The following is a 72,089-nucleotide window of genomic DNA, read 5'->3' as shown; positions in this document are numbered from 1 at the left end:
CTCGGACTTCAGTTTTACGAATCGTACGTAAAACTGTCCGGGGACGTGTCGTAGACTTTTCCCGAGGTTATTTGTATGTATTTTTACGGTACGAATCTTACTTGGCCATTTGTATGGGACTTGTACGATTCGTACGTAACAAAATACGGATACGAATCGTACTTGGCCGTTTGCACGGGACTTGTACGATTCGTACGTAAAAATATACGGATACGAGTCGTACGGGAAATTTTTTTAACGGATCGGAATCGGCACCTTAATGTTCGTTATCAGCCTCTCCTTCGTTTCTCCAATAAACATGTTGCAAAAACCGCTTTCCACCATTTGCGCCTATTATGAGGTGTCCTTCTTCTTCTTCACTTCTCGTAGATAACTGCTAGCTTTCTTGCTGTGGTAATATCCTATATTTACTATAGCAACAGTCTCAATTTTGACCACCCTATCATATCTATAGCTGAACTCCAACAAGTCCAACGCAGTGCTGCCAGTCTCTTGATCGGCTTAAATCGTTATGTTCACATCTCACTGAATAGGCCACGTTATAACCCATGTTTTTGGAACCCATGCCATTACAACGCAGTCATTACAACGACCGTGTTTTTACATCGCATAGCATTACAACGCAAGTCATTACAATGACTTGCTGTAGGGCGGCGCTGGATGTTGGAATAGTATAATTTGCTATTCCAACTCCAGTCTGTGCAACAGTAGGGAAGGTTTTGGATTTAAAATTTTAATGTTTTGCGTTGTAATGGCATGCGATGTAACAACGTGGTCGTTGTAATGACCGCGTTGTTGTGGCATACGTTGTTTCGCATGTGGGTAAATGATGTTTCCCCATTTCACCTGCTCTTCAGGCCTTCAACTGGCTCAATGTGAAGGAGCAAATCAATTACCTATGCTTCAGTCACAAGGCACTGCATGGCCAACTACTTTACTAAGCTGCTCACTCCCTATCTTCCATTCAGAAACGTACAATCTACCAATTACAACTTATTGTCCTCTCTGCCCTAATAATACAAGATGTTTGGTGACTGAACTGTTCACAAGCATGGACCATCCCTATGGAATCTCTCCCAAAGCACATAAGACTTGAACCTGACTTCAGACGTTTCAGAAAACTGATAAATCACATCTACTCAAACAGTTACATGGTTAACCCTCTACTACTGCCCCATTACTCGTGACCCAAACTGGTTAGATGCCTAAGACCAGTCTTTACCTTACTGGGTCGACCACTGACTTTCTCCTGTAAGACATTACCATCTGCTTACCATAGTGAAGAGCACTGACATTCAGAATTATAGTCCCATATTACTGCATCAACTGCCCTCTGAACACACCACTGTGGCATGCTGCACTTTATGAAACACCTAATTAAATAAATAAAAATAACTGAACGACCAGTTGATTCTTACTGAGTGAAGAGGCAGGGGTCGGACGCAAGAAGAGGTGCAGTTTCTGATTGTTTCTGAAAGGCTAGTGAATTGCTATAATGTGGATGCTGGCAGAACATTTCTTCCATACTCTTTGATTCTGTCTTGGCTTGTGATAGGATAAGGGGAAGGATTGTCCTCATGGACTGATTCTTCAAAGACATGGGTGAGGCATTTGGTCTACTACGTTGCTCCAGGTGTTCGAGAATCTTCATTGCCAATATTGGCTGCAGATATCTTGACAACCCATATATGGCGATCCTGTGTTTTTGGCAGACCCAGACAGTGTTGCTTTGCACAGTTAGTTCAAGACATATTGTTTTCTATGGTGTTAGTACTTAATACTGAGCAAGCTAATCAAATTAAGATATTAGGGGACAAATATACTAGAGCTTGTGTTGCCCTTGCATCAATCAAGGCAACACAAGACAAAACAAGCCCTTAAGTGGAATTTACTAAGCCATGCAAAGCAACCTTCTGTGGCTCTGTGTGGTTTGGTATAATCCAAAGTAACACAAGGCAACTCACTTTGCTGCCTTGCATTACTTTTCAGCAGGGGTGTGTTCGCTGGGTGGAGTGTGGCCATTCCCAGGCATCCCCCAGTGGATTTTGGTGCGTTCAAAAATTTGCAAAGAATTGTACATTTGGGAATGTGCCAAAATGGCATGCCAAAATAGAATGTGTCAAAATACCTTTATTTCTCCTTGTTAACCTCCTTTTTCTATGTGTGATGCATACCAAATCACACATAGAAAAAGGAAAATGCCTTTAAGGATTGTTTTTGTGCTGTAAGGTGTCCCTTCCTGCACAAACACAATCCGACACACAAAGCAGGCACCCTTGCACCATGGTGAAAGAGTGCCTGCTTTGGCACTAGGCTACGTACAGTGCGTTGGCGCAACAATGCAGCGGAAATGCGCAATATATTTGTAAATATGGTGCATTTCTGATGTCTCCCTTTCACACAGTGCAGCAAATTGGTTTGCTGCACTGCGTTGGGTGAAATGTCAGTAAATATGTCCCAAGGTATATGAAAGACATCGGAAGTGGATCCCTTGGTGACTTCTGCCGGCTCTGTCATCCTCTGCCACTTCTAGGGGTTTGGCTCATACACACTTCTCAATCTGGTACATGTTCCCATTTCAATGCTGAACTACAAGTACCAAAATGCAAAGGTATGTGAGTTAGAAACCAGTAACTGAACATCTCACGCTTGATTTTGGATAGTTTGAGGGCTTGCTAATGGGAGATGCTGAATGATTAGCTTGGCTTGTGCTGTCAAGTGGATTTGCAGGTGTTATCTTTTAGCAGTTGGGATCCTCAGAGTACGTGTAATTTGTGAACATAAGTTCAAAGAAAGCAACAGCAGTGTCTCCTTGTGCTCCTGGGTGCAGACATGCATGCCTTTTTAGGTTGAGGCCTACCAGATAGTGCAGCTTTCTGGTTTGCTAATGACATCCTTGGGACATTCAGAAAGCTTTCCTGGGAATGCATTCCGACAGTTGCTTACCATTGGCTTTGTAATTCCCATTTTCTGGCTTCCTATTTGCTGACCTTATTTGTTTTAGGCTGTCTAGTGTCAGTTCATCCCTCCCAAGGAGAAAAGCCTTCTCACACAACCTCTCCTTGTATTGTTATATTATTCTAAATACTTTTATTAAGTGCATGAACCACCCCCAAAGGGATCTCTCAGTCCTTGAGCACAGACACAGGTTAGAATTTGTTAAAAGTTTACGAATTGAAGAGACGTTTTGAATAATTTTTTAAAAGAGTTAAATTGACGCAGGAGCGTAGATATAGTGGTAGCTGACTCCAGTGTTGGGGGGCTAAAAAAGAAAAGGTGCTGCCCCCATAATTGGTCGTAAGAATACCGCGGGGTGTAGTAACAGTTGCTCCCTAGATCTAAGATTGTGAGTGGGAATGTAGGGCTGTAACTTGTTTTGCAAGTAACATGGGCCGCTTCCTTGTAATATCTTGTGGATCAAGCATCGAAGTTTTAAAAGGGCGCACTTTCTTATAGGGAGCTAGTGCAAAGATCTCAATGTGGGTTCCGAGGGAGATCAAGACGGGAGGTTGCAGACCAAGTGGGCAGTCGTATTCTGTATAACCTGAAGCGTAAAAAGAGACCCTCATTCATTGCAACCATTAAGGCGTTACCGAAGTCGACTCACAATGAATACCTGGATGAGGGACATCCTGGTCTGCAATGGTAGCCAGAGGAAGACTTTCCTGAACATAGGCATCAAGCCGAAACACATTCCAGAGACTGAGTTAACATGTTCTCTCATAGACAAATTTGCATCAATTATAACTAGGGCTCCCGGTTTTATGGTATGTATGTTTTTTGCCATTTCCGTCTGTATTTATCCATATTTATTTTGTTCTCATTTTATCTGTATTTATCCATATTTATTTTGGGTTTTGTGGAAAAATTAACCTTAAATGTTTATATTTCGCATTTATTTAAGCGATAAAAATGCACTCATGCTTGAATGTCTGTCAGGTTTCAGTGCTGTGAACACCCTCAGAACATAAATCAGTGCACTTATCTGAAAATATGCAAATTTCAGTAATAACCATGTGCATATCTACTGCTGTTAAAGACTCTTTACTAAAATTCCTTTCTTTTTCAACCCCCTTATCTATCAATCCACACATCTATTGGCCTCGCATTCATTATTGAGAATTACCCAATTTCCGTTTTTATCCACATTTAAAAATAAATACAGACAAGAAAATTAATGTTTTCTGTCTGTATTTATCTGTAAAAATCAGCAAAAAGTGAAATCAGGGAGCCTTAATTATAACCTATTGGTTTTTAACTGTTTTTTTCGGGATAGGAATCAACCCAAACTCACTGGGCCACTAGTCATTAGACAAGAGGGAGTGAGTTTTCCCAAAGAGCAACATCTCAGTCTTACTGTTGTTCAGTTGAAGGTAGTTGGCTGACATCTAAGAGCAACCTTAGTCATACATCCCCTAAATCTTAGTTTGGTGGATTCGGGGTTGGGCCCCATAGAGACAAGTTGTGTGTCATCTGCATATGAGATGACATAAAATCTGAAAGATCTTATCACTTTGGCTAGGGGGGCCACATTGATATTAAAAAGGGTGCACAAGGAAAGATTGAGCAGGTCAGTAACAGGGGCAAGAAGGGAAGGGGCCAGAGTGACCAAAATATAAGGCAGGCAGGATTATCTGGAGACACAGATTTCGTTGTATTAATCAGCGCTAACACTTGTTCAGGAGCAACTGGATTAAAAGTATCCAAGAGTGTGAGGTTGTTAATGTATGACAAATTAGATAAGGTCAGCCCTCTGGCTTTGTATCGTTGGGAAAAGATTTGTAGATCTTGGAGATCTTTTCCTCAAAGTGAGGAAAGTATTCTTCCACAAGTGCTCCTTTCTGTAAACAAGCCTGTAAATCTTGTTCTTATATTGTCACATGTGTTGTGCATTCAAAGACAGAGCTCAAATTCCAGGCTCTGTCTTCAGAAGGAGCTTGGTGTTTACTTTTCTTTCTCTGACGTCAAAGTGAGAGAATGTATGTTACAATCTTGCTGGATAATGGGAGTAGGAAAGGTTTTTTTCAAGCATGCAACAACATTTAAATGAACTGTGCTAGTATTTTAAAATACATCAGAATTTGGAAAGCAAAAGTGAAGCACATTTTTTGTTAATTCAGAAGTGTGTTGGAAACATATACCTTAATATCATTAAAACAAATTGGTACATCAGGTGATGCCATTTCCACACATTATTGTTTGTGCATTGTATAATTTTATTAATAAAGCTGTATGTATTTGCAAATGTAATGGTAATTTCAATTGAAAATGTGCTGTCATCACCATAAAATCTTTATTCAATTGTAAATACAATCATAAAAGAACATGAAATCATAAATACATTCATATATCAGTATAACAAAGAATGTAACATTTAAATGCATTAATATACAGATGGAAAAATGCAGCTTTAAGACCCTAACCCCATTAATCGGGCCTTGAACACCTAGATCTTACAGCAGCATGCGAAAAACCTGAAACCGCGGTAAGGACATACACATTAGGATGTAGTTGTAAATACACGAGCACCGGGCGGACTTGGCCAAACTCCATAGCTTTCCGAATTGGTAAAAGAAATGCTTTCTAGGAATACTAAAATATTTACATAGCAATACAAAATGAAGGATATCCTGTTGAGGCACATTGTCGCAGCCACAGGGCCCTAATGCCCCTGGCTGACCCGGCCATTCGGAGAGGCTAACAGGTGATGTAGCAAGTTAAACCTAAAACGAGACACCACAAATCTGTCTCTGTCGCTGGATAACTGGGTTAGATAAGGTCCTATGCCCTGCACTGACTTTAATAATAAATGCCCTAGGACCATAGGTTCTCCCAATTCCCGCTGTTTGTGTTGCATGGTGGCACGTGCAAAGAACAGACCCATTAGCCGTTTTGTCTCCACGGGGCACAACAAATGATGATTATAAAACATGTCTGCCCTCCCTAGGCTAGTTAAAGAAGCTTTTACATACGCTAGACAGGGTATTTTATGCATGTGGTCAAGAGATAAACAATCTAACAAAATGAAACTGTTAAGATTTAAACCTTCGCCAGTCCAAATCTGTTGTCTGTAAAGGCAATGTGCTAGCACGCCATGCATACTCCGCCCTGCACCACTCCATGCTACTCTACACCACTCCACACCACACCACACAACACCACACCACTGCACTCTACTCTGCTCCAGTCCATGCCACTTAAAACTGCACCACTGCACTCTACTTCAATCTGCACCCCTCCACTCTACATCACTGCACTCTATGCCTCTTCCCTCTATGCCTCTCTACTCTACTTTGCACTATTTTACTCTATGCCAATGTACTCTACATCACTGCATTCTTTGCCACTGCACTCTACACCACTCCAGTCTAGGCCACTCCACACTACACAACTCCACTCTGCAACACAGCACTCTAATCCACTTTACTGTAATCCTCTTTACTCTACTCTGCACCACTTTACTCTATGCCAATGCATTCTATGCCACTCTACTCTACACCACTGCACTCTTCACCACTTCCGTTTAGGCCACTCCACTCTAATCTACACAACTCCACTCTGAAACACTGCACTCCACTCTACGCCAATGCACTCTACTCTGTGCCACAGAATTCTACACTCCTGCACTACACACCAAACCACTGTATGCCACTCAAATCTACCCTGCACCTCTCCACTCTATGCCACTTCACTGTACACTGAAACAATCACTACTGCACTCTATGCCACTCTACTCCACACTGCACCACTCCACTCTATACCACCCTACTCTGCACTACTGCACTCTACTCCAAAGCACAGTACCCAATGACACCCTACGTCATTGCCCTCTACACTATACTCTGCACCACTGTACTCTATGCCACTGCTCTATATGCCAGTGTACTCTATGCCAATGCACTCTATGACACTCTACCCTGCAACACTGCACTATCCGCCATGGAACTCTACGCCACTGTACTCTACAATACTGCACTCTATGCCAAAGCACTCTATGCCACTCAACTCTATAGAACTGCCTTATGCACCACTCTACACTACTGCACTCTATGCCGTTCTACACTGCACCACTGCACTCTATGCCATTGCTCTCTACTATGCAAAACCCAAATCAACACCACTACATTCTACGACACTACATTATACAATGCTGAATTTTATGCCGCTGCATTCTATGCCTCTATACTCTGCAACACTCGATGCCACTGAACTCTACTCCATTCGTCACTCTTCCACTCTACAACACTCCACGCCACTCTCCACTACGCCGCTAACTGTTAGCCATGCTGAACAGAAGACACGCTGGTGTACAACATGGACTGTTCCCATGGGGCACAGGGCCAAGACTGATTTGCATATGGCTGGGTCCAAACTGGAATGACATGGTGAGCAAAAAAACGATGGATTTAGGCCCAGATCTCTGTACTGGGGTGAGTGTATGACATTGTTCTGCATTCTGTCCATCAACAGTTCTTTTTGCATTTGTACAACATGGCTTTAAAACACACTGGCAAAGGCAATAGCTCTTGCATCGGCAAGTCTTATTAGCTTTGCTGACGTTTGTTGTATTTGAGCGGTTTGGAAGAAACTCCCTAAGGTATAGTGTTATAGCCAATGGAGAGTGTGAGTGATGTGTTTTGTATGAATAGAAGTGTATGTCTCTGAGGGCAGCAAGGTATTTTCTTGGCGGCTGTGTTTATTTTGGCCAATGTGGCTGTAAGGGTCGGGAGAAGCACAACAGCTAGTTGTATGTGTGTGTGCGTGTGTATGTGCGCATTTGTCATGTTCACATTGCCTTTAAAATGTATCAGGTAAGCTCTTTGTTTTTTGTGGCTTATGGTCATTGGAGAAGTGCAGGGGTGCATTTGTGTCTATTTGAATTTTTTTCCCGCTCTGTGATGGCGACACACAGGAGGACATTCTTCTCTTCTGTTCACTTAAGATGTTCAGGTAATGCGAAGGGACTAGTAGTTTGAAGACACCTGGTCCTAGCCAACAAAATTGTAACTTCTGCAAAAATGTAGGCGCTAAATTATCTCATGGAGGTCATTGGCGGAAAGGGCGCGTTGTTCATAATAAGTGAGGGCCTGCTACTGCAGTGTGCACACTTTCAAAGCAGTATGTTACCTCACTTGCACTGGCAACTGCTCCCACGCAAGAGGAAATACTTGTGACATTTTTACCCTCCTAGTATCAAACAAGCATGTTTACAGAGAAGGACACCCTATGGGATGAACCACATGTTTGCCATGAAGGAGGCTATACATTTTGTTGCATTCACAAGGCACCATAATCTCTGGCACTTGATGGCAAAGAAGGCTCCCACAGGGGAGAGTGTCATCTGAAACTCTATGGTTACAGAGGCATCCTGCTTACAGAAACTGCATAGCAGGTGAACCCACTGTGCTGCTTGTCTGCTATGCAGGCTCTATACCATCTTCTAAACATAGCATGGTATGTGAATAGCACACACTGTCTGAGTGAGCTGATGTCCAAGCCCTGGTTGTGTCTTCATTTTATAATGTACTGAAGGAGGCTCCAGGGAGCAGCTTCTACCCGGCAGACTTGAAAAGTGCTGAGCAACTGAAAAACCCACGAGCCACTACAAATAAATCCTTCCTACCGATCTGTAGCGCGAATACTAGAATCACCACATTTCAGGACTGATTGCCAAAGCACTTAATTACAATTTATTGTGCAGCAGCACTTTCTGCTTACAAGGCTGGTGAGCCAGAGCCCCCCTTTACATCCGCCATCCTTCCATCTCTGTCTCTGGCTCATGTCCTGCTTGAAGGTAGCCAGTGACAAATTGTCAAGGGGGCTTCTTGCCAATTCTTTGCTATAAATTTATAAATATGTCAACAGTGACAATATACATGAAGACGGCCAGTAGCTGCAAAAGGTCACAGATACAGTGAAAAAAACTGATTGAAGATTTTATAATTCATTTCTTCCTGAAATTTCACCCACGCTTAACAAGGACTTACCACAGATCTCGAACTTCCATTGGAAGGGACGGATGAAGCGAAACTTGGTCTCGGTGAAGACAGACTCCTTTTCATGAATGGCAGATTTGCCATTTTCACCCACACAAAGGAGAGGGGAAACGTTTGCACAGCCACAGAAATAAGGCCACTACGGACAATGGGGCAGATTTATGAGGGACTTGCGCCCCTTTTACGCCGCTGTTGCGTCACTTTTGTGACGCAGCGGCGGCGTAAACCCTGCGCCACGTTGCGCCCCATTTACATCGTGACGCATCTATGGAGATGCGTCACGGTGTAAAGCCCTGCGCCACGTGAAACCTGCGTCAGGTTTCACGTGGGCGTTTTGACACAGGGGGGGGGCGTTCCGTCGCAGGAACGCCCCTGAAAAGTGACTCAGTGAAATCTATAAGAGTCACTTTCCCAACGCTGATGCGTCAAAACCCTGCGCCTGCTTGAAGCAGGCGTAAGGCTTGACGCACCATGTTAGGGATAGGGTAGGGTGGAACAGTGCTGGAGTTGCGTCGCACTTGCGACGCAACTTCAGCACTGCGCCAACCTTACGCCGGCAGATGCTTCACGTATCTGCTTGTCCTTGCGCCACGATGCACCACATTGTAAATGCGGCGCATCTGCGGTGGCGCAAGGGCAAACTTGCGTGACGCATCTTCCCTGGCGCATCCATGCTGATTTGCAGGGATGCGCCAGGGAACATAAATCTGCCCCAATATTTTTTCCTCAGCACAAAATGAAATCTGCAGCACCTTTCAAAAGCCAATGTCATCCCCTCCATCAGTAAGGAGTATGACTGCACATTGGCATTCCAATTTGTCAAATGAGCCTATGACAACTTATCAGCAGCGCTTAATTTGAGCTGGTGGCTGCCGGTGAAGGCCTTAGGCACTCTTTTTTGGGGATGGGAACCTATTTTCCTTCTTAAGACATTTTCGGAGAGAAAAGGAGGGAAGCACACAAAGGAGAAAACGAAAGGAAAAGAAAGACGGGGAAGTGATCACAAAAGGAGAGAGAGCAGAAACCTGCAAGACAGGGGTAAAGGGCATGGTGGTTTCTGTTAAGTGGATTGAAGAGGCATGAGGGAGATTGAAGACTGAGCGGCCTGAGTATTCGGCCCGCTGACATTGAATAGCACCTGTCACAGACTTCTGAGCAGAGGTTTGGACACCGGTACTCATCATTTTACAAATTAAGCAGTGCTTCACAGACTGTGGCGTTTTTTATTAACTAGGCAAGAAATATTAAATTTGCATTACACTAGAAGTGAGCCTGAATTCCAGGAAGCGCGTATCTTCCACCACTATTTGGGCAGCCAGTAATTCTGAGCAACCCATGAGCCAAACAAAGTAAAGTTCAACGAGCTTCTTTTTTTTTGTGACCTACAGTCCAGAAAATATGTGGTGAGAAATGAGTTTCAATGTTTTTTGCCCTACATTGAAAATATTGGTAATTCTTTCCAATAAGTAATTCTTTGTACTAAAGGGTAGTTTCACACATTTGCCGGTCTTAAAACGAGTACACTTTTGTTAAGTGCTCTTCATACTAGAAATACATTCAAAGACTGTCACATGGGTAGAAATAAATTTTCAAATAAGCATTATAGATGCTCTTAGAAGGGATGATTTGTGGATGACCACACAAACAATATGGTTTGAAAGAAGCTATAGAAATCTTAAAGAAAGTCGATAGAAATCCACACATGACAAAAACACACACGAAAAGTATAAGGAAATGCCTCTAGTTGCATGATCACCCCCAATGTTTGGACTGATGCTGTTTTTTGTGACTCTGAGAGTGCACTGAGGACTGCTAACCAGACCTCAGTGCCTATGCTTTGACTCTTCAAATGAGTAATATTAAATTGACTGTACACTATTGGCTTACCGTAACATACCTGTGAGTACCTAGTATGTGCCACTAAAGGTACCAAGGGCCTGTAAGCTTGAGTGTCCTTCAGCACCTGCAGCACCCACCCTGCGTGCGAATACGGAAAACTTGCCTCCCAGCCTGCCACTGCAGACTGGTAGAGCAGTTAAAACCTACCAACTCAACTTTGCCATTTAAAGCAATGGCAAATCTCAAAGTGCTCTGTTTAATACATGTAAATTATTCCTGCAGTGTCTTGTGAGTTTGAGATGATGGGACCCTTTTGGTTGCTGATGGACTTCGTTAAAGAGTGATGTAAGTGAGTTATGGAATTCATGATGTAGACTGTTCAGGTAACGGTTACACACTGAGGAATAAAGACATGTAATACCAAGCTCCATGTGTGGCGTGATTATTTGCATGCGCCAAGCTGGGGCAATATGCTACAACTGGGGCGAGATAGGGGATTACATAAACCCTGTGACCCGAAGAACAGAGAGTGTTCTCCAAGAGAGTTTGCCGTGGTCCCGCAAACTGCTTGTGCGTGCCACGTGTGACTCAGTTAAAGGGAAAATTGACAGTTGGTGTATGTTGAGTCACAGCACCACTCTAGCCAGAGCATGGCCTGTGAAGGAAATGAAGACCTTACAGAAAGTTTGTATGTCGTCGGCTAGAAATTTGCTTAATGAAGTTGAGACAAGAGGTACTGTGCCACATTGTGATAGAGTTGTCAATGATACAGTACAACAACGCTAAAGACAGCGACAACCGGGTACAGAGAAGTGCTAATAAAGGCCATAATCGCAGAGGGCAAGGAAGCGCTAAAAGCAGAAACATTTCTGACATCAAGAAACGCTGAAGGCAGTGATAACCAGGTACGGAAAGTGCAGTGATTGGTGACAACCAGGTGCAGGAGAACACTGTGTGAAAAAACAAGCAAATGTAAAGAAATGCTAAAAGCAATAGAAAACCCGATATCATGCTAAGAAGTGAGAAGGGTAAAGAACCCCTACAAGAAACAATGCTACTACTCATCACCAAAGAAGAAGACTGCACTTCAGAACTGGAGAGCGGGCGTGATGACCCAAATGTTAGCTCGCAGCTAGTGCATTGTTAGAAATGGGGGTCTCTAGTTGACAAGGGTTTGCACCTTTGTCCAAGTAGGGACTCTTACTTCTAGTCAGGGTATGGGAGTTACACTCCTAAAATAACCCCTGCTCACCCCCTTGGTAGCTTGGCACGAGCAGTCAGGCTTATCTTAGAGGCAGTGTGTAAAGCATTTGCATATAACCAACAGTAATACAGTGAAGACACTACAAAAGGACACCACACCAGTTTAGAAAAATATCCCACATTTTTATATATCCAAAACAAGACAAAAACGATAAAAATCCACAATACAGTTCTCAGAAATCTTCAGTAATCAAAATAGACTTGAAATACAGTTCCTAGAAGTCAATAGCTCCGTCTGGGGCTATCACAGCGTTGTTAACACAAAACCAAACAGTTCTGGTTGACTGAGGCATCGTGGGCCAGCTACGGTGTCGGTAAGACCCGCAAAACAGTACCTTTAGAAATGTAGGGCGTCGGCGACCTCTCGATGAGCCCTGAAGGGTCGGCATCCGCAGGCGTCTGTTCCAGAAGTCAGTGAAGGAGTCGTCGGGCCCTTGAAGTCACACGCGTTGTAGATCGAACTCCTCACGGTTGAAGTCGGGAGCGCCGCATCGGCAGGCATCGGGGCTGCGGTGCGAAGTGCAGAGGTGCGGCGTGTGGTTCCCTCAGGTCATGGTGCAGGCAGCAGCTTGGTGACAGTTGTCCAGAAGTGTCGGTGAGACAAAGGCTGCGGTGCAAAGTGATGCGGTGCTCATCGCGGTGCTGGCAGGTCACGGTGCAAGCAGCGTCGTCGTCATTGTGGAAGCGCTGTTGTTGGCTGACAAATTGGAGTCAATGGTGCCGGCAGCGGTGGGCCAAGGCTGAGGTGCAGGATGAGGATGGTGTGTTGTGTAATTTACGAGTAGTGCCCTCGAACCACGGTGGAAGCAGCGGCGTCGATGTCGGCATGGAGCAGCATTGTTGGGGATACCAAGGGGGAATTGTGAAGCGAGGCGGTGCGAAGTGTGGTGCCCATAGGTTGCGGTGCATGCAGTGGCTGGGTGGCGGCATCAGGTGGCATTTTTAGTGAGACCAGGGTTGAGTGCCCTCTGCAGTGCCTTCAGGATACAGAGTGGCGTCGTGGACGGCGTCTAGCTGCTTTTTCTTATGTTGCAGCACAAAACACACAGTCCCCAGTGCTGATGGCAGAAGAACTTGAAGTCTTTGCTGTTGCTGAGACTTCTTGAAAGGGGGCAAGCTCTACCTCAAGCCCATGGAGAAACTCACAAAAAAGAAGTTGCAGAAAGTTCAGTCCAATCCTTTCACTGCCCAAAATAGAAGCAGCCACTGCAGGACCACACAGCAAAGCACACAGCAAAGTGGGAGTCTCTCCTCACAGTTTCTCCAGCTCTTCTTCTTGTCAGTTTTCTTGGTTCTAAAAGAGTTCTAAAGTTCCGGAGCCTGGGCCCCAATATTTATACTCCAAATTCCTTTGTCCTCACCGGCAAAGAGTGTCTGTGCTTAGTCCAAACCTGTTTGGTCCTCTCTGGCCCAGCTTAACAGCAGGAGGCGGAGACAGCATTGTCCAAAGCAGACAGGGCCTATTCAGGTGCAAGGGAAATCTCCTCCCACCACTTTAAATGCAGATCGAGACTATTCAGGTGCTAGTGATACTCCTCCCACTACTCTGAATGCAGCCCAGGTCTATTCAGCCCAGCCCTGACTCATCCAGACGGTCTGGAGCCACTGCACATCCCCAGCCCCTGTAATTTCAAAGCCAGACAGTCAATACACATCCTAGCAGAGGCACACCGGATGGCTAAGCAAGAAAAAACCTACTTTCTAAAAGTGGTATTTTCAAAAACAGAATGTAAAAATCACCATCACTAAAAGATGCATTTTGACATTCTGAGTTTAGGCATACTAAACTGTATCTTCCTATCTGGTCCCAATGAGAAGTTATATTTATAAGATGTTATAAATAAACTCCCATTCTATTCTGTGGGACAGATAGCCTTTCCATAGTGAAAAACTAAATGCACTGTAATTCACTACCAGGACATGTCACACACACCAGTACATGTCCTACCTTTAAAATACACTGCACCATGCCCACAGGGGTACTTTGGGCCTACTTTAAGGGTGACTAATATGTAAGAAAAGGAAAGATTAGGGCCTGGCAAGTAGGTGCACTTGCCAGGTCAACATGGCAGTTACAAACTGTGCGCAGACTCTGCAGTGGCAGGTCTGAGTTACCTTTTCAGGGCTACTCATGTGGGTGGCACAATCAGTGCTGCAGGCCCACTAGTATGATTTGATATACTGACCCTGGCAAACTCAGTGCACTTTACTAGGGGCTTACCAGTAAATTAAATATGCCAATCGTGGAAACACAAATCCATGATTCAAATTTCACAGAGAACATATGCACTTTAGCACTGAATAGCAGTTGTAAAGTGTCCAGAGTGATAAAACCAACAACAGCAGGTCAGAAAAAAATAGGAGAAAGAAACAAAACGTTTTGGGAAAACCCAGCAAAAAGGGCCATTTCCAACACAACCCCCTTCCAGCCTAAAGCCAGGGTAGACCAATCCATACCTCGATGGGCTTCCCTGCTTTGGGTGACAGGACATGGAACCTGTCCCGCAACAGCAGGGGTTTATTCCCGTTCTATGCCTTCCTGAACCTCTTTGGATTCCTCTATCCATACTCTCGGGGTTCACTAAGCTAACCCATGGGGAACCCTTCTCCTTACCTTTGGACACCATCTGTGCAGCACCTAAGCTTAGCTTGCTCACAGGTGGGTCCCAGCAGGTAGACAGTACCACCAAGGCCAACATAGTAGTGTGGCCCAGTCCATCCCCAGGGTGTGACTCTTGTCCCGCCAGGGGCAACCTCTGTCCACAAGGACAGCAAGCCACAGTGGCTACCGACAGTTGTCAGTGATGAGACCCAGACCTTATGCCTCTCAGGGCCCCAAGTGCCTGCCACCCTTTGTCCCCTCTCCCTCTTATTAGGTCAGGAATGACATCCTGATACTGACCCACCAGCCCTGGGTCTGTACCCGGTGGCTGGATAGGAGATTGGGGTGGGCTTTCCCACCGTCGGTCTTCCACCCAGGTGTTCTGTACCCTCCCACCTGGAGCGGTACCCCCTTCCAGAACTGTCAGAACACCTGTAGCAGGTATCCTGCACAATTCGCTCACCAGTTCAGGGGTGCTATCCTGCAACTGGTACACCAGCAAGGGTCTGTACCCTGAGGCTGTACAAGGGACTGGGGTGGGCTCTCTCACACCCTGTCCTCTTCCCTGGGGCACTGCACCCTCCCATCTAGAACAGTGCCCCAAGAAGACAACATGGTGGGGGTACTGCTAGCAGTCTCTCCTTCCTCCAGTTCAGGAGGGACACCCTGAACCTGGTCCTCCAAACCAGGGTCTGTACCTTTAGGCTGGACCTGTGCCTGACAAACTAGGACTTCTGGGGGAGTACACCAACCCCCCCTCAAGGATAACACACTCCTCATGAGTTGTGCCAGAGTCGGCATGGCGCAGGTCTCCAGTCTCCTGTTCACCTGACAGAGCATGAAGACCCCCAGGCCAGAAATGGCCTCACCAGGGTCAGTCCTGGGGTACTCTGACCTCATAGCTGGCAACCCCTGACCCACTGGTCCTTCCACTGGGAACTGCCTTCCCCCCTTCACCCCTCGCTCTAGACTATGCACCCTCTCTACTGGAGCGGTGCTGCCAGACACCAGAACCGGTGGGTCGCTGGTTACAGTAGGTCCCCTCAGCTCACCTTACTCCTTAGGTTTCCCCTCAGGGGATGGCCTCCTGTTACAGACCAGGCCCCCCTTCTTTTGTTCCCGCATGGAACCAACCAGGCTCTGGGATGGGGTTTTGGGCTCCTTGGGACTCAGCCCACCCCCACTCCCTCTCCTCAGAGACAGGACGTGGGACCCCTCACCCATCCCACTACACTGGGACCTATCTGGGTCACTACCAATCTCCCTTACCTCAGCTGGTTGGGAAAAACCCAAGCTACCTTCTTCACGATAACCCCAGATGCTTCTCTAGGCCCTCTGGAACCAACCAAAAAGTTTGCCTCCAGTGTGAGCTCCCTGGGGTTGGAGAACTCACACTCCACCGGGTGCTGGCATAGCTCTGGAAAACAGGGACTGAACGTATGCTCTCCAGCATCCAAATTACACAGTCCCTTACAGGTGTCTAACAAACTACCCTTCACCCAACCATACAGTGCCTCAGAAAAGAACCCCACATCATTCTCGCAAGAATGGTGAGACAGTGCCTGACTGTTGCTGTCTCTCTACCCATACTCTGCTGGCTGGTCTTCATACTCACTTACCAGGGCTTCTTCCCTTTCCCTGTGACTCTCATCTAGAGTCAGTAGAGTGTCCCTCCCACCGCCAGGAATATAATCCTCTGTCCCAGTTCTCCAACTCAGCTCAGGGACCCCTGTCCACCACTGGAGTTACATTACAATCCTGAACCCCCTGGTGCACCAAGTCTGTGTGTGTGTACCTCACCCTCAGTACTGGACCTAACATTTTTGCTACCACCATCTGGGCTGGACCTAGCTCTCCTGGTTTCCAAGTCCAGCTCCAGCTCGCTCACTTTGAGCTCATGATCCAAAATCATTTTCCTTTTCTCCAGGGCTATTCTTTTACCTTCCCTCTCATATACCAGCCAGAGTTTTTCCAGTTCAAACTTCCTTGCCTCCCGCCTGTCCGCCAGCTCCTCTGGGGGCAAGCCACTGCTGCCTGGCCTGGAGGGTTCCGCCCTCCCAAAAGCACATCTATCCTAGGAATAGGCTCCTCCCCTCCACACTGAGATCTCCAGACTGCCCACTGGCATGTCTGACTGCTACCCAGGCCCTCAGCGACTTTTGGAGCTCCTCTTTCCTGGTGAGGCCCCTTATTTGGACTTTGAGGTTCTTGCAAATAGCCTTCAACTCCTTCATGTTGTAGGTTTCCAATCTCTCCTCCTCAAAGGCCACTTCCAAGGATGCAACAGATGATGTTCTTGATTCAGGCATGATGTAATGGGAAGTTCAAGTTCAGAAATAGGGAAAGACAAAAAAAGATCAAAAAGGACAAATCCAGTATGTGGTACGTAGTGGTCTGTGATAGGTTAGTAGTGCACACCAATCACTGTAAGTCAAGTGCAAACACAAGTCCTATCCTCACCGCTGCCAACCAATGTTACAAATGGGGGTCTCTAGTTGGCAAGGGCTTGCACCTTTGTCCAAGTAGGGACCCTTCCTGGTGGTCAGGATAAGGGAGTTACACTCCTAAAATAACCCCTGCTTACCCCCTTGGTAGCTTGGCACGAGCAGTCAGGCTCATCTTAGAGACAGTGTATAAAGCATTTGCACGTAATCAACAGTAATACAGTGAAGATACTACAAAAGGACAGCACACCAGTTTAGAAAAATATCCAATATTTTTATATATTCAAAACAAGACCAAAAACGATAAAAATCCAATATACAGTTCTCAGAAATCTTCAGTAATCAAAATAGACTTGAAATATAGTTCCTTGAATTCGATAGCTCTGTCTGGGGCTATCACAGCGTCGTGAACCACAAATCCAAAGAGTTCTGGCTGACCGCGGTGTAGCGGGCCAGCTATGGTGTCGGGAAGACCCGCAAAACAATGCCTTTAGAAATGTAGGGTGTTGTGACCTCTCCATAAACTCCGAAGGGCCGGCGTCCACGGGCATCGGTTCCGGAGGTCGGTGAAGGAGTAGTCGGGCCCTTGAAGTCACATGCGTTGCAGATCGAACTGCTCGTGGTTGAAGTCAGGTGCGCCGGGGTCGGCAGGCATCGGGGCTGCAGGGCGAAGTGCAGCGGTGTGGGTTGCGGTGCCCTCAGGTTGCGGTGCAGGCAGCGGCTCAGTGGCGGTTGTCCAGCGGTGTCGGTGAGACCAGGGCTGCTGTGCAAAGTGATGCGGTGCTTGTCGCGGTGCTTGCAGGTCACGGTGCAAGCAGCGGAGTCGTTGTTGCAGAAGCGCCCATCGTCGGCTGATGAACTGGAGTCAATGGTGCTGGCGTTGGTGGGCCAAGGCTGCGGAGCGGGATGAGGATGGTACGAAATTCTATTAAGACCAGGTGTTGTTGCTCGGACTCGGTTTGGCTCGTATCAGGGGTATGTTTTAAAAGTATTTAACGCGGATATCGAGCATCATACGTGAGGCCATACGGAGAGCTTTGTGTCCAGACCTACCTGCTTCCTGCTAGCCGCTGAGCTGAGCCCGCTAGTTCCCCGCTGCCGTTTCCCCTTTTCCATCGCTGTGGAGTAGTGAGGGGGCTACAGATCCCAGGAGCCTTTGAGGCAGGAGCCGATCACCGATTTCGCGCCAGGTGGTGTGTAAAAGTCAACCCGACCTGCTGGCGAGTGGGAGAGCTTTGTGTCCAGACCTACCTGCTTCCTGCTAGCCGCTGAGCTGAGCCCGCTAGTTCCCCGCTGCCGTTGCCCCTTTCCATCGCGGCGGAGAAGCGAGGGGACTACAGATCCCAGGAGCCTTTGAGGCAGGAGCCGATCACCGATTTCGCGCCAGGTGGCGTGTAAAAGTCAACCCACCCTGCTGGCGAGTGGGAGAGCTTTGTGTCCAGACCTACCTGCTTCCTGCTAGCCGCTGAGCTGAGCCCGCTAGTTCCCCGCTGCCGTTGCCCCTTTCCATCGCGGCGGAGTAGCGAGGGGACTACAGATCCTAGGAGCCTTTGAGGCAGGAGCCGATCACCGATTTCGCGCCAGGTGGCGTGTAAAAGTCAACCCGCCCTGCTGGCGAGTGGGAGAGCTTTGTGTCCAGACCTACCTGCTTCCTGCTAGCCGCTGAGCTGAGCCCGCTAGTTCCCCGCTGCAGTTGCCCCTTTCCATCGCGGCAGAGTAGCGAGGGGACTACAGATCCCAGGAGCCTTTGAGGCAGGAGCCGATCACCGATTTCATGCCAGGTGGCGTGTAAAAGTCAACCCGCCCTACCGCCTCGCGGGACGCGCGCGGGTGGCGCCGTGCTGAGCCCGGGCAGAGGGCGGGCCTTCTGTGGCCGTCTGGGGTCGACTGCGGTCGGGTCGGGCTACCCCCCTGACATCAAGACTATAAGGTACTGTGTGTGTTTGCTGGGAACTGTATAAGACATGGGTAAAAGGAAAATCCGGGAGGGCGAGTCTGAGCTAACTTGCATATCACCTGTCAAGAGCAAGCTGAGGAAGACCAAAGCCAAGAAAAAACGCCTACAAACTGGTGGAAACTGTGTAATGGACCGCATTGATAATATAATTGATGAATGTGGGGAGCTGCTCAATACCTCGACTACATCTGTTGTATGTGGGAGAAGGGAGGCTACAAGAGGTCCTGTTGTTGTTCCGGACATGTTTCTCACTAAAAAAAGTGGAGATGATCAGAGCGTAGGGGTGGCCGGTAATGAGTCTGTTTGTAGGGTTCCAGTCATTATATCTGATGAGGAGCTTGTCTCTCTTCCTCCAAATGTGATTCCACCTGTGGCTAACCAAATGGCTAATATTGTCTGTACCAACAGGTTCTCTATTTTGGGAGAAATTGATACTGACATTTGCAATCCTACATTGCCCCTCCTAGTTCCCTCAGCCGTAACTCCGGACACGCTTGTACCAGAGGGTAGCTGTATTTCAAATTCTACTGATGGTATCTCTGCTCTAGAAGCAAATGCCAGTGATGTGAAATCTCTACTGGTGGTGGTGAAAAATCTTTGTTCCTTGATAGAGTCTATGCAGAGTAAAATCAAAATCTTAACTGTTACCGTTAAGAGGCTCGAAGAAAACAACTCGGGCTCTGGTACTCATCCTGCTAACGAGGTTCCTAAGCTTGGAGGTGGATTGAACAAAGTTCTACCAATAGTGGCAGCCAGGCATAGTGAGTTTCCTAATAGTAGTAGGAACAATTCTTCACAAGAGCGAAACTTATCGAGCAATCAGTCTAGACTCTTAGAATTGTCAAGGGCTGATCAATTTATTAATCGCACCCCAAGAAATGTAGGTCAAGTTAACAGAGCACCCGTAGGTAATTATCAGGCCAAGAAGCCTGATGGAGGTCCAATTTCTAATAATGTGAGAGCTGGAATTTACACTAGGGGTTGTACTTATCATGGGGATCCAAAACTTGAACCAAATACATACACGCCCCACCCACATAAAATATATATGGTGAATGTCCCTAGGTTGTCTTCCGGGTGTGATTATGAAACCAGTGAATCCTTGACTAACAAAGTAATACACTGGATTAGACTCATGAGGGGTTGTCGTTCGGTGATTAGAGCTGACATTGCTGGAGTAAGAAGGATTTCACAGGGTGGATGCGAGGTGGACTATATAGAGGTAGGCTTCACTGACTCTAGTATTGCAGAGAATCTGATTAATCTTGAGTTCAGAAGTTGTTCCCCGGACTGTTCTGCTATTCAAATGAGGTCTACTCCCTTTCGGTCATCACGGGCAGACGCTCCCTATAGTCAGCTTATAGGAGACTCGTGCCTAGAACAAAATGACTGACTGTGCAACATAAGTGTTGTAGATGACCCCATAGTTTGCCCTTTGGCGACTGGCAAAATCTTAAATATTGATTCTGAGCTAGGTACCGCTGTTAGTAACGACATTCACGGTTTTTCTACGGAACTGGAGAGGACACCCCAATTGAGTAGTATCTTGGAGGTTCAGCAGGAAGGTAGTGTAATTCATCCAGAGTATGGGACGCTTTTATCTTGGAATATTGCAGGTCTAAAATCAAAGATTAATGAGCCTGATTGGGCATTGTTTATCACTTTATATGACATATGTTTATTCCAGGAGACTTGGCTCCTTGAGGCCCAGCATTTTCCTGGGTTCTTGAATTTTAATGTCTTCGCAGAAAAGGGCAAAAAAGGACGCCCTTCAGGCCGTCTTACTGTTTGGATCAAGCAGGCCCTTGGCACTACTGTCAAGGAGTTCTCTACTTTACATCCGGATATTCAGCTCCTCAATGTTAAGTTTAGGAATGGGAAATCATTAGACATTTATAATGTTTATGCTAGAAGCACTAGTGGCAAGAAGTCTGATACCATAGCTTGCCTTGAGGAACTTATGATTCTATATTCTCAGCATTCCCATGTCATTATTGGAGGTGATTTTAATACTACCTTTGAACCCTTAGTAGGCGCCGACTGGAGTGTTTCGGATGAAGAGGACCGGTTATGGGGCATCCCAAAATTAGACCTTGATCCTGTCAAACGTTGGTCTGAAGTGGCAATTCAGGTCAATTCCCTTTGTTTGAACAAGGGGCTTCGAGCAACTAATGGCAGGTCTGAGCAAGACAAAGTAGGGTCCAATACTTTTAAGAGTGGTTCACGTGCCAGCAGAATAGACTACATCTTGTTATCCCTCGAACTGTGTGAAGACTTGAGCGGTATGGTGATCATCAATAGACTGGAGAGTGACCATAACCCTCTTTCTCTGTGACTCTTGTTCTGGGTGAATTCCACTGTCCGCCATGACCTGTCTGTTCAGATTCATCAAGATGCAGTCATTGCGAATGATATGCACCATGTTAGGTGGGCAAAAGTAGTTCAAAGTCAAGTAAACCTTAATTTTATTTCAAGTACCCTAAATTTTGCTATTCAGGAACTTGGGGCAGAGTATAATAAGAGTGCCCTAGAATTATCCCGTATGACTGGGATAATGATCCACGAATCTTTTTTCCTCGAACTTAGAGATATTTTTGTGAGGCCATGCAAACATAACAAAAATAAGTATGACTCTTCCCCACGTTGGTACACTGCAGACTGCAGAGAAGCTCGTTTGAACCTGGGTATCGCCCTCAAAAGTGGCGTAAGTTCCAGTGTTCGCTCTGCAAGATATGCCTATAAGAAAGTAATATCTAAATCCAAACGAGCATGGGATGATCAAAGATGGCAGGAACTCGGGGAAGCTGGTGCCCAACATAATCTTAGACGTTTTTGGGCAGTTCTCAAGTGGGGGAGTGGAGGAAACCCTGACAAACCCCAAAATTGGGTATCACAAGAAGCATGGGTTGAGTATTTTGAGTCCCTTTATGCTATAAGAGCGGGTCTGAGCACTACCCCTGAGTTTCAAATTGTGTTTTATAAGGATGAAGCTTTTACCTTGGGTGATGTCGATAATGCTCTAAAACTTGTGGTTCTGTACAGGGCGCCGGGTATGGATGGAGTTCCAGCCGATATCTTCCTGAGTAATAGTGAATCCTGGGGAAAGTATATATTACTGTTAGCTAACTTGATTGCTAGAGGCACCCCGATACCCACCTCCTGGAAAGGTGCTGAAATTATTCCGGTGTTTAAGAAAGGGAATAAGTCCCTCCCCGGTAACTATCGACCAATCAGTTTGATTGATACCACACAAGAAATTCTGGGTAGGATGATTTTGAATAAAGTGCTGGATTGGGCCTCTGAACATTCAATCCTTTCCCATTTGCAAGCAGGATTTAGAGCCCGAATAAGCACCATCGACCAGGTGCTGCATTTTGCTATGCTCCACTGGAAGACCGTACTTTTAGGAGGGGGCAGCCTATATGCCGCCTTCATTGATTTAAGGGCAGCGTTCGATCTTGTCCCTCGGGCATCTTTATGGGCTGTCCTTGACAAAATGGGTATGCCACCTTTATTACTTTCTTTGATTATCAGACTTCACGTGGATAATTTTGCACAGATTAGGTGGGGGTGTGTAGGACAAGTGACCACTAAGTTTCCTATACAGAAGGGGGTTAGACAAGGCGGTGTCCTTGCGCCAACTTTATTTTCTATGTATATCAATGATGTGGCTAAACTATTAATTGATGCAAGCGTAGATGCCCCTACATTGGCAGGAGCTAAAATTCCTATTTTAATGTTTGCCGACGATTGCCTGATTATAGCTAAAACCCCGAGCGGCCTTCAGAAAACTTTAGGTATTTTTGAGGACTTTTGTTTAGCTCGCGGGCTAGAAATAAATGTTTTAAAATCAAACTTTATGACTTTTAATCAGTCCAAATCTTTCAAGGGTAAAATATTTATGAATAATCTGACACTTGATCAGGTACAAGATTTTATCTATTTAGGTATTTGTATCCAACATGATTTGGGTTGGAAGAAACAGGTAGATCTGGCAACCCTCAAACATTCTCAACTCTCTGGTGCGCTGAGTAAAGAACATACTAAATCCCTGACAAAACCAATCAACCCGGCAGTCCGAGTGTATGATGGAAAAGGGGTTGGTGCAGCGCTCTATGAAGTTGAGATATGGGGATTTGAGTATCTACACAAAATGTCTACTTCAGAAAATAGATTTTTACGCAATTTTACTAGATTACCGCAGAGTAATCCTTTGTGCCCTTTGTTTTATGATCTAGGAATGAGACCAATAGCATTAATTGCCTCGTTTCGACGAGTCTTATACTGGCGACGATTATGGGTCACCCCGGAACTTGGGCTCTTTGCTCATGGCCTTATGGATATCATTAAGATCGATACTTTCCACAAAGTCAAGTGGCTCCATAGGATATATGAGACACTTAATGAATTGGGTCTAAATGATCTGTGGGAGGACCCAGTAAATGCCAGGTTTCCGTCAAAACAAGTACTGAAGGCCTTATATTGGGAAAAGGTGGCTGCTCGAGTTTATAGAAGCACAGCCCCGCTTTCACAAACAGGTGTATTTCTTGATTTTAAGGACACGATTTCCCTGGCAACTTTCTGGGATGATATCACTAATCCTCTGGATAGGAAGCTTTATTTCCAATTTAGAGTTGGTAGTCTTCCAGTCAGAGAATTCACATCTAGATGGTCCTCGAATAACATCCTCAATTGCCCGGGTTGCATGGTATCTACTGAATCAATCAACCATGTTTTGTTTCAATGCCCATCATATGTAATTCCGCGACAGACCTGGATAAAACCAGTGTGTCGACAGTTGGGCACTAGGAATGCCAAGGTAGCACTTAGAATTTTGCGTTCTACTGAAATTCCATCTATTTATATATCTGTTGCTAAATTCCTTGGAAGGGCCTGGGTGATTAGGAGTAAAATGCTGGCCGGGCAGATTTCTTAATAACCTTGAATTATGAATGTTGTATTACTATTTATTTTTTTAAATACTCTTTTAAACATGTCTCTTTTTTGTATTTATATCTAAATTCTGTATGCTTTTATGACAATCGTCGAATAAAGCTAACTTAACTTGTAACTTACAAGTAGTCCCCTCGAACCATGTTGAAAGCAGCAGCATCAATGTCAGCATGGAGCTGTGTTGTTGGGGATACCAAGGTGGTGTCGTAAAGCGAGGCGATGCGAAGTGCATTTCCCACGGGTCGCGGTGCAAGCAGTGGCTCGGTGGCAGTGTCGTTGAGACCAGGATTGCGGTGTGGCATGGGGTGGTGTCCTCTGTGGTGCCTTCAGGACACAGAGTCGGCAGCGGTGTCGTAGACGGTGTCGGGTTGCTTTTTTTCTGTTGCAGCACAGTGACCAGTGCAGATGGCAGAAGAACTTGACGTCTTCGCTGTTCCTGAGACTTCTTGAACAGGGGGCAAGCTCTACCTCTAGCCCTTGGATAAACTCACAAAAAGGAAGTTCCAGAAAGCTCAGTCCAGTCCTTTCACAGCCCAAGATGGAAGCAGCCACTGCAGGCCCACACAGCAAAGTGGTTGTCTCTCCTCACAGCTTTTCCAGCTCTTATTCTTGGCAGTCTTCTTGGTTCCAAAAGAGTTCTAAAGTTCTGGGGACTGAGCCCCAATATTTATACTCCAAATTCCTTTGTCCTCTCAGGCAGAGAGTGTCTGTGCTTATTCCAAACCAGTTTGGTTCTCTCTAACTCCAAAGCCAGACAATCAATACACATTCTAGCAAAGGCACACTGGATGGCTAAGCAAGAAAATACCTACTTTCTAAAAGTGGTATTTTCAAACACATAATGTAAAAATCATCCTCACTAAAAGATACATTTTATCATTCTGAGTTTAGGCATACTAAACTTTATCTTCCTATCTGGTCCTAATGGGTAGTTATATTTGTAATAAGTTATACATAAAGTCTCATCTATTCTGTGGGACAGATAGCCTTTCCATAGAGAAAAACAACATACACTGTAATTCACTACCAGACATGTCACACACACCAGTACATGTCCTACCTTTAACATACACTGCACCCTGCCAACAGGGATACCTTGGGCCTACCTTAGGGGTGACTAATATGTAAGAAAAGGGAGGATTAGTGCCTGACAAGTTTTTGCACTTGCGAGGTTGACATGGCAGTTACAAACTGCTCGAATACTCTGCAGTGGAAGGTCTGAGTTACCTTTTCAGGGCTACTCATGTGGGTGGCACAATCAGTGCTGTAGGCATTTGATTTACAGTCCTTGGCACACTCAGTGCACTTTACTCGGGGCGTACCATTAAATCAAATATGCAAATAATGGAAACACAAATCCATATTACAAATTTCACAGAGAGCATATGCACTTTAGCACTGAATAGCAGAGGTAAAGTGCCCAGAGTCCTAAAACCAACAGCAGCAGGTCAGCAAAAAATAGGAGGAAGAAGTGAAAAGTTTGGGTAATAGTCTGCAAAAAGGGCCATTTCCAACATGCGTGATGAAGGTGCTGGTACAAGTGGGCAGCAGACGCCTCTGGAGTAAGCTCCGCTCCAAGTAGCAGAAAGTTCTTTAGGATATGATGCAGCCACCTTATTAAAAGCACTGCTTCCCTTTGACCCGCCAAAATGCAAAATATTGGTGATAGATGGACTGCTTCGATTGAAACCTTCAAATGATTTAATTGATGCACTGGAAGAAGCAAATGACAAAAAGATCATTAAATATCTATAGTGACAGAATGAAAATATGATAAAGAAAATGCCACAAGGTGATGAAGTGACTTGCCGTCAGATCAAAGAAATGCTAAATACTGAGTTCAATCCAATGCCAAATGTCGACTATGAAAGGGACTTCTTCAGTCAGTAAAGGCAGAGAGTTGGTAAAATGAGGAAAGGCTTGATGCGCTCATAAAGCATTGCAAGTTCAATGAGTCCAACAATGAAGAGGCCATGCATCTCAGAATATTAGATGGTTACCTTTCCGATGCCTTGAGACGACTAATGCTAAAAGAGACACAGCTTTGAGTGACTACTCATGGCTGCCACAGTGGAGGAGAGAGCTGACAGACAGGCAGCTAACATGGAGCCTGGAACGGCCCAAGATGAATCAGTGCTGAGTGCGAAAAGTAAGTAAAAACAAAGCAGAAGGCCATAAAGTAATGGCCCCAAATAAAACTATGTGAATTTTCCTTTCCACATGAGGGTAGATGTTCTGCCATTGGACAGGTGTGCAGAGGCTGTGGGAAAGAGAACCATTTTGTAACAGCCTGCAAAGCGAGGGAAAGTTGAAGTGAAAACAAAATGGAAGCAAGATTGAGTTTGTCGTGTCGAGAAAACAAAATGGATGCCAGAAAGTTCCAGACATGACATTCTACGCACGCCCAAAAGGCCAAGCGGTAACATCAGTTGAGGCAGGTAGAAACTGAACGATGTTGATTGTCATCAAGTTCTTCGTCTAAAAATTCATGAATGTCATTGTCGAGCGACAGTGAGGAAGATGAGTGTGTGATGTCAATATTGACTGCCAGACGACGTGCACATGTAGGATTCGCTTCTTGCAAGGAAGAATGCCGGTCAAAGCTAGGCCGAAAAGCGGAAGTGCAAAATTAATTTAGACACTGTCCCAGGATCACACTGAGAGTGAATTGGTGCTCCATACCTTTTATCATAGAGAGTGGCTCACTTATAAACATTATGCCAATGGAAAAGTACAATGAACTGTCTCCAGTGACCCATTTAACTCTGTTTGAAAACCAAAGTGTTTACATGGCTTCTTCAATGCCACTGCAAAGTCTAGGTTAATTCATAGCTACAATGAAGCATAAAAATACAAAAGTACAAGCGCCAGTATATGACTTGCCATGAACTTCTTCGAACGCATGTTTACTCAGTTTCAGTACTGCTGCTGACATGGGCCTGTTTTCTGTAAACTACAATGTCAATGCCTATCATAAGACAGTGAATCAGTTTCCATCTTTGTTTCATGATTGAGAAGATTTAAGTCCATGAAAGTGCAACTTCACATAAATTAGGACATCCGTCCTGTTTCTCAATGACTTTGTCGAATTATATTCCATGTACAAGAGGCTGTTTAGAAAGAACTTGATATCCTATTAGAGCACAACATCATTGAGCTATCCACTGGTCCTACACCATGGGTATCAGCCATAGTGATAGAGCAGAAAAAGGACAGTGGAGGAGCTGTGCGTTTCTACATTGATATGCGCCAAGCAAACAAGGTGATCGAAAGAGAATAACACCCAGGTAGGTCCGCACATTTCTGACATGATTACGCAGCTAAATGTAGCTAAAGTATTTTCCCGCCTTGATTTGAACAAAGGATATCACCAGCTCGAACTGGAAGAGAATTGCAGGTACATTACTACCTTTTTGACTCATGTTGATTTGTTTCGATATAAAAGGCTACATTTTGGAGCGTCTTCAGCTGCAGAACATTTTCAGGATGTCATTCAACACATTATACGGGGAGTCAAAAAAGCTTTTAATTACAGTGATGAAGTACTTGTTTTTGGAGCCACATGAAAGGAACATGATAAAGCACTTACCCAAGTGTGTCATACACTTGCAGATGCAGGTCTAACTTTAAATGCAGCAAAGTGTGAGTTTCATCAAAGCAAACTCACGTTTTTCGTCTATATCTTTTCTAATGGAAGAATGACTTCACATCCAAATGAAGTACAGGCTTTGTCATCCACTTCTACTCCCCAAGATTGCTCCATTGAGAGACTTAACAAAACTAAATGTCCCATTTACATGGTCAAGTGAATGTGAACAAAGCTTCAAGAAAATCAAGCATGCAATTGCGAACACAACTGAAATGGCATACTTTGATCCGGAAATTGAAGACAGAGGTTGTTGTTAATGTAAGCCCCGTGGGGTTGAGTGCCATCCTTGCCCAGCATACTGGACAATCCAATGCCCCAAGACATATTGTGACTTATGCAAGCCAAAGTTTGTTAATGTCACAATGTGCTCATTCATAACTTGAAAAAGAAAGACTAGCTGTAGTGTGGACTTGTGTGTGTTCCTGTACGGAAAACATTTCACAGTTGTCACTGACCAACAAGCATTTCTCACCATTTTCGGCAATTCTAAAGGAAAGATCCCACTCGCATTGAGAGATGGGGGTTGCGATTACAGGAGAATTATTACAAGATTGTGCAACGTTCAGGAAAATATCAAAACCCTGCCCACTACTTCTCATGTGTGTCAATACAGTGTCATGGGACTACTTCTAAAGCGGCTGATGCCTATGTTAGCCTCATTGTGAAGTCCAGTGCCCATGCTGCCATTTCTGTAGAACAAATCATTGCTGCCATGCGTACTAACAGGCCTTTGCTAATACCCAAAGACATTATTACACATCAATCGTGGCAAAAGCATACTAGATCTTTTCATGATGACCTTGAATACCAGAAATCCAAAAATGTGCAAGAAGAACTTGCAGTTACCCCAGAAGGCACTATTTTGGTGAGGGTTGAGCATTGTCATACCAGAGAGTATGAGACAACAAGTTATTGAACTAGCCCACGAGGGACAGCGTGGAGTCATTGCTACGAAACAAGCTTTACGAAACTGATTGTGGGTCCCTTGTCTTGATGAAAGAGTTGAAAATAGTTAAATGCATGTCATTTGTGCAACTATCTGCCAACTAAGACAACCCCACATCCAGTCAGCATGTCTGATCTCCCAAAGCCTGCATGGAGGAACTTGTGATTTCTTTCTTTCAACCCTATGACAATGGACATTATCTACTAGTAATTGTTGATGAATATTCCCGTTTTCCCCTCGTAGAAGATTTGTTGTCAACACATTGAGAGACTAGAAAGTATTGTTGTAACATGGGTCGTTTCGTTAAGTTTGAAATCTGACAATGGCCTGCCTTTCAATAGTCGAGAATTTAAAGAATTTCTGACTCATTTGAATGTCAGGCATCAGAAAAGCACACCACTATGGCCACAGGATGATGTGGTCAAGAAATTTATGAGTGCCCTCAAAAAGACCATTCATGTGCACTGCACTTTAAAAGATTGAGCTTAAATCAATTCTTCAGTCTACGTTTCATGCAGACAGGTTAACTCCCCATTCTTCTATGGTTGAAAGCCCTGCCACCTTAATATTTGGGAGAGCCATTAGAACCAAACTGCCTCAATGGACCACTGAGAGATCTATCATAGACTTTGAACCACTGATTCATCTGACAAATGCAAGATGAAAACCAATGTGGACAGACGCATCTGTGCTCAAAGCACTGTGTTCAACAGAGGAGACCAAGTCATCGACAGGCAATAACGAAAATGCAAGTCTGATGCTCCTTTTGATGCTGACCCTTTGAGAGCTGCAACTAGTAAAGGACACATTGTGGCTGCTCACAGTCTTGAAAAGTCCATTACGTGAGATTCTTCGCATTTCAAGCAAGTGCCTCAATCTTTGCCAACTCCAGATGTCAGGAAGGAAACGTGTCTACCTGAGAATCCAGATAGCCCAATGACTGTACCAATGTCTCTGTCACCAATGCCAGTCACTGGCACTGCTCCAGTATCTCCGCACGGCCTCACATAACCAGATCTTGGCGATTGATTAGAGCACTAAAATGACTTATTGATGAGTTGTAATGTATTATTGGTACTTTTTATTTAACAAAGTGGGGCACATAGTGCCTTGTAAGTTAGAGATAATGAGACCTTTTTGCTTCCTGACTGACACCTTAGGACAGTGACATAAGAGTGTGTGTGATGGAATTCATAATGTAGAATGTTTAGATAATTGTTACATGCTGAGGATTAAAGGCATGTAATACCGAGCTCCGTGTGTGTCATTTGCATGTACCTGGGCTGGAGCAGAATGCTACAACCCCTAAAGCAGGCCAATTGATTCCTAAGGCAGAGCGCAACATATTAAAAAGTAGAGCATGTGTTTTGCATGTCCTGACAGTAAGAATGTGCAATTGTTTTTTTTACTGTGAGATCTGGTAGTAGCCCCTAAGGCGATTACAGGGTTACAAACTGCACACTCAGCTGTGCTAATTTCTTAATGGGATTGCTAAAGCCGGTTTTTCAAGGATATCAAACAGTTGGTAAAACTAAACCCAACCTGATACTCAAATCAAATATAAAGTAACTTTTCACTAAACAAAACCATTAGAAAGTTGTCACTCTGTTGCCCAAGTTTCCCAGTGTCCATTTGCAGATGCTGACCACGAAACAGCATTCCGCTCGCCTGTGGAGACGTTTAAACGGCTTGCAGGGCAGGTATCAATAGTGACTTGCTGCTAGAGGTGGTGTTACCTCCTCCTGGCTGTAAGTCACAGGGGTTGTTAGCCCAAACGGCGTGTTTCAAAGGGGAAGCCACCTTTGAAGGGCAAATGATGACCACACTCGAGAGGGACAGCTCTTTTGTATGGGTCGATAGGTTGGCGTTGGGGACAGAGAAGGGAAAACACTGGCTGAACAGGTTTTTCCATGGGCATGTAACCTCCAGGTAGGCACATTTTCGGGGGCTACTGAACTCAATACACCAAAAGCAGGGTTTCAGCATCTTGTTAGTGTTCTGGGATAGCTATATGCCATACTTCACAGGAAGTTGCCTTCAGGAGTGAGGGAGTCAAGTGCCCATTGGCTAGTGAGAATGACCTCCCTTATTAACACTTTCTGGGCATAAATTCCCCAGAATTCAAATCTCACATAGACTAGAGAAGAGGAATAAACAAGGACTGCCATTTTACTGAAGACCTGGCAAACTGAGGCTTCGCCGAAGTTGGGCGACACTTGCTGTTCCTTGGGTTAGCAAAGAGAGAACCATTCCTGTGGTGTCCTGCTCATGGAAAAGTCATCCACCGGACCCAGCCAGAAGTAAAATCTCTGAGAGCCATTTGCCTGACCTCCTGTTTGCAGCACAGGGCCACAAAATCTAAGAAAGCCTGCCTGGGCAAGCTGGAAGCCAAGATAACTGGATCCGTGCTGCTTTTTGCAGCACAGCCTGGAAGACCAAGACCCAACACCTAAAAAATCCACCAGAGTCTGCTAGAACTGGGAGAGTCGTCAGAATGTAGTTTGGTTGCCCAGAAGGAGAGTTATCACCAAAAGAGGGAACAGTTGGTTTTGTTGTGCCCGGCGACCAAAAGTCCAGTGGTGCCTGGACTTTTGCTGGACCAAAGAGGACTTCGAAGGACGTTGACTCCTGTGGCCAATGTCTCTCCACCTGGACGATGGACTGAGCAGTAGCCCCCTGGACCCTGTTACCCTCACAGCATCTTCAGCATACTTGAGCTTCTTCAGCATCCTATATCCCTTGCATCAAGACCACTCCATAGTTGTCAAAAGCAAATGACCATTAATGCTGCAACTGGACTGTAGACTGCTTTTCTTGTGAAGGTAATTGTTCCTTTTGACCCTGCTGCTTCCTTTTACAGGCTCCCTGCTGGAAATAGTCTTCCAAAGTAATCCAAAGGGACTGCATTCAACCTTGATGTCGCTTTTTGCTAAAAACATTTTTAAGTGTCAAATTTGTTGGATTTGCCAATACTTGATCATGGTTAGGTGAACAGTCTTAATTTATTGTCTATTTTAAAAGCTATATCTCCAGAAAGCTCCAATGTATCTTCTTCATTTTGGTGTCCATAAATTCATAAAAATACAGTTTGCTCCTTTAAATTAGTGGGATTCATTGAGAGTTGTGTTTCTGCCTTCTTCGATTGTTTTGGTGATTTTTAAATGGTTTGTGTTAGGCATGGCCCTTCTTAGGGGATTGCCCTAAAACTTTTAGCTTTTTCCCCTCGTGGCTTTTGCTTATTCTCTTTTGTGGCCTTAGGACTCTGGGCGCTTTCTCACTATACTGCAATGTGAAAGGGTACACATCCTTGCTAACTATGCTAAGGAGTGGTGCTTACTTGTTTGGTTACAGTGTTGTACCTGTGAGTGCCCTGTAAAAACGTACACCACATTCCCAGGGCAAGTACTGCACTGGCAAATGGTGGGATGCAGCACTGATTGTGCCAACCATCAGAATAGCCTTTTAAACATGCTTCATGCCTGCCATTGCAGGTGTGTGGGTGTCCACTTGCACCTATGAGGTTTTTAAACATGTGTCAAGCCTGCCATTGCAGACCTGTGTGTGCGTAGTTGCATTTATGCTCAGGTTGGCCTTTCTAAACCACGGGTGAATCCTGAGGGGACCTCACTCCACCACTAGGGCATCCCTGGGGTAAGTCTTAAGGGGTGAAAAAAGTGGTAGGTGAAAGGCAGGGCAGGTTAACATGTGTGTTCCCTGCCCAGGTAGTGAAGAAAACCCAAGTGTGTTTTCGCTACCTATGAGGTGGGCTCTTCCTATATGTTGACATGGGGGAAGCTGCAATAGTGGCTTATAGTTGAGCAGCCTCATAATGTTTCCTGTCATTAGATTCACAATGACAAACCCTGGTGTGGTAAAGAGGGATTTGTCATTAATAGCTTAGAATTGCCACTTTTTGAAAGTAGGCATTTTTCTGCTCTAAAATTCTATGTGTGCCTTTTAGTTCAACTTCAGTCCACCCTGGAGGCTTGGGAGCACTTCTGTGCACATCCCAGAGACAGACAGCTCTAAAGATTGGGCATGACACTTGAACGACAGACCTCTGCCATTTGAGGGCCTGGCTGTATAGATTGGAGGGAGAGGTTTTGACACTTGGCTTCTGGGATAAAGATTAAGATCTGCTTTCCATGGCCCCATGGCAGACAGGACTGACATTTCAGGGAGATATCTGCGGTTCAAAGGTAACCCCTCTGAACCACCCCCAACGTCAAATGCACACAATAGTATAACTACTGGTGCCATACTCCAGCAGAGCAGAGATACACTTGTGAGGATGTGGGACCGGAGATCCTGGAACTGTGCTGTGCACACTGCCAGAGGAATCTGTTGTGCATAAGGATGATTACTGCCATTGGAAGAGACCGTGCACCCTTCCTGAATAGTGGCTGGCCTTAGCTGACTAACTGCTGCTGAGTGGCACCCTGAAGTGTGCTCTCCAAGGGCATATTAGCTTGCCCCCTGTTGTCTAGTGTAGGTCTCAAGGACATCAAAGACCTCCCACAAGAGACCCATGCCATCTACCTATGACACGTGGAGAGCAGTGCCCTCTTAAGTGCCCACATTGTCTGCTGGATCCCAACTGGTAGAGCGGCGTGAGTGTGGAACTAAGCATTGTGCCTGGAGACTGGATTGCCTTGTACGGAGCCCCAAAAGTATTGCCCGCATCTAAGGAGTGGGGCCCCTGAATTGTGGGGCCTCAACACCCATAAGCATCTTGTTGGTGGTGAGCAGATTAACTAGTTGCGAGACTCTGCGTGGCACGCTTCGTTGATCGTGCCACATCTCTCTCGTGCGATATGCGATCTGCATGCTCATTGCGTGTGGTGTCTGATCCGCAACCCTCAGAGGTGAGGGTGTACCCATAATAGTGCCTCATTCTACCTCGTGCGGCACTGCTGAACTAGCACCTGTGCGTGTGTGACCGGAATAGTCTGGTGCGACCCAGATCAGTGCACAGCGAATGTAGTGCCTCGTTTTCAAGGGAAAGCAAAGGGAATAAATGATGGATGGAATGTTGAACAATGCAAACATTCACCCCCAGTCACACAGATCTGGGTTTGAGCCATCGTTCTTTTGCTCACCAGGCCACCCCAGTTTGGACCCAGCCATAATTAGTGTGTCTTTTGCTTTTAATTTCCAGAGAGGCACGGAATTTGCTACTCTTCATTGTGCGTGATCTTAATTGTCTGGTGCAACCTGTATCAATGTGCACCAGACATTGTGCCTCATTTCTAGGGAGGCACAGATTTTGTATTTTTTTGTTCTGTGTGATTGGGACAGTCTGGTATGACTCGGATCAAAGTGCACCAGAGGTTGTGCCCATTTCCAGGAAGGGAACTGAGTTTGCAACTCTTCATTGTGTGTGACCAAAACTGTCTGGCACGACTCGTATCAATGCACACAAGATGTTGTGCCTCACTTCCAGGGAGGTGCAGAGGAGCAGATTTGTGTTCCATTGTGCCGGATTGCCTGGGTGCTGCTTTGATCAACATGTGTCTGACGGGTTGCTTCCTTCTTCTGAGAAGCTCCCCTGCTTCATCCCCTATTCATCATTTGTTTCTTTTGTGCCCTCAGTATGGCGGACCAACTGCACCCTCCCCACCCGGCCCAATGAATTCTTGTTGTCAGGTAGTATTGCCCAGATTGGGCCGGGGTGGTGAAAGCCATTGACTGGCTAAGAAACGCTTCCAAGAGCGATTGGAAGCGGGTCAAGGGACTGTGTGACACCCTCTTGTGCTCTGCAGAACTGGGCTGGTGCTGGAAGGCACAGTGTAGAATTCCTTGATTCAACGTTTATCTCCCTCAGCCCGCTTCTGCTCTGCATACCGCAGTGAACTTCCTGAGTAGTGGCCAAACCCCCATTTGTTGACTGCCACCTAATTAACCCTGTTGCCTACCCCCACCTTTTTCCCTGGGACCCTCAGTAAATGTGAGTCCTGCTGAGATCAACCTAGTATAAGGGAGAAGGTTTCCTTTATCTCCAGCCTCTGGATGAAGGGCAGTCGGGGTTAGCTGAATGACAGAGGAGGGCTTGAGTCATGGGGTCTGCATATGCATATGCATTATCAACTGACCTGCAGGATATCAGTTGCACCGTTTTACAGTGCTATGTGCGCGTATGTGAGATTGTGCTCCACACAGACCTGCCTGATATCCATGGCACTACAAATTAGCGCTGAGTGAGTGCGTGGGAGTGACTGCATGGTATTAATTACACCGCACACATTGAACCACCCCCAACATCAAAGGCACACAATAGTATAACTACTGGTGCCATACTCCAGCAGGGCAGAGATACACTTGTGAGGATGTGGGACCGGAGATCCTGGAACTGTGCTGTGCACACTACCAGAGGAATCTGTTGTGCACAAGGAGAATTACTGCCATTGGAAGAGACCGTGCACCCTTCCTGAATAGTGGCTGGCCTTAGCTGACTAACTGCTGCTGAGTGGCACCCTGAAGTGTGCTCTCCAAGGGCATATTGGCTTGCCCCCTGTTGTCTTGTGTAGGTCACAAGGACATCAAAGACCTCCCACAAGGTACCCATGCCATCTACCTATTACAAGTGGAGAGCAGTGCCCTCTTAAGTGCCCACATTGTCTGCTGGATCCCAACTGGTAGAGCGGCGTGAGTGTGTAACTAAGCATTGTGCCTGGAGACTGGATGGCCTTGTACAGAGCCCCAAAAGTATTGCCCGCATCTAAGGAGTGTGGCCCCTGAATTGTGGGGCCTCAACACTCATAATCGTCTTGTTGGTGGTGAGCAGATTCACTAGTTGCGAGACTGCGTGGCGTGCTTCGTTGATCGTGCCACATCTCTCTCGTGCGATATGCGATCTGCATGCTCATTGCGTGTGGTGTCTGATCCGCAACCCTCAGAGGTGAGAGTGTACCCATAATAGTGCCTCATTCTACCTCGTGCGGCACTGCTGAACTAGCACCTGTGCGTGTGTGACCGGATTAGTCTGGTGCGACCCAGATCAGTGCACAGCGAATGTTGTGCCTCGTTTTCGAGGGAAAGCAAAGGGAACAAATGATGGATGGAATGCTGAATAATGCAAACATTCACCCCCAGTCACAAAGATCTGGGTTTGAGCCATTGTTCTTTTGCTCACCAGGCCACCCCAGTTTGGACCCAGCCATAATTAGTGTGTCTTTTGCTTTTCATTTCCAGAGAGGCATGGAATTTGCTACTCTTCATTGTGCGTGATCTTAATTGTCTGGTGCAACCTGTATCAAAGAGTACCAGACATTGTGCCTCATTTCTAGGGAGGCACAGATTTTGTATTTTTTTGTTCTGTGTGATTGGGACAGTCTGGTATGACTCGGATAAAAGTTCACCAGAGGTTGTGCCCATTTCCAGGAAGGGAACTGAGTTTGCAACTCTTCATTGTGTGTGACCAAACTGTCTGGCATGACTCGTATCAATGCACACAAGATGTTGTGCCTCACTTCCAGGGAGGTGCAGAGGAGCAGATTTGTGTTCCATTGTGCCGGATTGCCTGGGTGCTGCTTTGATCAACATGTGTCTGAGGGGTTGCTTCCTTCTTCTGAGAAGCTCCCCTGCTTCATCCCCGATTCATCAATTGTTTCTTTTGTGCCCTCAGTATGGCGGACCAACTGCACCCTCCCCACCCGGCACAATGACTTCTTGTTGTCAGGTAGTATTGCCCAGATTGGGCCGGGTGGTGAAAGCCATTGACTGGGCTAAGAAACGCTTCCAAGAGCGATTGGAAGGGGGTCAAGGGACTGTGTAAATGTAAATGTAAATGTTTTGTACTTGTATAGCGCGCAGCTACCCGCCATGGGGTCTCCCGGCGCTTGTACGAATACCACAAGGGAACCCTTCCTGGTTTTCCTTGTGAAGTGTCCACTCCTGGGCACCCCCGTGGTGAAACCAGGCATCCCTCGCGCTGTGGGGGCCGTTGTGGAGACTAAGCAAGCTATTGCCCAGAGTTGCCGCGTGGGACCCATGATTAGAATAGGCACTGAGGCGAGAATATCCAGTCAGAGGAATTAATGAGCCCGAGACCTGCCGAGGTAGGAACCGAACCCTGGTCCCTGGCCAGAGCTCTGCATCGAGGTCTGCCACTCTAACCACTGAGCCACACTTCTCCACTGTGTGACACCCTCTTGTGCTCCCCGCAAAACTGGGCTGGTGCTGGAAGGCACAGTGTAGAATTCCTTGATTCAACGTTTATCTCCCTCAGCCCGCTTCTGCTCTGCATACCGCAAGTGAACTTCCTAAGTAGTGGCCAAACCCCCATTTGTTGACTGCCACCTAATTAACCCTTCTTCCTACCCCCACCTTCTTCCCTGTAAATGTGAGTCCTGCTGAGATCAACCTAGTATAAGGGAGAAGGTTTCCTTTATCTCCAGCCTCTGGATGAAGAGTAGTCGGGGTTAGCTGAATGACAGAGGAGGGCTTGAGTCACGGGGTCTGCATATACATATGCATTATCAACTGACCTGCAGGATATCAGTCGCACCGTTTTACAGTGCTATGTGCGTGTATGTGAGATTGTGCTCCACACAGACCTGCCTGATATCCATGGCACTACAAATTAGTGCTGAGTGAGTGCGTGGGAGTGACTGCATGGTATTAATTACACAGCACAAAGGTGTCGCTTTACACATTGACTCCTTGTCAAAAGAATACAACATTTGTCTTGGTTTTTACCCGTGCGGTCTTGGCCCACGGTGCTGTTTAAAAGTGTTGTAATTATCTGTGTACATATTTCTGTTCTGGAGTGCACCCATAACTGTGTGCCTAGTACTGCTAGAGATATTTTCAAATGTGATTTATGCCCAGAAAAACATGATGTTCATGTGGTGTTAGTTAATGCATGTGTTAAATGCAAACTTTATTTACATACACCACGTGTGAAGTCTCTTTTGTGACACTCAGTGTGTTTATTGTGTGAGTGCTCTGCCAATGCTTTACACATGGCCTCTGTGATAAGCCTGACTGCTCAGTGAGATGTATGTGAGATTGTGCTCCACACAGACCTGCCTGATATCCATGGCACTACAAATTAGTGCTGAGTGAGTGCGTGGGAGTGACTGCATGGTATTAATTACACAGCACAAAGGTGTCGCTTTACACATTGACTCCTTGTCAAAAGAATACAACATTTGTCTTGGTTTTTACCCGTGCGGTCTTGGCCCACGGTGCTGTTTAAAAGTGTTGTAATTATCTGTGTACATATTTCTGTTCTGGAGTGCACCCATAACTGTGTGCCTAGTACTGCTAGAGATATTTTCAAATGTGATTTATGCCCAGAAAAACATGATGTTCATGTGGTGTTAGTTAATGCATGTGTTAAATGCAAACTTTATTTACATACACCACGTGTGAAGTCTCTTTTGTGACACTCAGTGTGTTTATTGTGTGAGTGCTCTGCCAATGCTTTACACATGGCCTCTGTGATAAGCCTGACTGCTCAGTGCCAAGCTACCCAACGGTGAGCACAGGTTGTACAGTAAGTGTAATAACCCACCCCTGATGGGAGTGGTAGGTTCTTCCTGGCTAGTGCCTTGCCTCAGCCAACCAGAAGGTGCCAGTTTCAACAGACGCTCAGTGTATTTAATGTGTGAGTGGTCTGTGCCAATGCTTTACACATTACCTCTGTGATAAGCCCGACTGCTCAGTGCCAAGTTACCCAAGGGTGAGTGCAAGTTATACAGTGGGTATAATCACCTACCCCTGACCGGAGTGGTAGGTTCTGCCTGGCTAGGTCCTCGCCTCAGCCAACCAGAACGTGCTTGTTCCAACAGTTTGCACTTGGTCGTTTGTTGAAGCTTGACTGATAACAGCCACAGCTACACAGGGTTGAGCTAAGGTTTGACAAACGAAGCCTGACTAGTCCTAAGGATTCAAAGTGGACTACAAAGTGACGTCTGACAATCACACCATCAAAAACACCCCATTTCATCACAAAGCATTTACCAAATTGTTTCAGTGAGATCTAACAAATAAAAAACAAATATGATAGAGAATATCAATGGTGTCCAGGAGACACACACATGAACCTACTGCAACAGAAAGGGTAGAAAACATAAAAGATATATCAGATTAGTATAGCAACCCTATCTACTGATCCACCAATATTGGTGATCAGTATCATCATTTTTATGAAACCAGTCATGTCATTGTTAAGTGTAACATTATTATTATTAGTAGTAGTAGCAGCAGCAGTAGTAGTAGCAGCAGTGGTTGTCGTTGTAGTAGTAATAGTGGTAGTAATAATTGGGTATTTCTAAAGCACAGTATATACCCTTAACCAGTTCTCAGCGCTATGGCCAAAACTCACAAGTAGAGCCCGCTCATAACTGATATCTATGACATGAACAAACAGCGGGAGGATAATTAACAGGAAAATAACCATATTGTAATTTCTTAGGAAATTTAAAGTCACTCAAGTTTTTCCTGATCTCGATGGAATTCCAAAGAACTGCACCTTGAAATCTGAACGCTCTAAAACCCCTTTTTAATAATTATTAGCACCTTCTAGGAAATATTTGATAAGCTTATTCATCAGAATTTAAGAACCTTGTTGATAATATATACAGTGCATGAGACACGCCGCTCTGAAACGTATTCTTTCTGTACTGGGCAAACAGTGCAAGAGGGATAATAACTGTAATGCCATATATGGTGTGCATGCTGTCACAACAAAAGAACATGGAAAAATCTCTAAACAGCCCTAGTTGGTAAATCTTTTCTTTTTTTAAGAGATCATGGACGTTTTGAAAAAGGAAGGATATTTGATAAAAATACAAACAGAAGCATGAGAAGATAAGGACATGTTCAATATGAAAGGGGGCAAAAGAGAGCGGGTGTGGCGGTGAATTTAATCCAAAGTGATTACTTGCCCCAGCATTTGAAACTTAACAAGAACAAGCTTTTCAATATGTAGCAACACACTGCATGATTGTAGCAATGGCACATGAAAGGCCAAGGTATGGTCATATCTTCCTTGAAGAAATTACTAACGTGGCCCAAAACATCGAATCTTGTCCATGGTAGTTCTGCTGATAAATGACTTCAGTCTGTGGACTGAGGTCAAAGAGACCAGTCAGACACCCCAGCCAGCATACAATGTCACAACCAGCACTCATACCAATATACTGGGTGTTATCTTCCGCCATTAGATTGACTCTTAAGAGTGTAAATTTCTTGTGTTTTAACATATCGTCATATTTATATTTTGTAATGGTTTTTATTAACTATACAATAAAGCATTTATCTTGTGTTTATCTATCTTGTGTGACTCTTAAGATGTGGAGGCCTCAGCATACATGTGCATCCTCTTTCAAGAGAACAAGGTATTTGCATTCAACCCCTTAGTATGCTGAACTCAAACACAACCTCCTTCAGACTCGTTATTAATGTATACAAGTATGCCTTTCACACTCTCTAGGTTTTAGTCCAATGCGACTTCAAAATTCCTACATTACAAAAACTACTCGGCTGCCTGAAAATGAGAAAATAAGAAGGGGGTATCAAAGCCTCTAATAACGGATTATGCTAGAGCTGCCTAGCCTTGAAATGTGATGGATGTATAGAGTGCCTGTGAAATATAGCTATTTCAGAAAGGAACAGAATGCACTGCAAGATCAAATCAAGGTGTACATCAGAACACTGGCAAGTGCTGTAATATGTAAGACCAAGAGGGTCAACAAATCAATCAATCCATCAAAAACCTCAACATCTGCCATAAGGTCCCCAATCCAAATATCTTGAAAAAGCATAGTGGCCCTCGAAAAAGCACTCAAAAATATTATAGCTATTTTCAATAAAAATTCTAAAATCTAAGATACTATGAAAACCAATCTGCTATGATCATTTTACCTCCCTCTCCGCTAACGTTTCACTCATACTTCTGTGTCTCATCCACCCACTGAGTTTAACCCAAGTCTAGAAGTGATGCCATGTGCACATTCTTTACAAAAACCTACCGAGAGTCTCCTTTTCTTTCATGTAATGTCTTGTACATGCTTGCCTAACTGTCCTGCCTAATGATACCAGTTGAGAAATTGTTGCTTGTTTCTAGAAGTGTATCAAAGCATCCAACACAGTTCAGCAGAGTCTGTTACACACGTTTTCACAACATTAGTTTTAAACATTACGTAATCTCACAGCACATCCTTCCTCAACTTCAGGCATCAACCTGGTGAAAAGCACAGTAGCACACCATTAGTAAGAAATTGCATTGCAGACACCAACTAAGATATCATTTCAAACCTACTCTTTTCTACTCTACGCCAGCAACTGCAGATCCTTTAACCCCTTCAGTGCCCATGACGAGCTGGACTCGTCATGGGCCGCGGTGGCGCTGTGCCCATGACGAGTCCAGCTCGTCATAGACCCCGCCCGCTAATACAACGGCCGGCACAGGGCGGGGAAAGGGGCGGGCACTGAAGGGGTTAAAGCAATGTCACAATAACAACAACTGCAAAAACAACAGTTGATGGACAGAATGCAGAACAATGTCATACATTCACCCCAGTACAGAGATCTGGGCCTAAATCCATCGTTTTTTTGCTCACCATGCCATTCCAGTTTGAACCCAGCCATATGCAAATCAGTCTTGACCCTGTGCCTCATGGGAACAGTCCAGCCCAAACTGCCAAGCCAGGTCCTCCCTGGACTGGAACTAAGCATCCTAGGACAGGTTTCGGGGTTTCACCCCTCTTCAGCCAGGATAGCTTGATTCCAGTGACATCATCCCCTTTGGTATCGCTTTGTTCGCCCTAAGTTGGCAGGGTACGCCCAGATGTGGGTCCCTTGCTCACTTTGCCACTAGATTCAAGATAGCCTAGCTGATGAGGGTTATGAACCTGAAACCGGTCCCAGGATGCTTGTTTCCGGTCCAGGGAAGACATGGTTTGGCAGTTTGGGCTGGACTGTTCCCATGAGGCACAGGGTCAGACTGATTTGCATATGGCCATGTCTGAACTGGGGTGGTGGAGTGAGCTAAAGAATGATGATGGATTAAACCCAGATCAGTTGACTGGGGGTGAGTTTTTGATTTGCTCAAGCGCTCCGTCCATCATCCCCTTTGGTATCACAATAACAACACAACAACAACAACACATTGGCCACTCGCAGTTAGGCTCAAACCTATAATTGACAATGGAATTGTGCTTGAGCCTATAATTGACAATGGAATTGTGCCAGTAGACGTGAAACCAAAACTCCTCCCACCCTCAAAGGAATGTTGTGTGTGGATGGGTGGCTCCAACCCCACCAGATGTGAACATCTGGCAAGAAGACATGGACTGGTGCATGTTGGCAGAGCGACATGTACATGAACTCAGAGGTTGTCCCAAAAATGGGCCAAAACATGGCAACATTGACAATCCTCTACTGGTCCGAGATGGAGAGCAACATGTTTACAGGTATATAATTGTCATATTTAAATGCTTGCAATTAGAGGACGGATGCATGTAGCAAATGGAGATATGATGATATACGGTGGTTACTATATGGTGGTTTGGATTTTGAAATATGTAAAATCTAATGAAATGTTGTAAAAAAATAACCTCCTTTCACCCTCGTCCCCTGTTATGAGTGTTCCCATTGTCATCACAAGACATGAGAGTAATTCGGATCACAATATAGGGGGTCACTGCAGGTATGGAGATTTTCACCCAGACACTATGCCTGTTTAAAGCATGGGAAATATCCCAGGAGAAACACAGGCAGATATAGTGAAATACATGAACGAATTCGTGTGGAATGCTATTCTTCATTATTTTTAATTAGCAGTAATTAATCATTTCATATCTCTCTTTGTCAAATAGTTATTTTTTAATTTGGTCCTGAAACACTCCTTCATCAAATATTCAAAGGCATGTTTCACCCTGATCCAGGAAGGAAAAGCTAAACCATCGACATGGTTCTTTGTAAGTGCCAATATTCATTCAATGCTGCTAACCAGTTCTTGGGAATGCACTTTATGCAATTCCACTGCTGATTGTCTATTGGAACACGAAACGTACTTTGTTTCAGAGTTGACAAGTGCATTTTCATGGTAATTTATTTAAGCACTTAGGGGCATATTAACAAGGGCCGGCGATAAATATCGCAAAGCGCGCTTAGCGCTTGCATATTTATCGCCGGCTATCTCTGGAATTTATCGCCCGGTTTGCGCGTTATTAACAACGCGCATCGCCGAGGCGATAAAAATTCCAGAGATAGTTGGGATATCGCCGTTTTCCATGGTGGAAAACGGCGATATCCTAGATGATAGGGCCTGTGGTCTTAGCCACAAAATCCACCCCCCATGTTAAGTATGCCTTAGTCAGGAATTTAACAGACGTTAAATTCCTGCGTTAAGGCATACTTAACGCGATTTTAAAAATCGCTACCCTCCCTTGTTAATATCGCAAAGCTGCCTTCGCGATATTTTCCCAAGGGAGTCTTGTCAGGAACGCCCACTTTGCATCTCATTAGAGATGCAAAGCTGGGCGTTAGGAATCCTGACACTAAAGCAAGGTTTCACGCGTTAGCGTGACCTTGCTGATTAGGCGATGAAATTATCGCCGCTTTTGGGCCGAAAACGGCCGCAAAAGCGGCAATAATTTTTTATCGCTTACTTGTTGATATGCCCCTATATATTTTTAAAATGCAGGCATATTCCGGGTTTGTATGAGCATTACACTGCAGTTCTGGAACTTCTCCTAGAAGTAGGTCTATATAAGCAACATCAAAATATTGTCGTGGCATTTTAAACCGGCTATTGGAGGGTTAAACAGTTCTTACAGTGCCTATTTTTAAAATATACTTTGCACTGGCATTTTGATCAACTTTCTCATAAATGTCACACATTGACCCTGTGTCCATTCAATTTTGCTGTGAGGCTGCATGTATTTTGGAACTCTTTGAAGGCTTTTAACAAGACCTGAACTGTCAGGAGGCACAATTTTTCCTGACAAATTATACCTAATCTTGAACAATTTATAAGCGTAGTGATATTTTAGAAAAACATTTCCTGTGAATAGTCATTGACATGTTTAATGACGGTAGACATTTGTGGGCATCCTGTTGAGGATCATTAATTTTATGAACATAACAGTTAACATTAAAATCACACTTATGGCAGCCCCTTATAACACTGGGTGCAAAATATTTAACCACATATTGAAACACATAATCGTGCTTCCTCTTCATGATTGTCAGTATCCTCAAAATAAACAAACTGGTTACAGCTCACTTGCATAGGGTGCTGGAACTTTCATTCCATTTGAACTGCATAAACAATGATGTCACACCAAGGGCCACTCACGTGAATACCTATGACATCACTGGAAGCAAAGATCTTCAACCACTTCCCCCTATGGTTTATCCTGAGTATCAGAAGAGGCAACTGCCGTTCACGCTTGGTGGTCTTGGGGTATATTTACTAGAAGAGGAGCTCAATTATCTTTACATGGTATTAATCATAATTCTATTTCATATCATTCTTTTTGGAAACCTGTTTATATTTATTTATCATCCTAAATAAGTATTATTTCCAATTGTATACTGTTTTGTATAGTAATCCAGTGTTTTAAGTTTTGATAACTCTATTTCTTCGCTAGTATAAATCATTTATAATTACTCCCTTTCCCTTTCCATCCCCCTCTTTTCTGTTTTATATATATTATATTCATCGATTACCTATTGCAATTTAATTGATGTTTTCATGATTTATCTATTACTATTGGGTATTTATTCGGTAATATTTTTTGTATTGTTTCTTGTTATTCTTGATTTATTATAAAAATTCAATAAACTATTTTGAACACAAAACAAAGAAGAGGCGACTGCCACCAATGACTGGCCCCAGAGGCAAGGGGAGTTGGAAAAGATAGAGAGAGAGTGGTGGTTTTGGTGTACCTGGAGCTCCCGTTGAAAGCATGGCAGGTGTGTGATAATAATTTGGATCAGGACACTTCATGTTCTAGTGGTAAGGCACACTGTTTCTGCCAGGAGAGGTACTCTGTGGCAAAAGAACACACTCACTTTAGGGAACAATACACAAATGCTTTACAATAAGTTTGAACATGTTTTTTCTCTGCCTCCTTTTGTTATTTGTGGCTTGCCTACATAATCCCTAAACTCACTTGTGGAGACCAACAACAAGTTTACCCTTCTACTCTTCATAAGGTAAAATTAGATGAGAGTGAATTATTGCTCTTTTTCACAAAAAGTTCATTAGAGAGTTATTTTCGTTGAGAGTCCTTGAAAAAATATCAAACCAGGATTACAGAAAAAATCTGAGTCCACTTGGAGGTCTTTTTTTAATATTCTTCCCCTAAAACGTCCTGATTTAAATTCATACTGTAAAGGTGTTCTTGAAGAAAGGAGAAACGAAAAGTGAGAGGTGACCGGATAGTGCTTTAACCTTGATTATTGTAATACCAAGATGTGCAATCTTGACCCATTTCATTATCTGATATAAAAGACCCATTAAGTGACAGGTTTTATGCACAGTTTGTTAGCTGAGAAATAGAGTTCACTGAGTTTCCACATTATATTTCACGCCTTTAGGTAGGATGGAAGTCAAAATATCACAGTGAAAATATTACTTATATAAATCCCGGGGCCATAATATTGACTACAATTAATATTTGCTTCTCCCATAATACCTTCTTCCTTTTCCCCACAATGCTCTGGATGGAGGGCCACATGACCGCATCCTTCCTGCCAACCTCACCTTCATATCCATGATGCACCTTTACTAAATTGTGATCTTTGATTATGCTGATGAATAATGTTTTAGAAATGATAAATGAACATTGTGTGTTGGTTAGGCTTTCTGCACCACAGGCTAAGATACTGAGAGTTGCTGTTTATTCCATTTACTTTCTACTCAAGTATCTGAAAGGCTAGTACAATTTCATGCTTACATACCGTAGACAATGCCCTCCTGACCACAGATGAAGATGAGCCCTGCCTTTTAATAAATATAGTTGGACGTCTCAGCTGCCTTCAACACAGTCGACTATTTCACCCTTATATCCACCCTGGCATCTTGAATAGGATTCTAATACAATGTCCTTCACCTTTCAAACAGGTGCCACTTTGTAACATGGGCACCTGCAGGACCCAAAAGATCCCTATCATCTGTGAAGTTCCATAGAGTCTCATGCCATCTTCAACATCTACATGGAGTCGCTTGGCAGTCTACCCACAGATACTGGACCCAGCTCTCTCTTCTAAAGAAAGTGAAACAGGTTTTACCAGAAAGCAACTTCAGAACTGTTGTTCAAGCCCTCGCATTTGGCATCTGAATGGGTAATGCCTTGTTCCATGGCCTTCAGACTCCACACTGGCACCCTTTTAGGAGATTCTACATCTGCAGCACATCTCATCAAGGACCAGAAGAAATATGATCATATCATCTTCATCCTGATGAAACTACATTGACTCCCTTGGCTGGCTAGTGCCATCTTCAAAACCAGCTGTATCATTTACAAAGGCATCATGATCAGCACCCCTGCTTGTCTTGCATACATATATCACCATCTCTGGGGGTGCTTGGCACACCCGCAGCCAGGACGCCATCAGACTGCAGAGTAAAAAGTGTTAAAAACAAACAACAAGACAGCCGGCTTTTTCCATCTATGCATACACGCTCTAGAACCACATTCAGTATCCATCAGGACCTCCCCAGTGCTGCTCCAATTTAGAAGACCCACCTCCTTAAAGTAAACTACATCATAATATATTAACCATCCATAACCCGTCTCCATCTCCTATCAATCATTTGACTTTATAATGGTCTTTAATCCTATACAATATCCACTTTCACTAATTATAAGTATGCTTTTGGGGTGGCCTATGATTTCAGGCTCTTCTGTATGTAGTGAGGGTACATCACCTGAGAGGGAGGCTCTATTAAAAAGGGTTTTTTGTATAAAATATTTGTGTGATGCTCTTCAGTTACCTTCCAAAGTTGTTATTGTCGAATGTGCTGCACACCAATCCACTTGGAACAAAGTGGCTAATGCTTTTGCTGATCAAACTGATCTAAAGGTTGCTTTGTTCCCAAAGTCTGAAGATACTCTATGTATTCCCGAGGTTTTTGAACTCCTCTTGTCCACATCCCACACTAAATGATGTTACTAAACTGCAAGAATGTGCTCCATACAGTCACAGGAATACAAACCTAAACTACAATTGCAAAAGGGACCCCTACGGAGAGCGGCTAGACAAGCAAAGGAGATTAGAGACCCTCAAAGTACTGTGCCTACATTTAATCTGATTATTACACAGAGTTGCCTATGTTAGTTTAGCTAACATGATTTGTGCCACATGTACCCCCTGCCTCACTCCATATTTCCCTTCCATTGGCTAACAAGTGGCATCTTTGTCCATGTGCAAATAGATAACATTCAAATCCCTTAATCCTGTTCTTATGCTTATGTCTAGTGTGTATGTTCTTTGGATGTATTGAAGCCGATCCATGTGCATGAGCTGACACTATCACTGTAGCTTAGAAACTGCTCTGAGATTTCATGTTGAGTTGTTGAAGCCCAATGGATCAGAAACGCGTTTGGCATCAGCCCGGAAGTGTTATAGATGTTGGATATAAACAGAAGCCATTGATGTGGGCTTTGTATTTTTATCCTTGCTTTGATTTAATTACCCAGTTAGTTTTTGTCCTTGTCATTTTGCAAGGGTCTTCCAGAAAATGTATTTTTTAAATAGGCAATTCCTCCTACCATTGAATCTCTATGGGACAGCTGTGGTGCAGCGGCCAGAGTGGCTGACTCCGGTGCACGGGGATCTGTTTGGATCCCTGGCGCCAGGAACAGCTCAGCATCATGTGACTCTGGACAGTAGCTCACTTAATTACCTGATGCCCCCCAGCACCTTGAAACCTTGCGTATGGATTATTGTTATTATCTATACTTGACTAATTTTATAAAATTTCTGGGGAGATTTTATTAACTACCCTTGAAGAATACACTGCAACTGAGCACCAAACCCCCGTCAAGCCTGCTGGGTTTTGCCGTATTATTATCTTGTCATTGTAAATATGCTTTCTCTCTCTACTGTATAATTTTAAAAGTAATACTAACAAGATTCTTAACTTCCTATTTTGCTGATTTTAAAGTTGCTTTCGATACAGTAGGCAGGAAGTTAATATAATATCAGCAAAGAAAGACATTCTTTGAGGGTTGTTCACTCTACATGTTGCTTTTAATACTAATATTTAGATCTAGGTTTACATAGGAAGGCAGGGACAGAGAAGCGGAAAAATCAGTACTAAGAATGGATTGAAGCAGGGTTGCTTTCTTGAACCCCTGCTTTTCTTCTCTCTTCTAATGCGAAATTTCTCTAACTTTAAGGAAAGTAAAACGACTACGATCAAGATAAACGGGGGTCATTATAGTCTATTCCTACATGGTAATAATTTAGTGGTTACTGTAATCTAATTGGGTTGAAAGGTAACTGCTTGCATTCAGTGCTTAATTTGTAAAATATTAAGTGCCAGGGCTCTGACCAGGTGGCCACTGCGGCTTGCACCACCCATTGCCACTGTCATTGCTGCCAAAACAACTACTAACCATCTCTCTCGCATGTAAATGTGACCGTTCAGATCATGCCAGGTCCCCAAAGCTAAAGAAATGGCTGAGGAGGCAGGTATTAGCCATTTGTTTTAATGTATAGCGTTTTCCTAAACAACTGTTATACTGCTCATCTCTAAATTATATGAGCAGCGCCACCATGTGGCAGACTGCCCTAAGTGTGGTGTTGACAATTAGGTGCCGGTGCTGAGCACCGGAAACCAATTAAGTGCCAGTGCTCAGCACCTGAAAGTACCGGCTCAAATTAAACACTGCTTGCATTAGATTCATATTGCAAACTTAAAAATGCAATTTAAAAACACTTATAATATTTAGATTATTAGATAAGGAATCATTGAAGAAGGATTCATCAAATAATGCCTGGGTATAACATGTGCATGTACCTAGTCAAAGAAGGCTAGTTATTAAAGGACGTAGACCCTCATTACAAGTGGTGCACTTTCACGTGTAACATTACCACTGTCATCCGTAATTAAACGTGTTGTGGCTCCAGGGCCGGCTTTAGGGCAGTGCGACTGGTGCGGCCGCACTGGGCATTGACCTGTGGAGGGGGCGCCGACCTCAGGGGGAGTATGTTTTTAGCAATAACTTATGATTGGAGAGGTGAGGGGCACTTATGCCCGGTGGTAGTGAGAGAATCTGAGGAGGAGGTCATGGGGGTGGGGGCACCAAAAATGATTGTGGCACCGGGCGCCACCGGCACTAAAGTCAGCCCTGAGTGGCTCTGGGCTTGGAATTATCCAATCTACAAACTCCGAATACGATCATTACGGTACTCAATCAATCAATCATTACATTTGTAAAGCGCGCTACTCACCCGGAAGGGTCTCAAGGTGCTGGGGGGGAGGGGTCCGTTACTGCTCGAATAGCCAGGTCTTGAGTTGCTTTCTGAAGGAGCGATGGTCCTGGGTCGTTCGAAGGCAGAAGGGGAGGGAGTTCCATGTCTTGGCGGCCAGGTAGGAGAAGGATCTTCCTCCGGCGGTGGTTCTGTGAATGCGTGGTACGGTGGCGAGGGCGAGGCTGGTCGATCGTAGCTGGCGGGTGGGCGTGTAGAAGGTCAGGCAGTTGTTGAGGTACTTGGGGCCAAGGTCGTGGAGGGCCTTGTGTGCATGGGTGAGGAGTCTGAACGTGATCCTCTTGCTGACGGGGAGCCAGTGCAGGTCTCTCAGGTGGCCGGAGATGTGGTTGTGTCGGGGGATGTCTAGGACGAGTCGTGCGGAGGCGTTCTGTATGCGCTGGAGTCTTTTCTGTAGTTTGACTGTGGTTCCGGCATAGAGGGTGTTTCCGTAGTCCAGTCGGCTGGTGACGAGTGCCTGGGTGACCGTCTTCCTGGTTTCGGTGGGGATCCAGCGGAAGATCTTACGGAGCATGCGCAGGGTGTTAAAGCATGAGGAAGAGACGGCGTTGACTTGTCTGGTCATCGAGAGGGTGGAGTCCAGGATGAAGCCCAGGTTGCGTGCGTGGTCTGTTGGCTTGGGAGTGGTGCCCAGGGCAGGTGGCCACCAGGAGTCGTCCCAGGCGGAGGGGGCTGATCCCAGGATGAGGACTTCCGTCTTGTCTGAGTTCAGTTTCAAGCGGCTGTTCTTCATTCATTCAGCGACGTCTTTCATCCCTTCGTGTAGGCTTGCTCTGGCGGTGGCGGGGTCGTTGGTGAGGGAGAGGATCAGCTGGGTGTCGTCGGCGTAGGAGATGATGTTGAGGTTGTGTTGGCGTGCGATGGCTGCGAGAGGGCTCATATAGACATTGAAGAGTGTCGGGCTGAGTGATGATCCTTGAGGTACGCCTATGGATGACTTCAGTGGCCTCGGATCTGAACGGGGGGAGGCGGACTCTCTGGGTTCTGCCGGCGAGAAACAAGATGATCCACTCCAGTGCCTTCTCTCGGATGCCGACGTTGCTGAGGCGCTGTACTAGGGTGCGGTGGCAGACAGTGTCGAACGCTGCGGAGAGGTCCGGTGGAGACACCGGGTCTTTCTTTAGTGCAGAGGGGCTTGAAGGCTGTGGGCAGCAGCACAGCCTGGCCCCTGCCGGACCCCTACAACAACCTGGGGGAGGAGACAATCCTCCCACAAAACAGACGGGAGTCTTCCTTTACCCATCTTTTCTCCATGCCGCACCCTCATCCACCTCCTGCCCTCTCGTGACACGTTCTGTCTGCTCAGAGCAGGCTAACGTACATGGTAAAGAGTCAGTAGTTCTGTATCTGTGCATTTATTTCACATTTCGGGGACACAATTTACACTATCTGGAATTTGGTGGGGGGGAGCAGGGGGTATCCACTGTAATCAAAGATTTCGCTCCCATCTGTTTATGCACCATATTTCGGCCAGCTCGTTATGAGGGCCCCCAGATCAGCTGCTTTTATCTCAAATGTAGGAATTGCTCATTTAACCCAATGTTGAAAGCATAGTGGGCGAAGACTTTGTCGTTGACTGGTTACCAGACAGTAGTTTATTCACGAAAAACCCTTGGAGTGCATTCTTTCTCTCACCAGAATTTGGATTTGAGGTTTTACATCTAGAGCTAAGCTTAATCACGCTTAGAAAATTACTTTCTAATAATCTCCCTAACACAACAGAGCTCCAAATCCATTGCTGTCGAATGTTTTAAAGATTATTAAAATAAATTCAGTTAGCAAAGACATTAACAATTCTCTTTTATGCTCAATATGGTTTGGAATTTTACCAGCGAGTAGTAAAAAGAGCTAACTTTACATTTTGAAGAAAGGATCTCACATGAAAAGGTAATTATGCTCTCATGTATGCCAGAGTAAAAATTATTACAAGTAGATTATCATTGAAACACTTATTAAGAAGTAAAAATGCATTTGGAATTGCAAATTAATTATACTGTGTACCTAGCCATATTTAATATAGACATATTTTGTGTTTTCATTTGGGATAATGGATCAATCTACACAAATTGACACATGGTCCTAGTTCCCCAATTTGTCAGTGTCTATGTAAAGGCTCAAATGTTATTACGAACATACTATTCTTATGCTGTGAATTTTACATGAGAAAGACATTTCTAAAGCCAGTGTTTATTAAATCTGGACTAGTGTTTTCTTCCAGAGCTGTTTGCCTACTTATTTTCACTTGTGTCAGGAATGGTTTTGATCTCGGTATTTCAATGAATTAATAAAAATATATAATTTTTAGGTCTCGCCAGCGCAGCGCGCATGCGTTGCATAGGGGGTCCTCTTGGAATCGATCCGCTTTTGTCCCCAAAAACGTGCATGCGTTGCATTGCTTTCAATGGCAACGCGTGCAGGTTTGGCGATTCCCTGGCGGAAGCGAGCTTTGGCGACATGTGTTAGCAATTATCGCTCCTGGCGCTGTTCGCTCCCGCAAGGGAAATGCTTTCACTTTTGGCGCCACTTGTTTTTATTAACTTTTAGCGTGAGGCGCGTGCGCTTGTTTTTTATTTTATCAGTTTGTGATCTCTTTGGCACGGGCTGCTGCATTTGGGGAAATGGACAGAAACTCATGCGTTTGTATTTGTTTATTTTTATGCCCAGGTTCTAGTGAGCAGCAGGCATTATGCCATGCCACACGTCTGCTGTATGATGCCCGGCCTGCTTGTACTGTACCCGCCTTGGCACTGCTCTGGACGCTCCACACATGGCAACCGAGCTGCATACTTTATCACTGATTAACCTCTTTGATTGAAGCCAAGTTATTTTTCTTGCTGGATTCCAAGCCCACATTTGAAGCCGAACATTTCTGAAAATATTACCTTACAAAGTAATGCTTCTTAAAAGTGTAAATCTAGGATTTTCATCTCGGTTGCCATTCTTTCTTGGAAATATATGTTAACAGTATGTGACCGGCTTTGGAAAAGCAGGGCATGTTTTTTCTGCCAGAAGCATTCTTTACAGCTGCACCTAATGACATCTTATTTAAATGAAGACAGGTTTCTGGAAAAACACGTATTTTTTTAGGTTTGACACGAGTTAGATAGAGCCAACCATCCTGCGCAATGTAGGGAAGAAAAGAAACGAGTAGAAGTAAGATAAAGGGTTTGAATTTTCGTTTGCAAGGCCAGAATTTCATTAGTAGGAGATAGGATCCATCCTGGCAGGATGACAAATAGTATGAGGGGTATAAAGTAGGCGCCTCACTGCCAGTGCTTAATTTGAGCCGGTGGTTTCCGGTGCTCGGCACCCACTTCATTTTCAAGGCTCGTGCTTGTGAAAGTCTGCCACAAGGTGGTGCTGTCAAGCTAATTTAGAAATGACCACAACTATAGGTAATTATTAATTCAATATACATTTAAAAAAGTCTATTACCTGTCTCCCAGCCATTCTTACCGCTTTGGGGACCTGTAATAGTCTGAATTGTCACACTTGTAGGAGTGTGATGGCTAGTAGATGTGTTGTTACTCTCATTGGCAGTATGGTAGGGGGAATGTGTGGGGGAAGCTGCAGCGGCCCCCTGACCAGAGCCCTGGCACATATTCTTTGACAGATCACGCACTTTTCCGCGCCAAGCGGCCCAGGATGTCCACCACCTCTCACAGGACCCCCCCCCACTCGGTCCAAGGTCTTCCTGGATATGAGCAGTGGTTACATTTTAGGGTGATCTTGCCATATATTGTATGCGGTCTCTAATTTTCCATTGCACCACTGAGATCCTTGAGTGCAGAAGGACGGAAAGTGTAAAAAGGGATGCAGACTGAGCAATACATGGATTGACACATTCATGCCATTTTTAAAATGCTGCGGTACTCCCGCATGACAAATGAGGTAATACCATCCATATCACAGCATAACGCCACACTTCCAGATGTGGAAAAACACTCTGACATAATCTCTCCGAAATAATCTCATTGTTGATTTATTGTAAATTGGTTTTTATATGCCCTCCGGGTGGGCCAGACCCCAGGGGGAATTCGTATAATTATTGGCCATTGCAGCTTCAGGTGAGTGCAGCGGAGCAGAGCTCTGAGACCGGCGTGGAATCATCGATGCTGGGGCAGGTAACTCTTCCACGCCGCTTACTCCTTCTGCCTGTCCTGGCTGTGAGGGATGCTAGGCTGGGGCAGGTGATGAAGCCGGATTCTTATCTACCTTACCATCACCAAGAATCCTCTCAGGTCGCCAGGGTCTTTTTATCTGCTAAATAGTGTAGAGGGGAGGAAATTCAATCTTTAGTACATAATCAACAAAATCCGATCTTAACTCCAAAGGACCACTGACCCCGAATCTCAATTTTTATGGATTTAGTACAAAGCCAAAAATAACTGCACATACAAACACCTCAGCACGAGGTTCAGAAAATAAATGGGCACAAATACAAAAAATATCCAACGCAGAAGTCTCATCCAAATAAGAATAGTCAACTCCAATAACATCAGGCAAGCGATAATCACTCCAATCTCTACATTAGAAGTCATTAACCTAAAAAGAAAATCAGTTAGTCTATCCCTACTCTATCTCTATAGTGACATCCCTACTTAGCATTTTCCCTCCCAGGCAAGAGAGTAAAAGGTGTCAGAAGTGAAGACTTCCTCAGAAGTACACTCACTTAGTCAGAGCTCGTTCTAAGATGCTCCTTCTAGCTCCCCATCTAAACCTCAACTGCTCAACCCACGGGGCACTGTCCCTAATTCAAAATCCCAAAAACGTAGAACACGCCCTCTGGCACACCTCTTCAGCCAGGTCTTCTCCCCGTGATTTTCCAGTGAAACTTGTCTCCCCTCCAACGATGGTTTACTCGTCCTTGGGTCCCAGGCGCCTTCTCCGCCGAAAGTATCATCCCTACTTTCCAGTATACTCCCATTTTAGCTTCCCGTACCATCCTAACTCCTAGAACAAAGGGTTAGTCTCTCTAACAAGCTAAATGTCCTTGCACCTGCAACAAAAACATGGGAACGAGAATCTTTCCACTTCTCTTAGATTTTCTAACGTCCTAAAACCCAAAGCCTTACCAAGGGAAATCATTTTCGGCCTACAATATTTAGCCAGCATAAGAAATGAACAGGCCTTTCTCTTAACGTATATGCGATCAGGCCTTTACACAATTTAAGCACACTCATCTAAAATCACACTATAAGCATTGATTTCATTACACTTCAGGTATGAATATGCAAACTACAAATGCAGACTTTAATATGGTGCACGTTTAAACCTAATGCATCACATTACACGAAAACCAACCATTAGGCATTGACTACACAAATACATTTGCAGTTAATTACAACATTGCTCTTCATGTAAGGCATGGTTACATTTCTAATCACTCTATTATGAACAGATTTGAGTAATACATTTCTAAGTCACACATTAGTATGAGCCCTTTAACATATATGGGTGCTGGCTAACGACGATTATGGTGCTCCCTACAATTTTCAGAACAACATGGCACTCTATCAGTTCCCCCCTTTGATGACTAGTGTCATCACACCATTTCACAATTCCCTTGGAGAAAGAACCGACCTAAACAGTACTTGTCCCCCGTCGGAGTCTCTCCATATTCTTAAGGTTCTGATATTGACTGTCCTGCAGTCTGGCCATTCACATTTCACCCGCTCTGAGAGCTCTCTCAACTCTATTTCCTTTATACCACTTATAAGCTCTGATGAATCCCCACAAGCAAACCACACAAACCACAACAATGATGAGTGGTTTTAACACAAAGCCAAGGAACCCAGGGGCGGAACACAGGCCCCCGCATCCCCCGCGGTGCGGGTGGGCCCCCGAGCTGCAGGGGGCCCCCTCAGCATAGTACTCAGGCCCAATAGCTCGGATTAAACCCGTAGCGGGGGCCCCTCTGTGTGCGTGGCAGGGGGACCCCTCAACTTTCGTTACGCCACTGAAGGAATCCCTTCCCTAAGCTAGCAAACCAACTTCCCACACAACCAAATCCTTTACCAATCTTTTCCCACACACCCTCTTCGGTCAAATCCTCTATCTCATGATGGATCGTGGTAATTTTGCTTATATACTTCTCCAGATCCTTGCTGTTATCTGGAATATACGTACAACCAGTGGCGTCACTAGGGGGGTGCGGGGGGTGCGGACCGCACCGGGTGACACCGTCACATGGGGTGACACCACCAGTGCTGTCTCCTGTCATAATGGCAGGCAATCTGAATGTGGGTAGACAGGAGACTACTACAGTAGTCAGTATATAAAATTAAATTACCGCAGGCAGGCTCAGACTCCGCGCGCAGACTCTCAATTTGAAACTCATTTTATTTATTTATTCTAATGATGATGCGCATGCGCATTTAAAATTTGTGTTAGGCGGCAGGGCCGGGCTGCAGCCCTTCAGTGTTGCTGCGATGGACAGGCCCGGCTGGGAGACACTGATTGGGTAGGGGGCTGGATTTGGTTCTGCAAGGGAAGGTCTGTGGTATGAAGCAGGCAGCGTGCGTAGATTTTTTTTTCAAAGTGCCACGCCCCGGCACACCAGCACGCACCGTCCCGCCAACTACCCCGACGTGTGGAGGCAGCAGCAGCAGGCCTCCATTGTCTTCCACAGTGTGATACTGGCTCTTCATCGGGAGACCGTGTGAAGAAAGCCCATCTCCTGAGACAAAGATGGGACCTTGTGAGTTGGCAGGTTTGGTTACTTCACTGTACTGAACTTTCCCTGTGTCTTCGCTTTACTTTTGTTCTGTTACTTCCTGACCGAGACAAGTGAGCAGCCATGAAACATTGAACGTTCAAAAATTGATATAAGTGGAGTATTAATCAGAAGAGATAATGCATAATGACGCCCCGTGGTTTGCAGTCACAGGAAGTGATGTCACAGTGCTGTCATATACCTCAATTTAATGGGGACGAGGATATTTCCCAGTGAACACTGAACTATAAACTTTGCTACGTACCAAACTATCTATTATTATTTACTAGTAAATATATGCCGATGGTATATGCTTTCGTATATTAAACGCGTGTTAATGTTTATTATCGTGTCTGTCATTGCAAACAGAGGGTGTTTGAGACAACGCAAGGGACATTTTCTATTGGGGTTGCTATTGTCTTATTAAACCTCTCGAGTGCCCCCTCTGTCTGTGAGCACTAACGAGAGTTAAATGATAACTGAGCCGAGAAGTGATTTGAAGTGGTATTATTTTTAGTTAAACGGGAAGGAAGCTTGATTGGTAGGTTTAAAAAATACTATTATCATTTGTGGTGTTTTTTTAAAAAGAGAGATAATGCTTGGTTGCTAATGCTCAGGTCGGTGTCGATTTAATTTCCACTGTTTCCTTTCAGCAACACGTATCCATGTTGATCGCCCCTTTTAATATCGTTGATCCCTCTTTCAAATATTTGCATCCTCACAGTTCATCAACTTGGAGGGGAGAAGGCGGGCCTGTACTTTCTTCGCAGTTTTCCTTGGACACAGTTAGAGGGACATCGTCCTTTCCTGTCTCAGCATTGAGACCAGCCATGTTCATAAATTCGGCACATTTTCTGTACGTACACGCCGTGATTCGTGCATGTGCATTTCACACGTGTGGTTTTGCTGCATGCAATTTACAGCAGTTACTATTTTGTGCATTTTTTTACATAATTTTTCCACTTGTCGTAAATACCTGTAATGCGCCGTGTGCTGTGTACCAGGTGCAATATTCCCACCCAATTCCAAGTTTTTCTGCTCCGAAAGTGAACTAATCTGTGGTCTCAGATTTGTGAGTACCCGATAGCACAGGCTTTCCTTCTTTTACCCTTTCACATGTTTCCAGGTTTTCTATCGACACGTGAAAGCGCGAAACTTTGGATGTACCGTTAATTCTGTAAACCTTGGGCTTCTAATGTGCATACAAACTTCCGTTTGCACCCCACCTTTGATTTATAAGAGCTCTGAACGTCACTCTGTCATTTATGCTGCCCGATGTTTGGGCTTCAATCCTGCAGATGATTTTGGACACATTTCAGCACTAGCGGCTATCAGGAGGTTAGCACAAATTGTGCTTGCTCCCCCTTTCATTATGACATGCAACACGATCTTGAAGCTGGTAGTAAAAACCTGTGCAAAAGTACCAAAAAATGTTTATTACCAATTCATGCATAACTTCCATAAAACAGCATTACCACTTTACCAACAATGTGTAAATCGGAAACAAGACCCATGTTGTGCTCACTGCAAATGTTCTTCTACATGCTGTAATATCCCTCTAAGGAAATTTTGATTGGAAAATTTAACCTGAACGTGATCTGATACTCTAAATGAGAGCATAGTCCCTGAATTAGTAGGTCTTTGGTTGTTTTTAAAACTTTACATGGTCTATCTAGGTTGTCTGTGATGGCCCTTGTTGAGGGACCCTTCATCACCCACAAGGGCAGCCATTGGATCATTTGCAGAATCCCTTTGTCGGGTCACACACATTGATGTTTTTGCGTGACGTTGAGTTGCTTCATCGTCCAATGTAGGTTTTGGTTCCACCCTTGGATCCTTACTTGTTGACACTTCTACAGTTTCATTATATTGAGCGTCGGGGTGAGGTGACATTGTGTCCATTGTCAACTAAATTCTTGTTTCTTAATTTCATTTTCTCGGTTTGATGTTGGGAAGAATTAATGAGACTCGCGTGCAAAGAGTCCCCTAACTGATAATCCCAGTGTGGGTCGAAAATGTTCCTGTTCCACTGGCATTCGGACAGCCTGCACCTCATTTTACCATTCTGACCCATTTGGTGTGATTTCCTGTGCAGGTAGTAGCAGACGCTCAACAACAGGTGCTCTGCATGTTTTTTTCCTGTTGCTCACAGTTCTAGTGCCGGGCTCTGTTGGTGGACAAGACACACAAGGCGATGTCACAATCAACACTTGGTGGCATCTGATTAAATTCATGTGGACAAACCCTTTGCATCTGCTATGCAGTGGGTGCCTGCCTACTGGTAAATCCATGTAGCCTGTGTTCCCTGGGGTCACTGGCGCAGTGTTTAATTTGAGCCGGTGGTTTCTGGTGTTCGGCACCGGCACTTGATTGTCAACACTGGGGCTTGAAACAGTCTGCTACAAGGTGGTGGTTTCTGTCTTATTTAAAGATGAGCACAAGAACACTTGTTTATTAATTCAATATACATTAAAAAATAACTATTGACTGCTGCCCAAGCCATTCTTATGGCCTGGGGGGCCTGGAATAGTCTGAATTGTCACACTTGTAAGAGTGTGATGATATGTAACTGTGTTGGTACTGACAAGGGCTTTTCTTTACAAAATAAGCACTGGCTGACTCCCCCTGTTCACACGCAGTATGTGTCAGAAGTGCTTCGGTACATGAGAGGTAGGGTGCCATCGGTTTGGGTCCCACGATAGGTATACAGCCCATAGAATTGTATGGGGAGCCACAGGGATCGGATTCTTCAGAAGTCAGCAGGGAACTCAATATCACAGGGTTTGCAGTAAATATAGGCAACATTGTCGGTGCTTGAGAGAAAAAAAGGGGCCTAGTCCATGGGGGTCCGCAGACGTTTTTTCAGGGGGAGACATCATTTTACCGTCCTCCATTCTCTGACCCTTTTGAAACAGCAGCACGATCTTGAAATTTTTTTGAAGGGCAAGTGAAAAATCCAGGGCCCCGCGGACAACGATGGCCTAGTCGCAGAGGCTGCTACCTTTCAACTCACATGGTTGTCCAATTGATTCAAGAGGCATCTTCTGGGGCTTTACAAAAAGGAATCAGTGAGGGGATGAGGTGAACACTACGTGGTCTGTGGGGTGCACTAGGATCCACGCATCGCAAAAATCTGTTGTTCATGCTCATATAGCTGTCCAGATCTTCATGGCTCCATTCATGTCCACATGAAAGCAGAATTGTCTCCTCGCCCTGACCAGGGCCCCAGGATTCCTGTTGCTGGGTGGGATTTGGTGTATGAGTATTAGGATCCCAAAGTCAGGTAGAAACAGTGGCGGCTCCTCCTCAATGGCGGTGGAGCGTCGCCTCACTGGGGGGGGCGAGGCCGAGGTATGTGACGGGGAGGAGGAGTGCTAGTGCACTCCACTCCCTAAGTGCGCATATGTCTTTTGGCCAGCCGTCTCAGGCCGACCAATACACACATGCGCACTTAGGTTTTCTCCAGCCCAGCTGCACTGAGCAGCCGGGCTGGAGAAACCCCTTAGACTCCCTGGTCTGAGCAGGGCGGCTTTCCTGCCTGGCCAGACTTATCAGTGCAGTGTGTAGAATGGACATGGAGTCTGTCCCCGGGGCTGCTGGGACCCAAGAAGAGAAGAGGCGGCGCTAGGAGATGCGATGCTGGAGCAGCCGGCAGCAAAAGGTAAGTTTTAAGTTTTATTTTTTTTTAAATATTCAATCACCCGCCCGACGCCTCCCTTGTGACCTCACCCACACCACCACCCTTCATTTATGGTGGCCGCCACTGTGTAGAAAAGTAATCCAAGAGGTCAAGTAGGGTCTTAAAGAGGGCAAGGAGAACCAGTGCTTGGGAAGAGATACATTCTGTGGCACGCATACTCCAGGGGCTGAATGATACATCGGGTACCTTGTCTCATCTTGATCTATAGCAAACCCTTAACTCAGTGCGTCGAGTGCAGAACTGGACAGTGTGCCTGATTACACAAAATAACAAAATGTGTTATGAGTGGGAGATCCGACCATGTCGGCCACTAACCCATGGCACAGAATCAGTCACTGGGTCTCCTTGTGCCTTAAATAGTTCCAGCATGGCATCCCATGTCATAGCTATGGGCTGCTTGCACAGCCCGGTATTTCTTCCTGCATAGTGATGGGCTCTCAGCAGAACCTCATTGCCAGACCTCTTCACGTCAACTACTCACTAGGGTCACAGTGGAGGACATCCAGTGGCGCGTAATCTGCCATTTAGCAAGGGGAAGCGCTAGGTCTGCAAAGCGTGTTTCAGTTTTCAAGGATTTGGGTCTAGGGCAGTCCAAGACTTCTTCAAGTGGGGCAGTCCAAGGTATTTGTAAAGCTCGAACATAGCAACCCCTTAAGGGTGTCAAGGCACTGGGGGCCATCAGGGAGATTAGGTGAGCTTTCACAAGTGGATTTCTTCATGTGAGCCCCGTGCTGCCTGCCCACCCTGGAACCCCTCTAGCATGCTCGACGCCTTACTCGGATTTAATTGGAACTTAGTTTGACTTTTGGTTAATAGTCCACTGGCGGACTCGGAGCGGAGGAGGTCCATGCTGTAAGTCGTGAGGGGGTGACACCATGAGTTACCCGCACCGGGTGACACCAACCCTAGTGACGCCACTGCGTACAACATTCCTGAACTTTCAATAATTTACAGACTCCACCCTCTTTTGCTAATAATACATCTAAAGCAAGACCGTTCTGCAAAACCATCGTCCTTATCAATAACATCTCTCCATCCACAAGTAACAGTGACTTTGCTGTATTCATCGACAACTCATCAACCACAGTCGCCAATCTTCTGATCTTCACATCATTCAAAACCACACCCAAATTCAGTATCATCGCTCCAAAAATATCTCCAATCACTGCTCCTGCACTCGCAGCTCTCTCCTCGGATGTTGTCCATCCTCCAAATGCTCCAGATCCACAGCATGGTAAATCTTCGGAAAAATAATTCCCAAATAGCATGTACCATACCAATTCGCAGGCAACCTGACATAGGCATTCTTTCTATACACATAATACACAGTTGGAATCACTTGTACAGAGCCTTGCAAAAAGTTCTTATCAGAATCTTCTATGGTGAAAACATGATCACACGTACTCTGTCCCACCGGAATCTTTTCATAATAAGTCTGCTAACGTCTTACACACAACTTTCCTCTCTGCTCCTTGTCCAATGCTATAGGACCATAACTCCCTTTGGCTCTGTGTAACCTTTCTTCATCAGTCCAATCTACTGGACTGTCACCCGTATCTCGTGTTTGTGTTAGTTTTCTATATCTATCTTCTACCTGATCTACGAATTTCTTCTCTGCATCTGACAATGAACAGGTCAAGTTATGCCGATGAGCATAAGCCGTATCCAGTTCCAAAGACGGTATAAAATACTTCCGAAGTCTGTCTTCTGACTTATAATAATCATACTTATTCAAATGCTTGTAAGCTGGGACCTCAGGGAGCACTGCATCGTAATTGGAAAAGAAATACTCAAACTGACCTCTTTCATAAAAGATACTAGGCAACAAGTTACATGAAATTCCATACGTCAGTGGAAGATGGTGATATCTAATACCCTCGTCCACTGAGGCAGGTAACTGCATGCACATGTAACAATCTTTCACATTCATCGCATCCACATATTCATATAGCAGTTTCGCAAACGCATTAAGCTTAAAATCACCTCTAGACAAATCTATGTGAAATCTACGACTCTCTTTGATTAGTAAAGCTCTTTCAGCTCCTATGGTCACCTCCTTTTGGCTAGGAGTGGTAGGTGTAGGTGTTCCCTGTACCTCCGCATCTTGCTCATGCGAAACAATATATGAAGCTACAAATATAATGATTATAGAGACTATCACTCCACCTACAAGTGTACCTATTACTAATTTGGACCTACGATGAGTATTTCCAGCATCCACGATCTCGCAAAGTTATCAAAGTTCTTGGTTTCAGCAGCAAACAATTAAGAGTCTCTTTCTCCTCCAAACGACGCTTGCTAACCAGTTCGAACAATACTTCAAGAGCTGGAAATCCCCTTGCAATTTCAGTTCCTTATTTACATAGTCCACAAAAAGACTTCCCTGGCCCTCTTTCGTCGTCTTCGCGGAAAGTCCCTAAGTTTATTCTTCTTCCACTCAGGCCTAGGTTATCTTCTTTATAGACTTTTATTTACAACAAAGTTCACTTTCAATCTAAAATAAGATCAGCTCCCAGAATCTCTAAAACATGCTACAAAAGTTCAAGACAAAGCCACACTAATTCCTGATGTGGTGGCACATAACCAAATGTTGGAAAAACCAGTCTCTCCAGGATTAGATCACGAATTCTGCTTAGACGTGGAGGATTCGGAATAGTGAGAGTCAGTATTCCTTCAATCTCCACTCCGGGACCAGCAGAAACACATCAACTTTCAAGTTCGGAAACTCGCTGACCAACGTCAAGGACCTCAGCCTCTCTGAGCTCACTACTCCCGGCATCAGTCACAACGTATGTCCATTCCGGTGAGGCGTATCTTTGACACAACACTCTTGTTCTCCTGGATCTTCTCAGACCACCTCGGGCTTGCTCTTCGTCACTCTGTTCCGATTCAAACGTTTCAGAAACTGGGGCAAGATCTCTTTCCGGTGCCAACCTCAGGTTCTGCCGCCTCTGGCTCACGGGCCAAACCTCTTCTGCTCTCGTGGCACTTCTGCTCTCCCTCTGGGTACCCTGTGCACTACTTCCTTCTTCATCTGAATTTGACTCTACTCCTCCCACATCAATACTTTCTCCGTCCGAGTCAAATTCGGGGTTTTGATTGACACAACCCCTTTCAGCTCGATCCAGTGCACAACCAACTGCACCAGCAACCCTCACAGCTTGAATTGCCCTCTCAGATGGCCCTGCCACCTCAGCTGGATTTTCATTCACAAGAGGGGCTGTTTCTTCCAAGGGTGCTGGGACTCTGCGGGTATGGGAGGCATGCACCCAGTTCGACAACCCTCCACACTTCACTGCCGTGTTCGTGACCTGGTACTGGCCCCGCCAACGAACATCCAGGCAGCTCTACCTCACGTGTTTGCGAACAAGTACCCAATCTCCCGGACACAGGTCATGGCACAGGTCACTTGAGGCTGGAACAGTTGCTGCTTGCACCTGCTGAGACACAGAACGGACCACATCAGCCAGTCCTTTGCAGTAATCAAGGATCAAGTCATCAGTGATGCTAATCAGAGCGGTAGCAGGTATGGCTGGCAGTTGCATTGCCCTCCCCATCAGGATCTCGTGAGGTGATAAACCAGTCCTCCTATCTGGAACACTGCGTAGACTCATAAGGACCAAGGGCAGAGCATCAGGCCATTTCAAAGATGTCGAAGTGCACACTTTTGCCATCCGTGCTTTCAAGGTTCCATTAACCTGCTCCACAATTAGGCCTGGGCAAAAATTTCGTTCCGTTCGCGGAAATTGCGATAATTTGACATTTTTGCGTTCCGCGGAGAGCGCGAAAATGTCAAAAATTCCGGTTTCCGCAGCTTGGCGATAATTTGTTTCTTGCTCGCGCTGTAAAATAATACATTCTCGCGCGCGCGCGATCGCCTTACCTGAATCCCTGCGTTCGCCGACAAGTTTTCTTGATCCGGTCGCGTTCTCCATGAGATGTTGTATTGTTTTTAGCCATTTGCGCTGTCTCGCGACAGTTCGCGCCCGCAGTGACGTCATGCGTCGCGCGATCACGTCTTTCTTCTCGCGATCATGCACCGCGAGAACAACTCAAAACAAGATGGCCGCGCCCGCAAGCAACCACATGGGTAAGTTGGCGACCCGCAACCATGCAGAAAATCTCGCGAACATGCCGGAAAAAAACTTCCGCATCTTCGCGATATTTCTGCTTGTTTGCGATAATTTTAAACATTCTCGCGATAATTTGCGAAGGTTAATTCCGCAAATTCCGCCCACCCCTATCCACAATCCCAGAAGCCTCTGGTCTGTAACTGCAATGTAGTCTCTGATCCACATTCAAGGCAGCACAGAGCAATTTCATGATCTCACTGTGGAAATGTGTCCCTCTATCTGATTCCAAAGAGGTCGGAAAACCAAACCTCGGGATAAGCTCCCTCAGCAGCAGCTTAGCTACAGTGAGTGTGTCACATCTACTTGTTAGATAAGCCTCTATCCACATTGAGAAAACACATACCACAACTAATATGTATCTCAACCCATTACACCTTGGCATCTCGATGAAATCTAACTGCATTCTTTTGAAAGGTCCTGACCTCCCAATGTGACTCAAAGTTACAGCAGTCTTCTTTCCTGCATTCATCTGTTGACACGTAACACACCTCTGGCATACAGCTTCAGCAACCGCCAGAAACTTCGGATTGTACTATGTCTGTCTAAACACTCGCACCATTGCGTCCCTGCCAAGATGTACTGCACCATGTATCAACCTTGCCATTGGGCTCAACAAACTTTCCGGCAACATAGCTCGACCATCACTCGACCCACACATCCACATCTCCTTTCTCCCATCCTGATCTTATCCAACCATCTTGTTCTTGGTCGGTAACCTCTTCCTGCAAGCGTTTTAATTCCTCCCAAGTATCTGCCATGGCTAACATCATGCTGAGCTTGGTTCTTTCTTGGCTTTCTACAGTGTAACCTCCTGTAAATATACATCCTTGTTCTGCACAGAAACGGGCAACCTCATCTGCATAATTATTACCCAATGAAACAAAATCAGTACCTCGCCCATGAGCAGAACATTTGACAACCGCAATTTTCTTGGGACACTGTAATGCTTCCAACAATTGTCTCACATATTCCCCATTTCTGATGGGGGAACCTGAAGATGTCATGAAACCTCTCTGTGACCATAGCTGCCCAAAGTCATGAACCACACCAAACCCATACTGACTGTCAATGTAGATCGTTATCCTCATCTGATCAGCAGCCAAACAGGCACGGGTCAAAGCAATGATTTCAGCTACCTGTGCGGAGTGTACTCCCTCTAAACAAGCAGATTCAACAAGTCCAGTGATGGTACATACAGCAAACGCTGCTCTTAATCGACCAACATTGTCCCTCAAGCATGAACCATCCACAAAGAAAATGTCATCAGGATCAGGGAGTGGTTCATCAACAATGTCTGGTCTTGGTTTGGTGCATAGTTCAGTCACATCGAGACAGTCATGGTCCTCACAACCTTCGTCATCTGCATTTGGAATGGGCATCAATGTTCCAGGATTCAAAACAGAACACCTCTTCAAAGTCACATTTTCTGGCGCAAGTATAACTTGCTCATAGCGTGTTAACCTGTTATTTGTGAGGTGCTGTGTTTTGGTTCTCGTCATCAACAGTTCAACAGAGTGTGGCACGTAAACTGTAAGTGGATGTCCTATGACAATACTCTCACACCTTTCAATACTGACACCTGTTGCTGCAACGGATTTGAGACATATGGGCAATGCAGAAGCTACTGGATCTAAAGTAGCTGAAAAGTAGGCAACTGGTCTACCGACACCTCCATGATTCTGAGTCAGAACTGACAATGCACAACCTTCTATCTTGCAACAGAATAACGAGAAAGCCTTGTTGTAATCAGGCAGTACCAAAGCTGGAGCGCGACATATAGCTTCTCTCATCCTTAAAAAGGACATTAGACAGTCGTTGTCCCATGGTACCGGATCACTCACATCTTTGTGCATCAGCCGCTGTAAAGGCTTTGCTTCAAAGGAGAAGTTAGGAATCCATTGGCGACAATAGCCAACCATCCCCAGGAACATCCTAACCTCTCTCTGTGTGGTAGGCACAGGCATGTGCATAATTGCCTCAATGCGATCTAGTGACACCTTCCTCTTGCCCTTCTCAATTCTGTGACCCAAATACTGCACTTCACTCAAACAGTATTGCATTTTGTTTGGGGACACCTTGTGTCCTTTCTCTGCCAAATGGTTAAAGCAATGGTATCAATCCTGCAAGCGTCTTCTGTTTCTGAGGCAATGAGCGAGTCATCGATGTATTGTACCAGAACAGAGTTCTGGGGCAACCAAGACTCTCAAGATTCTTCTTCAAGTTCTGATTAAAGATCGATGGACTCTCTGTGTACACCTAAGGGATACGACACCATGTTAACACACGATTTTCCAGCCGGAAAGCAAAAATAAATTGGCTCTCCTCATGGAGTGGAATCAAGAAGAATGTTTGATACAGATCAATCACTGTAAACCACTTAGCTTCACATGGAATCTGAAACAGAATCACAGATGGATTCGGTTCCACTGGACAGCATGGAACAACTATCGTGTTGACCTTTCGCAGGTCCTACACGATCCTGAATTTCCCACTCGGTTTCTGTAGTCCCATGATAGGTGAATTACATGAGCTACCCATGATCTTCTTCAGAATTCCCTGCTTGATCATAGACTCGATTACAGATTTGATCCCTGCAATAGTCTCGGGTGACAAGTTGTACTGGGGCGTCCTAGGGAATTCCACATTCTGCTTGACCTGAATCTTCACTGGCTCTACATCTATGATCAACCCAATCTCTTCTCCGGTGAAATCCCACACCTCATGTGACACAGAATCTCTCAAGTCAAGTGGAAGTTCCTCCACTGTCAATGCTGGGTACATTTCTATGCACAAGTGCTGATTTGCAACTTTAAAGGTCGGATCATCATCCTTTGTCTGTACTTCAACTTCCTTAGGTGTGCAATAGATGGTGCAATTTAATTTGCACAACAGATCTCTTCCTAACAGGCAAACTGGACTCGAGTCACACATCACAAACTGGTGTCGATCTCGTAAAGTTCCTATTCTCACAGGAATTGGCTCTGTCAATGGACTGGTCATTTTCTTGTTTGCTACTCCAACAACTTGGATCGATTGTCCCGAGAGGGGTAGGTTAGGGACTACTGCTGATCTTACAGTAGACCGGTGTACTGCTCGATCTTTCCGGTCTTATTGTGTTGAAGGGTGATTTAGGTGACTGTGGCACGCATACTCCAGGGGCTGAATGATACATCGGGTACCTTGTCTCATCTTGATCTATAGCAAACCCTTAACTCAGTGCGTCGAGTGCAGAACTGGACAGTGTGCCTGATTACACAAAATAACAAAATGTGTTATGAGTGGGAGATCCGACCATGTCGGCCACTAACCCATGGCACAGAATCAGTCACTGGGTCTCCTTGTGCCTTAAATAGTTCCAGCATGGCATCCCATGTCATAGCTATGGGCTGCTTGCACAGCCCGGTATTTCTTCCTGCATAGTGATGGGCTCTCAGCAGAACCTCATTGCCAGACCTCTTCACGTCAACTACTCACTAGGGTCACAGTGGAGGACATCCAGTGGCGGGTAATCTGCCATTTAGCAAGGGGAAGCGCTAGGTCTGCAAAGCGTGTTTCAGTTTTCAAGGATTTGGGTCTAGGGCAGTCCAAGACTTCTTCAAGTGGGGCAGTCCAAGGTATTTGTAAAGCTCGAACATAGCAACCCCTTAAGGGTGTCAAGGCACTGGGGGCCATCAGGGAGATTAGGTGAGCTTTCACAAGTGGATTTCTTCATGTGAGCCCCATGCTGCCTGCCCACCCTGGAACCCCTCTAGCATGCTCGACGCCTTACTCGGATTTAATTGGAACTTAGTTTGACTTTTGGTTAATAGTCCACTGGCGGACTCGGAGCGGAGGAGGTCCATGCTGTAAGTCGTGAGGGGGTGACACCATGAGTTACCCGCACCGGGTGACACCAACCCTAGTGACGCCACTGCGTACAACATTCCTGAACTTTCAATAATTTACAGACTCCACCCTCTTTTGCTAATAATACATCTAAAGCAAGACCGTTCTGCAAAACCATCGTCCTTATCAATAACATCTCTCCATCCACAAGTAACAGTGACTTTGCTGTATTCATCGACAACTCATCAACCACAGTCGCCAATCTTCTGATCTTCACATCATTCAAAACCACACCCAAATTCAGTATCATCGCTCCAAAAATATCTCCAATCACTGCTCCTGCACTCGCAGCTCTCTCCTCGGATGTTGTCCATCCTCCAAATGCTCCAGATCCACAGCATGGTAAATCTTCGGAAAAATAATTCCCAAATAGCATGTACCATACCAATTCGCAGGCAACCTGACATAGGCATTCTTTCTATACACATAATACACAGTTGGAATCACTTGTACAGAGCCTTGCAAAAAGTTCTTATCAGAATCTTCTATGGTGAAAACATGATCACACGTACTCTGTCCCACCGGAATCTTTTCATAATAAGTCTGCTAACGTCTTACACACAACTTTCCTCTCTGCTCCTTGTCCAATGCTATAGGACCATAACTCCCTTTGGCTCTGTGTAACCTTTCTTCATCAGTCCAATCTACTGGACTGTCACCCGTATCTCGTGTTTGTGTTAGTTTTCTATATCTATCTTCTACCTGATCTACGAATTTCTTCTCTGCATCTGACAATGAACAGGTCAAGTTATGCCGATGAGCATAAGCCGTATCCAGTTCCAAAGACGGTATAAAATACTTCCGAAGTCTGTCTTCTGACTTATAATAATCATACTTATTCAAATGCTTGTAAGCTGGGACCTCAGGGAGAACTCCATCGTAATTGGAAAAGAAATACTCAAACTGACCTCTTTCATAAAAGATACTAGGCAACAAGTTACATGAAATTCCATACGTCAGTGGAAGATGGTGATATCTAATACCCTCGTCCACTGAGGCAGGTAACTGCATGCACATGTAACAATCTTTCACATTCATCGCATCCACATATTCATATAGCAGTTTCGCAAACGCATTAAGCTTAAAATCACCTCTAGACAAATCTATGTGAAATCTACAACTCTCTTTGATTAGTAAAGCTCTTTCAGCTCCTATGGTCACCTCCTTTTGGCTAGGAGTGGTAGGTGTAGGTGTTCCCTGTACCTCCGCATCTTGCTCATGCGAAACAATATATGAAGCTACAAATATAATGATTATAGAGACTATCACTCCACCTACAAGTGTACCTATTACTAATTTGGACCTACGATGAGTATTTCCAGCATCCACGATCTCGCAAAGTTATCAAAGTTCTTGGTTTCAGCAGCAAACAATTAAGAGTCTCTTTCTCCTCCAAACGTCGCTTGCTAACCAGTTCGAACAATACTTCAAGAGCTGGAAATCCCCTTGCAATTTCAGTTCCTTATTTACATAGTCCACAAAAAGACTTCCCTGGCCCTCTTTCGTCGTCTTCGCGGAAAGTCCCTAAGTTTATTCTTCTTCCACTCGGGCCTAGGTTATCTTCTTTATAGACTTTTATTTACAACAAAGTTCACTTTCAATCTAAAATAAGATCAGCTCCCAGAATCTCTAAAACATGCTACAAAAGTTCAAGACAAAGCCACACTAATTCCTGATGTGGTGGCACATAACCAAATGTTGGAAAAACCAGTCTCTCCAGGATTAGATCACGAATTCTGCTTAGACGTGGAGGATTCGGAATAGTGAGAGTCAGTATTCCTTCAATCTCCACTCCGGGACCAGCAGAAACACATCAACTTTCAAGTTCGGAAACTCGCTGACCAACGTCAAGGACCTCAGCCTCTCTGAGCTCACTACTCCCGGCATCAGTCACAACGTATGTCCATTCCGGTGAGGCGTATCTTTGACACAACACTCTTGTTCTCCTGGATCTTCTCAGACCACCTCGGGCTTGCTCTTCGTCACTCTGTTCTGATTCAAACGTTTCAGAAACTGGGGCAAGATCTCTTTCCGGTGCCAACCTCAGGTTCTGCCGCCTCTGGCTCACGGGCCAAACCTCTTCTGCTCTCGTGGCACTTCTGCTCTCCCTCTGGGTACCCTGTGCACTACTTCCTTCTTCATCTGAATTTGACTCTACTCCTCCCACATCAATACTTTCTCCGTCCGAGTCAAATTCGGGGTTTTGATTGACACAACCCCTTTCAGCTCGATCCAGTGCACAACCAACTGCACCAGCAACCCTCACAGCTTGAATTGCCCTCTCAGATGGCCCTGCCACCTCAGCTGGATTTTCATTCACAAGAGGGGCTGTTTCTTCCAAGGGTGCTGGGACTCTGCGGGTATGGGAGGCATGCACCCAGTTCGACAACCCTCCACACTTCACTGCCGTGTTCGTGACCTGGTACTGGCCCCGCCAACGAACATCCAGGCAGCTCTACCTCACGTGTTTGCGAACAAGTACCCAATCTCCCGGACACAGGTCATGGCACAGGTCACTTGAGGCTGGAACAGTTGCTGCTTGCACCTGCTGAGACACAGAACGGACCACATCAGCCAGTCCTTTGCAGTAATCAAGGATCAAGTCATCAGTGATGCTAATCAGAGCTGTAGCAGGTATGGCTGGCAGTTGCATTGCCCTCCCCATCAGGATCTCGTGAGGTGATAAACCAGTCCTCCTATCTGGAACACTGCGTAGACTCATAAGGACCAAGGGCAGAGCATCAGGCCATTTCAAAGATGTCGAAGTGCACACTTTTGCCATCCGTGCTTTCAAGGTTCCATTAACCTGCTCCACAATCCCAGAAGCCTCTGGTCTGTAACTGCAATGTAGTCTCTGATCCACATTCAAGGCAGCACAGAGCAATTTCATGATCTCACTGTGGAAATGTGTCCCTCTATCTGATTACAAAGAGGTCGGAAAACCAAACCTCGGGATAAGCTCCCTCAGCAGCAGCTTAGCTACAGTGAGTGTGTCACATCTACTTGTTAGATAAGCCTCTATCCACATTGAGAAAACACATACCACAACTAATATGTATCTCAACCCATTACACCTTGGCATCTCGATGAAATCTAACTGCATTCTTTTGAAAGGTCCTGACCTCCCAATGTGACTCAAAGTTACAGCAGTCTTCTTTCCTGCATTCATCTGTTGACACGTAACACACCTCTGGCATACAGCTTCAGCAACCGCCAGAAACTTCGGATTGTACCATGTCTGTCTAAACACTCGCACCATTGCGTCCCTGCCAAGATGTACTGCACCATGTATCAACCTTGCCAGTGGGCTCAACAAACTTTCCGGCAACATAGCTCGACCATCACTCGACCCACACATCCACATCTCCTTTCTCCCATCCTGATCTTATCCAACCATCTTGTTCTTGGTCGGTAACCTCTTCCTGCAAGCGTTTTAATTCCTCCCAAGTATCTGCCATGGCTAACATCATGCTGAGCTTGGTTCTTTCTTGGCTTTCTACAGTATAACCTCCTGTAAATATACATCCTTGTTCTGCACAGAAACGGGCAACCTCATCTGCATAGTTATTACCCAATGAAACAAAATCAGTACCTCGCCCATGAGCAGAACATTTGACAACCGCAATTTTCTTGGGACACTGTAATGCTTCCAACAATTGTCTCACATATTCCCCATTTCTGATGGGGGAACCTGAAGATGTCATGAAACCTCTCTGTGACCATAGCTGCCCAAAGTCATGAACCACACCAAACCCATACTGACTGTCAATGTAGATCGTTATCCTCATCTGATCAGCAGCCAAACAGGCACGGGTCAAAGCAATGATTTCAGCTACCTGTGCGGAGTGTACTCCCTCTAAACAAGCAGATTCAACAAGTCCAGTGATGGTACATACAGCAAACGCTGCTCTTAATCGACCAACATTGTCCCTCAAGCATGAACCATCCACAAAGAAAATGTCATCAGGATCAGGGAGTGGTTCATCAACAATGTCTGGTCTTGGTTTGGTGCATAGTTCAGTCACATCGAGACAGTCATGGTCTTCACAACCTTCGTCATCTGCATTTGGAATGGGCATCAATGTTCCAGGATTCAAAACAGAACACCTCTTCAAAGTCACATTTTCTGGCGCAAGTATAACTTGCTCATAGCGTGTTAACCTGTTATTTGTGAGGTGCTGTGTTTTGGTTCTCGTCATCAACAGTTCAACAGAGTGTGGCACGTAAACTGTAAGTGGATGTCCTATGACAATACTCTCACACCTTTCAATACTGACACCTGTTGCTGCAACGGATTTGAGACATATGGGCAATGCAGAAGCTACTCGATCTAAAGTAGCTGAAAAGTAGGCAACTGGTCTACCGACACCTCCATGATTCTGAGTCAGAACTGACAATGCACAACCTTCTATCTTGCAACAGAATAACGAGAAAGCCTTGTTGTAATCAGGCAGTACCAAAGCTGGAGCGCGACATATAGCTTCTCTCATCCTTAAAAAGGACATTAGACAGTCGTTGTCCCATGGTACCGGATCACTCACATCTTT

The sequence above is a fragment of the Triturus cristatus genome, chromosome 4_1 (assembly GCF_964204655.1).
Source record: "Triturus cristatus chromosome 4_1, aTriCri1.1, whole genome shotgun sequence".
Lineage (NCBI taxonomy): Eukaryota > Metazoa > Chordata > Amphibia > Caudata > Salamandridae > Triturus > Triturus cristatus.
This window is presented reverse-complemented; position numbering follows the sequence as displayed.